This window comes from Chlorocebus sabaeus, chromosome 16 (assembly GCF_047675955.1).
Source record: "Chlorocebus sabaeus isolate Y175 chromosome 16, mChlSab1.0.hap1, whole genome shotgun sequence".
NCBI classification, from domain to species: Eukaryota; Metazoa; Chordata; class Mammalia; order Primates; family Cercopithecidae; genus Chlorocebus; species Chlorocebus sabaeus.
This window is the reverse complement of record NC_132919.1, coordinates 32,625,793-32,697,530: the sequence shown is the minus strand read 5'-3', so window position 1 is coordinate 32,697,530 and position 71,738 is coordinate 32,625,793. Positions and strand designations below refer to the sequence as shown.

The following is a 71,738-nucleotide window of genomic DNA, read 5'->3' as shown; positions in this document are numbered from 1 at the left end:
TGGGAGGGTGATGGGTTGGGCCAAGGATGACAATAGAGGATTCGCAGTCAGCCTGGATCCCACAGAACATGCCTTCCACCACTTCAGTGCCACGATTTTCAATGCCCCTGTCCCACTGTCCTTTGGTTTCGCTCTCCTGGCAAAGCCCCAGGTCGGAATCTATCCAACTGTCCAGCACCACCTCAGTCACACCTGGGCTGCTCAGCACTCGGAAAGGAAGACCACACAGCCCTGTGAATTGCTGCTGCAGAAAGGGCGCCTCGCGTCCAAGCTCAGTGAGGCTGGGGGTCCTGCGGTGCTTCTACTGTCCCCGTTCTCTCCCCAACCCTGTCTTTCGTTTCTCCTCCCGGTCGCACTGGGATCATTGCACATGCGTGGATCTATTCCTCCCGGAGCCTGGTCAGGAAGGATCCTCACTCTCCCGATTATACGGGCTCTGTCCTGGAGCCTCAAACTCATCTCTACTGGCTCCCTCCCGTCAGCACTTAATATAATCTACTGTCTTCATTATTATAAAACTCTCTTTTAACCCTACAGCTACTTCTAGCTGCCACCTTCTTTCATCTCCCCTTCGCTAACGCTGGACTACCCTTGCTGTCCCATTCCTTCAATCTCAACTGACTTCTCAACTCCTTGCCTTAAGGGTTTCACCCCATCACTCCACAGAGATTGTTTTTAAATTTCTAATTAATTAAACTTTTTTTCTATTTAATAGAAACCCTTTTCTCTGACTACATACTTATTTTCGATTTAAAAAAAATAAACTTTTATTTTAGCTTTAGGGGAACATGTACAAGTTTGTTAAATAGGTAAACTGGATGTATGTCACAGGGGTTTCTTGTACAGATTATTTCATCACCCAGGTACTAAGCCTAGTACCCAATAGTTATTTTTTCTGGTCCTCTCCCTCCTCCCTCCCAATCTCCACCCTCAAGTAGGTTCTCGTGTCTGTCGTTCCCCTCTTTACATCCACGTGTTCTCATCATTTAGCACCCACTTATAAGCAAGAAGGTGTGGTGTTTGGTTTTCCATTCCTGTGTTAGTTTGCCAAGGATAATGACCTCCAGCTCCATCCATGTTCCTGCAAAGGACATGATCTTGTTCTTTTTTTATGGCTGCATAGTATTTCATGGTGTATATGTACCACATTTTCTTTATCCAGTCTGCCACCGATGGGCATTTAGGTTAATTCTATGTCTTTGCTATTGTGAATAGTGCTGCAATGAACATACACATGCAGGTATCTTTATGGTAAAACAATTTACATTCCTTTGAACATATACCCAGTAATGGGATTCCTAAGTTGAATGGTAGTTCTGCTTTCAGCTCTTTGAGGAATCGCCACACTGCTTTCCACAATGGTTGAACTTATTTACACTCACACCAACAGCGTATAATCATCCCCTTTTCTCCACAACCTTGCCAGCATCTTATTTTATTGATTTTTAAAAAACAGCCATTCTGACTGATTTGAGATGGTATCTCACTGTGGTCTTGATTTGCATTTCTCTAATGATCAGTAATGTTGAGGTTTTTTTTCATATGGCTTGTTAGCCACATGTATGTCTTCTTTTGAAAAGGGTCTGTTAATATCCTTTGCCCACTACTTAAAGGGGTTGTTTGGTTTATTTTCTTGTAAATTTGTTTAAGTACCTTACAGATGCTGGATATTAGACCTTTCTTAGACGCATAGTTTGCAAAATTTTTCTCTCATTCTGTAAGTTGTTTACTCTGTTGATAGTTTCTTTTGCTGTGCAGAAGCTCTTTAGTTTTCATTAGATCCCACTTGTCAATTTTTGCTTTTGTTGCAATTGTTTTTGGCATTTTTGTCATGAAATCTTTGCAGTTCCTATATCCAGAATGGTATTGCATAGGTTGTCTTCCAGAGTTTTTATAGTTTGGGGTTTGACGTTTGAGTCTTTAATCCGTCTTGAACTGATTTTCGTGTATGGTATAAGGAAGGGGTCCAGTGTCAGTCTTCTACATATGGCTAGTCAGTTACCCCAGCACCTTTTATTGACTAGGGAATCCTTTCCCCATTGCTTGTTTTTGTCAGCTTTGTTGAAGATCTGATGATTGTAGCTCTTTTTTTGGTGTTCTGTCCCAGCCCAGGCCTCCAGTGTTGGTGTTTCTCAGGTCCTGCCTAGGCCCTTGGTTCCCCTCGCTCATCACTCCTGTTCTTGTGGCTTCAGCGGTGAGTTAGCCACGTGTGGACCAGGCTGGCTCCCTCCTGAATTTCAGAGCCCTAATATGAGCTCTGGAACCTGAATGTCTGTGTATGGAACTGCCTCTGCCGCTATGTGCTGTGTGACCTTGAGCAAGTTACTCAACTTCTCTGTACCTCAGTTTCGTTTCTCCTGAGGTTATTGTGAGGGCTTAGTTGAGTTTGTTATTACTGTTACACAGTCAACTGCCTGTTGAATGTTGTCTCCTTCACATGTCCCAAAGACATATGGAATGTGACTAGCCCAAATCTAATTCTCCTCCATCTCCACCCATCCCTACAACCTTCGTCAAAGGAATGTCTTCCTTTCCCTTTGGTGACTGATGCCACTGAAGTCCTGGACAAGCTGGACTGCCCTTCTCTCTTCACCCCTGACCAATCAATCACCAAGTTCATGTGTCTACCTCCTCGACATCTCTCTTCACCCCCTCCTACCCACACCCCTGCCCCCACCCTTGCTCTGGCCACCACCAATTCTCATCTAGGTTTACTGCACTAACTCTTTGGCAGAACCCTCTTGTTCTTAAACTCCAAGTCCCTTGGCATGATTCACAAGCTCCTATTTGCCTGGCATGGTGGCTGATATCTGTAGTCCCAACACTTTGTGAGGCTGAGGTGGGAGGATCGCTTGAGCTCAGGAGTTTAAGACCAGGCTGGGCAACATAGTGAGACTCTGTCTCTACAACAAAATACAAAAATTAGCCAGGTGTGGTGGCATGCACCTGTAGTCTTACCCACTCGGGAGGCTGAGGCAGAAGGATCGCTTGAGCCCAGTTTGAAGCTGCAGTGAGCCCTGATGGTGCCACTGCATTCCAGCCTGGGCAATAGAGCAAGATCCTGTCTCAAAACAACAACAAAACAAAACAAAACAAAATTTCTGTCTGGTCTGGTGCTGCCTGTTTCTCTTTGTGCTCTTTCACCCCTAACATCCAGCCACATCACTCCTTTCCTTGCACTCACATGTTCTCTGGTGTTCCACCTGCTGTTCTCCCTGTTTGGAACAGTCTTTTTCCTGTCCCTTTCCTGGCATTGCTAACTCCTTATCTTTGCAGTCTCATGCTAAAAGCCATTTCCTGGACAGCTGGTCCACCCTTTCAATGGGGGAAGAGGTGCTTAGTCCTAAGTGCTCTCCAGTACCCTGTATTTCACCCGTCACTGGGCCTCCCTCACCTTGGTGGGAAGTCCATATTTCCCACAGAGGAATCATGACCCTGTTGTTCACTCCTGTATGTCCACTGCTTGACACATAGCAGATACACTATAAATATTTGCTGGGAAAGTATTTCATTTCACATATTTTTGACAATATGCATGCCATCTCCATGTTCTTCAATTCATTGCTCTACTCAACAACTGGTGCTGGATATTGGGTATCCTTCTCTCTCGTTCTCTATCCTCTAAATAACTCTCAGTACTTGCCATTAAGAAGCTGAGAGTATAGCTGTGAAGATGGATGAGGCAGCAGGTAATGACGATGGGAATAACACAAGCTGATCTCTGTGTACAGGAGTCAATGCTGTGGAATGGGGGCTGGGGAGGGAATGGGCAGATACTTTCTGGAGGAATTGACCCTGAGCTGAATTTTTAAAATAATAAAGAAGAGCTGGATAGGGAAAGAAGGAGAGGAAAGATGCTCCGACTTTTCTATGCACCAAATAGCAGCTGAGTAGGCACAACCCTTATGTCTGTTTTCACCAACAATTTTCATAGCCAGGATCAGCTCTGTTTGATTGAAAGATTGTGATGCACACCTGGGACCTGGGATACTGAGGACTGTGCCTGCTTCTAAACCTCTCTGATGTCTTCGCTCCTGTAAATAACCCAGCTGGTCCTGCAGGGCAAACCCTGCCTAGAGAATGCTACTAAGATCAAGTGTCCAGTACCTGCCTGTCTTCACTTATGATTTCCCCAGGCAAAAGAATGGACTCCCAGGAGGTGAAGTGTTTGTCTAAGGCTGCACAGAGCAAGTTAGAAGCACAGCCAGGTTCAACTCCAAAGACCTGCTCTTTATGGCCTTCCACATGTTAAAGATGATTTGTCTGTCTGTTTGTTTGTTTGTTTTTGATGAGGGCTGGGGTAGAGCAGCAACACCCAACACCCAAATCTTGTACTTGACCAGTGAGTCTTTATGGATAGATTTTTTACTTACTATAATACAAAGACATTTATTCAATAAGAAAAGACAGAAACATTCTGCTTTACATATTCTAACACTACAGTTCAATAAAGTTAGAAATAAACAAGAAGGGGTTATCCAGTCACTTAGAAGTTAAAAACACTCCTAAATAATGCCATGGAAAGGGAAGATATTCAGAACAGAGTATTTAAAGAACAAGGATGTAAACACAGCATATCATATAAATTTATAGGATGCTGTCACGCTGATACTTAAAGAAAAAACTGTTGCTCATGATGGCATCTATTAGTAAGAAAGAAGAAAAACTGGGAATTAAGTCTGTACTTAAATACCCTAGAAGGGGTACAAATTATTGAGTGAAAGGAAAGTGAGAAGAATAATAAACCCCAAAGCAGAAATGAATAAAACAGACATAAAATTGAATTTGGAGCACAAACTAAACCAATGCCTCCCAAATTGGACAATATATTATAATTACCTGGGATGCTTGCTTGAACCACAGATTTCCAGGCAGGAGTCCAGACCTACTGAGTGAGACCCACTGGGACCTGGGACCTGGGACCTGGAACCTGGGATCTGTATTTCTGATGAGTTCCCCTCATGGTTGTTATGCAGCTAGCTCAGCCACCTTTCTGTCCTCTGGCATTGGGAGCCAGGCCTACATTGATTCTCTCCTGTGAAGCTTTAAGGGTTTTTGACCACTGTCACTGTTGGTGGCCTTTATTCTCTTATCCATCGATATAGTGGGACCAGGTAGGTCACAATGGCACTCTGGTCTTTGAACCCAGTTGATTAGTCCAAGAGTGGACACTTGACTCTAACTGGGCCCAAGTGCTTCTTTCCTGGGACTTTTAGATTTGGAACCAAGAGAGCTGTGTAGCCTTCCTTTCATAACCCGGATTGTTATATGTGAAGCAGTGGGCTCCCTGACACTGTATTTCCCAGCCTGTGGAGTGGAAAAGAGGTGGAAGCTGATTGTCAGAGAGAGAAGGTTGAAGGCATCATATAGAGAGAAGTGGCGAGGCAGGGAGAAGAATCCCAGCATCATGCAAGTCCCTGCTTCCTTTTGCCCTTATGACTCAAATGTTTTTATATCCTTGGTTTCTTTTGTTTTAAGACAGAGTCCCAGTCTGTCACCCAGGCTGGAGTGCAGTGGTGTGATCTCAGCTCCCTGCAACCTCCACCTCCCGGATTCAAGTAATTCTCCTGCCTCAGCCTCCTGAGTAGCTAGGATTACAAGCATGCCCCATTTTTGTCTTTTTAGTAGAGATGGGGTTTCACCATGTTGGCCAGGCTGGTCTTGAACTCCTGACCTCCGCTGATCCACCCACTTCGGCCTCCCAAAATGCTGGATTTACAGGTGTTAGCCACTGCCAGGCCCATGTGCTTGGTTTCTAAGAGATGTTCTCAGGTATCATTTTCCCTGCATGTGTAAGCTGGCTTGAGCAGGGTTCCTGCTCCAGGTACCAAAGGAGTCCTAGCTAATTCACAACCTTACTCGGCTCTCTCCTCTCCAGGCACAGGCTCCCAGGATTACCACCCACACATTCATCCTTCCAGGAGCCTAGGAAGGAGATAGTGAGAGCAGTCATGCCATCCATGCCTTGATGACATTGATGCTTCCGGTCTGGGTGCGATAAAGGTCTGTCATAAGACACTCTACTTTCTTTTTGGCAACATACCTTCCTGGAATTTTTTTTTTTTTTTTTTTTTTTTGAGAGAGAATCTTGCTCTGTCGTCCAGGCTGGAGTTCAGTGGCCTGATCTCAGCTCACTGCAACCTCTGCCTCGTGGGTTCAAGTGATCCTCCCGCCTCAGCCTCCCGAGTAGCTGCGATTACAGGCATGAGCCACCACACCCTGCTAATTTTTATATTTTTAGTAGAGAAGAGGTTTTGCCACATTGGCCAGGCTGGTTTCAAACTCCTGACCTCAGGTGATCTGCCTGCCTCGGCCTCCTAAAGTGCTGGGATTACAGGCGTGAGTTAGGCCCAGCCACCCTCTTGAATCTTAAAGTCAAATTTGACTGTGTAGCCCAGTAGCCATGAGGATAGGCATAAAATGCAGCAGCAAGACCAAGATGGTCCATCCTTTGAAAAATTATGGAATAAATAATAAACTGTAAAACATATATTAATAACATTTTTAAAAATTGATAAGCCATGCTTAAATAATAAGTGTTGTCAAAGTAGTCAGCACTAAATACTCCAGAGGTGTAGGCTGAACATCTCACACTGGGAGTGGTGTGAGGCCTGAGCATTCTGAGACAAGTAGAACTTAGTCACTGTCCCTTGGGTCAGGTTGGCGGAAGAGACATGCCCTTGAATAAACAGAGAGGGTAAAATGCCAAGGACAGTGAACAAGGCACTAAGGATTGCAGAGACGGGGACTGAGCTCTAACTGGAGATGTTGGTGGAGGCTAGCTTGGAGGAGAAGCCATTTGCCCCAAGTCACCCTGAATGAGTTCCTGGGCAGATCAGGCAGTGGAAAAACTATGTGGAAGAGCCCATGCATGGCCTGCCGAGGGGACTGAATCAGCTGAGTTACTGGAGATAGAGGCCTAGAAACAAGGCGGGCAGGGTGGCAGAGGCTGCATTCTCATGACCTCATGGGCTCTGATCTGGGACTCTTGGTGGTGAGAGAAAAGCAGGAGGGTTTTAAGATGGGAAGTGGTCTTGGAGGGTGTGCAGTTATTATTGCTATTCATTAATTACTTCTGTCTCTCTTTTTTTCTGGGCTCTCGGTGGGACTACACTTCCTGGCTCCCTGTGGTTGGACAGGATCCCATGGATGGATCTGGACAGTGAAACATGAGTGGAAGTGATGTGTTATTTCTGGGCCAAGCATCGATTGCTGGCATAAGACCCTCTAGAGCTCTCATTCCCTCTATCACAACTACCAGCATTCAAGATAATACAGTTGATACAGCAGACCTGACATCTATTCTCCAAGTGGGGATTGGGGTGGGATGATGGCAGAAAGGCCTATGCGCTGGGTCTGCCATCCGTGCCCATGGAGGCCATGGAGGCCTGGAGGTGTGGGGGCCTCAGGTGGGCTGCCCAGGGACTGGCCCCAATCTTACCCACATCTCATTGCCCACTGGACCAATACCCTTGAGTGTCCCCACCCCCAACCACCCAGTTACTTCCTGGAGAAGTGCGAAATTCTGAATATGGTCATAAAACGTGAAAAGTGAAGGCTCAGAGAAATGACACACATAAAAACGACCTTGGCTCGAAAACAAACACATGAACTTTAAAAATGCAAATCTGCCTCCAGCTAAATAAATAGAACGAGTCCAAGAAATAGAACACATGAACTTGGAAAAGTGTGACTGAAGAAAAAGGCTCAGAGAAAACAAAATATAATAGTGAGGCAGAAAAATATAGCAAAAGGTAAAAGGAACACAGACTTCAGAGTCCCATTCCTGCTTTCAGATCCCACTTTTGATATTTACAATACAGCCTCCCATGCTCATCCATCCATTCACCCATCCTTTCCTTCAGTAAATGGGGAATGCTTACTGTGTGCCAAGCACTGTGCTAGGTCCTGGAGCCCCATGCTTCTGAGCCATTTCTATGCCAACTCTATCTGCATGGAACTTACAATCCTGTGGGACACACAGACAAGAAAGTGGGACAAACGACTTGCCTGGCCAGGTTATTGTGCGTGTCAGGGTTAACATATAAACCACCTTTCAGTGTGCACAGCAGCCCGGAGATGCTAAACAGATGGTGATTAAGATTATTAAAATACCAGAGACAAGTAATAGACCACAGGGTAGCGAAGAAACCAATCTTCTCTTGAATAATTATTGGAGAGACATGCATTATTTATTTAAAGTTTACAAGGAGGCAATTTGTAATCATTGAAAGTTACAATGGAAACTAAAAGGAAATTATTGCTCCAGACTCTTAAATCCAAACACCTCCTAAGCCCACGCATGCACGGGAGTCTAAAAGGTCTATTATAGATTGTGCGGTTCCTATAACATAGGGCAGGCAGAGAAGGGTTGGGAAGGACAAAGAGTGAGCTCATCATTTTGCTTATTTGGGAACTGGGTCTTTGATCTTTTGGCCTGGCACACCTGGGCTACCTGGCTATGCCCAGAGCTTGTCTCCCCTACCCCTAGATATAGTAAGGCACATTTTGGAGATTCTCATAGTCATTGTACCCAGGATTTACAAGACATATTCCAGAGAGCTAGACCTGCTGCGTGTCTATTTATGTTTTATTTTTAGGAGAGGAAGCAGTGTAGAAAGGACACTGGTTTCATAAGCATTTGGAGCCAAACTCAGCTTTGTGACATTGGAAAGTTACTTAAATTCTCTACACCTCAGTTTTCTTAACTCTAAAATAAGACTGATAATGAGGGCTATTGTAAGGATATATGCAGTGTATCCTATATACACACATATATATGCACGTTAGATAGACACCTGCATATGTCTATGAATACATATATGAATATAAACATTCTTATGTACATTCACATACATATTCATATATACAAAATAAATATGTGCATATATATACACATAAACATGTGTATGTGTGTATATGCTCTTGTGTGTGTGTATACATACATATATATTTTTTTAATGCATTTATTTATGCTTGTTCAGGCATGCCTACTCCTAAGTCTGTGCTCTCAATCACTCCTGACCAAGAGGGTGGCCTCCTGAGTGGGGGAAAGACAGGGGTTTAACGATATTTGAGGCTTATGTGTACAGACTTGCCAGGCCTTGGTGACAGGGGTTTGGGGAGGAGTGGAGGACAGGGAGGAGTCAAGGATGGCAGCTATGTCCTGCTTGGATAACCAATGGACCGTGAGAGAAAAGGGGATGTTGCAGAGATGATGAATTCAGATTGGGGCACATCGATTTTGAAATACCCGTAGTACTACCAAATTTGTGTGGATTCACAGGATAATCATAGTCCATCCATCCATTTAACAAACGTTTATTCAATGCTTCATGTGACCATGTTATGTGCCAGGTCCTGGCGCAAGCAAGAGCCTGCTCTGCAGAAGAGGCCCCACTTTTGCCATGTTTATTTCTCATATCTTCTCTGGCACCATCATGTTCTTTTATTCAAAATTTCCACTCATACCAGTCATCCGTCATTGATCACAGATGACGGGGTTTGTGGCCACAACGACATCTCCCCCACAGATGTGTGATGGCCAGCGTGTGGAAGGGGACCTTTGTGCTAGCTCACGCTCTCCGTGTTGCAGGGGAACTGTCAGAGGAGACCTGGAAATTCTTGTCTCTTTGCCCATCTTTCCCTAGGTGTCTCCCCATGACAAGGCCGGGGCCAGCCCCTGGGATACAAAGATGAGAAAGGGCAGGGCTCCGCTGCGGGAGGGCAGAGGAAGAAGCCACTCTTCTGGTAAGAGTGGGCTGCTTTGCAGGGAGACAGTTAGGAGGTGTTGAGGCCAGTTTAGAAAAGCTCCAAAATCACTGACTTTGTATCTGACTGTGCCCAACACTGGTGCCTATCAGAGTGTGGCGAGGTGGAAGCCACACCCAAGAGCTGTGTGATGCCTGGCAAGTCACTTCATATCTCTGAGCCTCACTTCCTCATCTGCAAGTGGGGATAATGCTACATACTTTGAAGGGTTAGTATGGAAATTCCTACCGGAAACTTGTTGTAAAGTGCTAGGCACGTAGTAGGTCCTCTCTCCCATCAATCCTTTCTGGGTCTTTGATTGGAAACAGCTTCCCATGCCCGTGATGCTTATGAATCGCTTGTCCTTCTGTAAGTTTCTATGGGTGTGGATTTGTGTGGAGGTGACTTTGTGTGCTTTTATATAGTTAGGATACATTAAGATAAGACCATATATGTTTTATATTAACTTCCTGCAAAAGAAAAATAAATTAGATTCGGATTGGTGTGAGTTTTTTTAAACATAAATGTACAACATAGTTGTACTCCTCAATATTTTGCATTTCTTTTGAAAGGACTATAACTTCAAGGAAAGTCTCAAAAAAGTGACCTCCATTCCCTGCATGTTAGCACACTTCCCTTGTAATTTTCTCTCTGTGTCTACACAGATAGTCATATTTTTCCAGAATTGAATCATAGTCTACCCACTGTTTTGTGCTGTATTTTTTGCATTTAACCATTTCACAAGTACGTGTGTGTGTGTGTTTAATGGCTTATGTGTACAGGTAAGTTTTGAGAGTTTCATAATATTCCATTGCATTGGTGTTTAATTAGTTAAGAAAGCATTCCCTAATGTTTAATATTTTAGCCTTTGCTTTTTATTCCTTCTGGGTAAGTTTAGATCTTGAGATAGAATCCTTTCTATGGTAATACCTGTGTCCTTTCTGGGTGCTCAGAGAAATCTCTTTTCCAAAGCAGGACATACTCTCTCATTTTGAGCTCTCTGTTAAAAATTAGGGCTTGATCTCAGAACTCACCCCATTTCTTCCTTTCTAGACCATGTAGGTGGACTTTATTTAAGAAGCAAATATGTAACAATCTCAATTGGTTGCTACTTAAACAAGAAGACAGAAGATGATTACATTTTACCAAAAGGGCTGAATGTTAAAAGGTACAGGTACACACCTGGAAATAATTAAAATAACAACCAATGTTTACTGAGTATCTCATAACTGTCAGGAGCTATTCTAAATTCATTGCATCCTCACGACAATCCGATGAGTTAGGTACAATTTTTAGCCCTGTTTTGCAGAAGAGGAAGTTGAGGTCAGAGAAGTTAAATGATCTGGTCAAGTTCATGCAATTAGGAAGTGACTTAAATCTAGATGGTGTGACTCCAGAGCTTAGGTCTAGGTGAAAATCCGTCATGCTATTTGCAAATTGGGTGTCCTTTAAGAAGCCATTTGACTGCTCCGAGCCTCAGCTTCTCACTTGTGACATGGTAGTGACAAGTCCTATCTCGAAGGACAGAGGTGAGATTAAGCAAGATGGTGTACAGAGAAGCCCACATGGTACCTGCCATGAGGTATTTGCTCAGGAACAGTTCCAGTCCCCTTTTCTCCCATTGTCACAGAGTTGGGATCCTGGTCCCCCACCCAGCCTGGCCTCTGGACCCAGAAACATGACTATTTCCTATTGAAATGTTTGTTCTCCTCAACTGCCCTGTTGTTTCGACTTGTGAGCTCATTTTCCCTGAGAGTATTGGTTACTCCTTTAGGCAGTGTTGGTGGTGAGATGCCAGATCCTATCTACTTCACTTCCAGTGAACTCAGGAAGTAGGGTGAGGTGAGCCTTAAGGTGGGGAACCCCAGGCATGAGAAAACACTTACCAAGACACCTCTCAGGTCAGTCTTAACCTTTTGTCATCCATAGAGAGGCTCCACTCTTTAGACTGTAATTTCACAGCCCTAGAAGATCAGATAGGACGGGAGAGGAAGTAACAGCCCAAGTCAGTCACTCCGCCTGCTTTTCTCAGCCTCCCTTTAGCACAGGACTTCTACACAGCTCTGATTTTACTTCTGACGATAATGAGGGCATAAGATTTAGTCTCCACAGATTTTTCCCAAGGCTGTGACTGGGGATAAGAAAGAATAGAATTCCTAATATTTCCCCCTCTGTTTTATACTTCCGCTGCTGTGCTGGGATACGTCCCACCCAGGCCAAACCATCACCTTCCACCCTACCCTCCAATTCAAAATAGCACCACACCCCTGGAGTTCCTCCTGGTTTTCAGTTTTCCCTTGCTAACTCCTTTGTGTTCCTCTGGAGTTGATCTTGCGGGGCAGGTTAAGCATCCGTGCTTGTTATGAATCTTGACTGGAAATGGAACCTGAAAAGCCACCTCTATTTTCCGTCTCTTTAGCATCTCATGTAACACATTCTATGGGGACTCAACCTGTCAAAGACACCCATTCATATGCACACGCGTGAACATCAGGCTACTTCTCCAGCATTGCCAGGGCTGGGGCAGAGGTGTGGCAGGAGGAACTGGTGGACCTGGTCTCTGTACTCATTGGTCACGAACTCCTCATGGGATCGCCAGAGATGCCTGTGATTTCTGATCTTTCTGAAGCTTTGATTTCCAGGTTTCTTTAGACACCATGTGATGCCCCAGAATTCTTCTGATACCCTTCCTACTTTCTTAAGATACTCGTTCATTCATTTACCACTTATTTATGGTGCGTCAACTATTTGCTAAACACTATGCTAACTGGAAACTTGAATCGACTTCTATTTCTGCTACTCATAACCCAAAGTATCTTAGCTAAGACACCAGGTGTTATTATGTTTAGTTTACAGATATGAATGTGGGTACCAAGAGGCTACATGGGAGCCCAAACTAAGAGCCCTTAACAAGTCAGGGTGGACCTGGGAAATACATCCTTGTCTGAGCTCTTTCCACTGCATTATGCTGTCTCAGGGAGGGAATAGTTTAACCTTCTCTGCATTCTACTGAGATCAGAAAGTAAATGCTCATAGTGTGCTATCCCATGGGAGAGAAATTAAAAATGTCTTGGATAAGATTGAGTAATTTGGTGATAATCTTAACTTTTAAAGCTGTGCTGCATAGTAATTACAAAAATCGACTCTGGAGGGCCAACAAATCTAAGCTCAAATTTTCACCTTGTCATTTCCTGGGTAGATGATCTTAATTAACTTACTTTCTGAGCCACAGTGCCCTTCTCTGTAAAATGGGGAGAATTATAATTATAACTACAACTTGTGTTTGTCATAAGATTTAATGAGACAATGCATGTAAGCACTGAACTTTACACACCTGGAAAACAATTAGTGTTCAGTGATTACTGTGTTAAGGGGATGCTGATGATCATGCTAATGAAGACTAATTCAAAGTTGTTCACGTTGGCAGACGCACTTTAGCCTCCATATGGTTAATATCATTGGAGGTGGGAGTGCAGGAGAGGAGCCTGCACCCAAGGAATGGAGGAGAGCTAAAGCCCAGAGGGAAATCCATGGCAGGTCTCAAGGGAGGCAAATTGTTTAATCTCAGTAAATGGGTTGAGTTAGAACTGTCTCTCAGCCTGGATCACAAAGCAACAAACCCTTCAAGGACAGCTACAAAGTGAATTTTTTACATCTCAAGGTTATGTGTAATTTTAAAAGTTTAATATCTTGCATAATAAGAAAACATATATTATTTAAATACTCTCTTTTTTTCCTACAAATTACCTGGGGGTGGGGGGAAGAGAGAGAGAAGAGAGAAAGGGACAAATATAGAGACAGACAGAGAGTGGTTTCAAATATCATTTAATGCCTAAATGTCACAGGCTTTAAAAATTCAACACAATTCTCATGCATTCTTTCCCACAGGGGGCTACCCTTTCAACAATGACCTTTAAAAAAACTCAAGCCAACAAATAGCTCTGATACTGAAGACATGTGTACTTTATCAGCCTGGACATTCTACCCCTGACAGTATAAATTTATTTGCCCAAATTGTCAGTAGTTTGGGCACTAGATCTTGGGATTGAACAGATTCTTGTGGACCACGTGTGTTTGGGGTGATTCAGTCCTGGGTTCTTCTGAGATAAGATGGTTTAAATAATTCCCAATTTTTATGGTTGTAAAAATTTCATTTTGACCTTCTATCTGCTATGATTTATCTGTAGACTCTCGAGGGGAGTCAGGGTTGGTGCACAGAGAACTGTATAAAAAAATCAATTAAATTGCAGGTGCTATCTCCCCAAAGATCTCAGATAAAGCATCAAAAGCCAGCGTTGCACAGTGGAAAGGCCATGGTGCTTTAAGTCTGAAGACCTGAGTTCATATCTTGGTGTCATTAATAGGCTCCCAGAGGAAGCCATAGGGCCAGAGAGTGAAGCCTTTCTAGATAATAGCAACCAGAAGCAGGTGTTTTGCAGGCATCCTGGAGACAGCAACCCTCTTGAAAAATACAGGTAGTAAGACTCTGCTTAAAATTAAAACTGAGCAAATGCACACTGAGAGTCAGATAGTTCTTTGTAATTAATATTAAACATATTGATATGTGGAAGTGGATCATCGCATCCCAGAGTAGTATGGGATCAGAATAGCTTGAGTCAAGTTTCAGCAGGTCCTGAATGGGCTCAACACATAGAAATAATTTCCTTAGTTAAGAGATTCACTAGTTGCTGGGAAGGAGGAATTGGGAGTTAATTATTAGAATTTTACTCTACATTGTGTGATGGCAAATATTCTATTCTCAGTCCTTTACCTCTCTTCAAAGAGTCAAATAGAACAGTCCTTTCAGGTATATATAAAAAAAGTAAGCTGTAAGTGGTTGTCTATATTTGCTGCCTCCAATTTTTTTTCTTCCATTTTTTCTTGAATCCACTTAGATAATTTTTATCCAGTCCCCCAGTGACCAATGCTAAAACCAGTGGTCAATTCTCAATTTTCATTCTCCTTGAGTTATGCAAAGCATTTGACTGTGTTGATCACTCTTTCCTTTCTGAAGTATTTTCTCCCCTTGACTTCCAGGTCACCAAATCCTCCTGGTTTTTCTGTCACGCCACCACCACCTCCCTGCCATGGTTCCTTCTCAGTGTCTTTTCTTGGATTCTCCTCATCTTCCTGACATTTTAACAATGGAGTACGCCAGGTCTCAGTCAATAGACCTTATGTCTTCTTCACCTATGTCCAATCCTTGTTGATCAGGCCCAATGCTATGGCTTTAATAACCATCTATAGGTTAAACTATAAGAGGTTACCATTTTGTAGGTCAAAATGGTTGAATGTTGATATTTTCATGTGGTTAAACCTAATGGCTCTCAAACATTATTGCTCACAAACTCCAGTTACCCTCATCTACCTGTATATCAAGCTTAGTATTTTCCCTTGGATGTCTAAAAGGAATTATGAGCATAGCATGGCCAAAACCAAACTGATAACCCCTTGCCATTCTCCTCACCCTCCATCAAATCTGTTCCTCCTGTATTCTTACTTATTTCAGTTCATGGTAAGTTCATTTTTTGAGTTGTTTAGCTAAACAACATCCTTGGAGTTACCCTTGAATCTTCTATTTCTGTATTGACAACTCCAGTGCACCTACAAATCCTTTGGACTCTGACATCACAATATATCCAACCCTCTCACATGTTGGCTCAAGGTATTATCATCTCTCATTTGGCTTATGCCATCTCCTAACTGGTCTCCTTGCTTCTGTCCTTTACCCCTCAACAGCCAGAGGACTCCTGATAAGACACAATTTAGATCATGTCAGTCCTTTGTTGAAAACTTCTCCAGGGGTTAACTGACTTAGAGTCAAAGCCAGAGTCCTTACAATGGCATCTTAGCCTCTGCAGATAACTGGTCCTTGATGTTAACCCTGGACTCTTCCTCTCATTCCCTCCAGGCATGCTGGCCTCCTTCTTGTTCTTTCAGGAGTACATCTGCCCCAGGGTCTTTGCATTGGCTGTTTTTTCTCCTGGACCTCTTCTACCCTGGATGGCTGCTTGGTTAACTCCCTTAATTGTCTTCAAAACTGCTTACATGTTGGCTGGGTGTGGTGACTCGAGCCTGAAATCCCAGCACTTTGGGAGGCTGAGGCAAGTAGATCACTTGAGGTCAGGAGCTCGAGACCAGCCTGGCCAACATGGAGAAACCCCATTTCTCCTAAAAATACAAAAATCAGCCGAGCACGGTGGTGCATGCCTGTAATCCCAGCTACTTGGGAGGCTGAGGCAGGAGAATTGCTTGAACCCAGGAGGCAGAAGTTGTAGTGAGCCGAGATGGTGCCACTGCACTCCATTCAGCCTGGGCAACAGAGTGAGACCCTGTCTTAAAACAAAACAAAGAAATTGCTTACATGTCACTTTCTGGTGAGGCCTTCCCTAACTATCCACTTCCAAATTACATCCCTCTCTCCAACCTTCCTGAATTCGTTTGTCCCCTTTCAGTCTCCCCAAACCAGGAAGGAATTTCTCTCTATGTCCCTCATTGATGTATCCCACCCCAGAAAAACATATGGCACATAGTGGTGTTCAATCCATACCTGTTGAACAAATAACTAGGTACCAGGCCCAAGCCTGTTTGTGGCAGGATGGATTTTGCCAGAAGAACTTCAGGGGGCTTGTTTTCTAAGGAGAAAATAAGGGCTGCCACAATCAACACGGAAATGCAGCCAGGTCTAAAGCAGCCACAGCATATTCGTCATTATGTTTTTCAAACCCCCTATTTCCACTTTCTGCCACTGTGTGCCAGACCCATGCGAAGGGCTGTGGATTCAAGGAGGGCAAATCCAGACTGATTCTTGCTCTCAAGTAGCTTGCATTTAGTGGAGGAGACAGATACTAATCAAATAAATAATCACACACACATGAGTGAAAGCAGAGCTCAGACAAGTTCAGTGAGGGAGAAAACAGTGCAATGAGGGTTTAATCGGGAGCATTTGGGAAGGCTTCCTGCAGGAAGTGACACTTCCTCTAAGCTGGGAAGGATGTGGAGATGCGCTGTTGCTGGACCTGAAATGAAAGCCTGCTCCTCTAGTCACGCTGATTGGTACAGAAGTGGGTATCTGACTCCTGCCAGGACAGTGACTGTCATTCCCTGGGGGTTTTCTAACTGGAGATGGGAGAAAGTGACTCTTTTTTTCTCTAGTGCCTGAGCTTTTGGCCATGAGCCCAGAGCTGCTGGTGTGAAGGCTCCGATTGGAGGAAAGAATCAAGGCCACATGAAGAGGACATTAGACATTTGGGGGCAGGGCGGCTCTGACAGGCTGTGAAGTCCATGTTCCAGTGCCCCCCAGATTCAGTTCTACCCCTTTCTTGAGCTTTCTATTGCAATGAGCCGATAAATTGGGCTATATGGGCCGATCAACTAGGTCAGTGGTTTAGGCTAGTTCAACTTAGGAATTTTCTGTCCCTTGCAATACAAGCACCCTGCTCAATCCCCTTCACCCCATAAGAGGAACAGTGGGCTGGACAGGCAGGGGTTCCCTGAGAGAAACTCAACATAGCAAAACCCCGAACCTCCTTGTCAGGTTCCTTTCTCTTTCTCAGCACTGAAATCTCTTCCTCCAAGGGCCACGTCAGAAGGGGAAGGGTCATAGACTCCAGGGAGGGCTGGGCCTGTGACTCAAGGCAGTGGTGACAACGACGTTGGATAGAACTGAACCAGGTGGGGGTTCAGCTGGTTTACCCAGTGTCTTGCTTTTTCTTTTTTTTTTTTTTTTTTTGAGACGGAGTCTCGCTCTGTCTCCCGGGCTGGAGTGCAGTGGCTGGATCTCAGCTCACTGCAAGCTCCGCCTCCCGGGTTTACGCCATTCTCCTGCCTCAGCCTCCCGAGTAGCTGGGACTACAGGCGCCCACCACCTCGCCTGGCTAGTTTTTTGTATTTTTTTAGTAGAGACGGAGTTTCACCGGGTTAGCCAGGATGGTCTCGATCTCCTGACTTCGTGATCCGCCCGTCTCGGCCTCCCAAAGTGCTGGGATTACAGGCTTGAGCCTGTCTTGCTTTTTCTAAAGGGACATGTAAGGTCTAGAAGAAAATTGTCTCTGGGTCAAAGATTAAATAATTATTACTTGATGTTTCCATTTCCCTTCTTATCTTTTACTATAGATGCTTCCTGGTGTACAGTTCAAAAATTTCATATACTGAAAAACAAGTCTCTCTTTGTCCCCCTGACACCAGTTGCTCTTCTTAGAGACACTTTCTCATGTATCCTTCCAGAGGAAGTTTACACACACATGGGAATATGTACATTTGAGTGAATATGATTTCACTCAAAGGTTATATACCATGCATGTGGTTCCATCCTTTTCCATTAGTGCTTTATGTATTTTGGATATTGTTCCATATAAGCACACCACACATAAAGTGGCTTTATTTTTCTAAATAGTTGCAAAATATTCTATTATATAGAACTAACATATAAGTAACCAGTTTTCAGTTAATGGCTATTTAGCTTGCTTCTAATATTTTGTCATTATAAAAGGTTTCTTGAGTGTTCAAAGATGCTACAGTATATCTTACTTACCAGCCTATCTGTAGGGTGTATTTTGGGATGTTTTCCCTTTCATTTCATTTTGTCTTTCTGTGGATATGAAATGCACACACTCTGTCTCTCCTGGCTCAGAGTGAGGGTGTAATTAGGTGAAGGGCACAGAGCGACTGACAAGCTATGTCAATTAGAACTCAGACTCCTGGTCCCCAAGCCCAGCAGTGGCCCTGCCCATTCTGAGTGGCCTCTGTGGCAGACCAGAGAATGCAACTGTTTCTGGGCTGGAGAAGGTGCGGGAGTGGGGGAGGGAGGTGCCCACACCTCAAACTGTTGATAAGGCAATGAGTACCAAGGAAGGGACCACACAGGGTATCTAGACCTGGGGAAGGAGAGGTTGAAAGAGGCAGGATACAGAAAGCAAACTTAGAAGTGAAAACCAAAGGCAAATAGCCATTCTTCCTTTCTTCGATTGTAACAGAAATTTTGACTGGGCTCATGGCCACCCAGAATAAAAACCACATTTCCCAGCTTCCCATTCGACAAGGCTCTAACTTCCAGGTTGGAAAGCGATGTGTCCTGTGATGGCCTTCAGCAACCCTAGTTGAAAGCCATTGCTTCTCCTCCTCATCTTGCCCTGCTGCCTGGAGTGCAGGTGCCCTCAGCTTGGGTTGTTGGGTGGGGGCCATACACTGGGGGCAGAGAGAAGCTGCTGGGAGGAGCCTGGGTCCTTAACAACTTTGCAGAACCAGCCTGGACCTCAGGCCTCTGGACTTTTACCTGAGAGATTAAAAAACTCCTCTGATGCTTAAGCTAGGATTGTTTTGGGTTTCTTTGTGCAGCTGAATCCAATTTTAGCTGACATAGAAGTCTCACATGTTTAGCATGCTTAGTTCTTATGGTTATGGCAGCAGATTTGCACTGGGGTCCACTTGCTAGATCACCTGTCATCCTTGCTTGGGGGCATATGAGGAACTAAGGTAGTGCTGAGTCAGGGAACCTGGTCCTCACCTGGCTTTCAGACTGACCATATGTCACGTGGTTTTATGTAAATGACCCCTCCCTCTGGGCCTCCATTTTCTCATCTAGAAAATGAGAAGTTGGGTCAGAAAACCTTTGAGATACCTTCCAACTCTGAACACTAAGCTCTTAATCAGATGCTTGCCTTGACCGGTACCTCTTTGGCTATTCCCTTCCCACCAGAGAGGTGGCGATCTGCCTGTCCCTTCAACTGCCCAAGGCATTTCACTTGTACCAGCCTGGCACTATGGTCCCATTTTCCTTGGATCTTTCTTCTCTGCTAAATTCTCTGAAGACAGACTCTCAGTCTTCATGTTACAACCTTGCCCAGCTTCTAGAACAGGACCTTGGGTGTAATGAGTGAGTGCTCAGCAAACATGTCAGATAGGTGATCTGTGGATACAGTCATGTTGGGGCTCAAGATGGCAGGAAGGTCTACAATGAAGAACATCACCAAACGAGGTCCACCTATCCTGGCATGGCTGCTCTGACACACTGGCCTCCCATGGTAACCAGGCAGATCCACTGGGGCCGCTGTGGAAAGGAAAAAGTGTGGACATGAAGTCAGACGGGCCTTGACGACACTCACCAGCTAGGTGGCTTTTGGCACTTTGACAAAATTCCTTGAGCCTGAGTGCTTTCTTTTAAGAATATACCATGCCTGTCCTTCAGGACTGCCGAGCACCTCAATGAAAAGATTCATGTCAAGCTCCTATTGTAACCCCTGGCAGACAGTAGGGGCTTGGTGAAATCCCATCACCCTTTGTCCCTCCATCCCAAAGCATTCTTGCAATGTCCTATCAGGGAAAGCAGAGAGACTTCGAGGGTGAAGACCAGTAGCTGCTTGCTTTCTTCAGGGGAGTATTAGGTCATGAGTGATCCTTGCAGTGAACTCTTGATGTGCCATTGGGTTCCATACCTTCAACTGTCTCCTTTTTGGGTTCATGATCTCCCACCTCTGTACAGCAGCAGACAGAAGAAGCTACATGAAGGCAGCCTGGGTTCAAGATCGCAGATATGAACGCATCCTGTATCACTAGACCTCCTCCTGCTAGATCATTTCCCTAAGTATCTGTCATCAGCATGTGGGGTCAGATTGAGGAGCCACTGTCCAGGGAGAGGTGATATCAGGAGTTAGTGGATCACAGGCCTAGACTTCTTCACTGGCAGCCTGCACCAGAAACCACAGTACTGGACCAAGAGCAAGGAGTGACCCCAGTCACAGGCAGCCTCTGGGAATGGAGTAGGAACCAAGGAAAGGATTTTGGAGGGGCAAATGAATCATTATTTATCAGTTACCTTACGCCAGGCTCTAAAATGTGGATGGAGTCTGATAAACCTTGGACCTGACAATCCTGCTGTTTATCAGCTGTTTGTCGTAGGCAAATCGCTTAACTTCTCTGAGTCTGTCTCCTTCTCTGTAAATGGATATGAAAATGTTCATTGGACAGAGCTGTCATGAAAGTTTAATGAAATTGCATGCACCCCAGCATGTAACAGTAGTTACTATTCTTACAGTTGTATTTTCTCCTCCCACCTACCCAGTAAGTTAGATATCACCTTTCCATCTCAGAGATGAGAAAATGAAAACTCAAGAAGATGATGTATTGCTTATAGCCATACAGCTAGGAAAGACACAAGTGGTCTATTATCCCAAATCTTTCACGCTCTCCAATTCCATTCCAGTTTCACGCAGAATGAATGGAAGCTGGAAGAGGGCAGGGGGCCGAGGAGCCGCCACCCACACCCACTTTGCCCTACAGCAGCTCTGCCTCCCCGTGTATGCTGCTGAGGTGAAGGCAAAGCTTTACCCACAAGGGTTTCCCTTCCCAGCCTTGTTGCTAATTTTCATCTCTGTGGTTTGGTCCTCCTCAGTCACACCTTCCTGTGATGTGCCCTTACCTCCACCCCTCAGCGGGGAGATATTGTAGAATGCCTCACTGGGCGGCTCTTGATGCGATCTTCCATCTCTTTCCTTCTGAGTGGTTTATTCCTCCTTGTTGTCATCCTGACCACACAGGAGCTTGGCGAGCATCACTGTCTCCTAGCGTGGACACCAAAAAGAGAAGGAACAAAGTGGGTGAGCGGCTTGCCCCAGGGTTACATGGCAAGAAAGTCCCTGTGGCCAGTCAGCTCCCTAGTGGCTGCCTTGAGCAGAGGGTGACAAAAAAAAGGACAGAGACCCCAGTCTGATAGCCTCCCCATTCACCTTTGCTTCATGCATATCAGGTTCCCTCCCTGGGGCTGAGAAAATGTCTGCCTTGACTTTGCAGTAGAGGTTTGGATCTTTCTGGGCATCTGCAGCTTCTCCCATGCTCCTTCCCCTCTCCCTGTCACTGGCCACCAGTGGATCAGTCCCTGCCACCACGGGGAAAGGCCAGTCCCTGCCTCCTGGTCTCTGCTCCCCGCTGATCCCTGGTAGGTGCTGTCATCTCCATGATGTCCCCCCACCATGATCCTGTGCAGTTAGGAGGGTCATTATCCTTATTTTGTTTTATTTTATTTATATATTTATTTGTGAGATGGAGTCTCCCTCTTGCCCAGGCTGGAGCGTAGTGGTGCAATTTTGGCTCACTGCAACCTCTGCCTCTTGGGTTCAAGCGATTCTCGTGCCTCAGCCTCCCGAGTAGCTGGGATTACAGGTGTGCACCACCACACCCAGCTAATTTTTGTATTCTTTGTAGAGATGGGGTTTCTCCATGTTGGCCAGGCTGGTCTCAAATTCCTGGCCTCAACTGATCCTTCTGCTTTGGCCTCCCAAAGTGCCGGGATTACAGGCATGAGCCTAGCCCGTCCTTATTTTATTTTATTTTATTTTATTTTATTATTTTATTATTTTGAGACAGGATCTTGCTGTGATACCAGGCTCCAGTGCAATGGTGTGATCCTAGCTCACTCCAGCCTTGAACTCTCAGGCTCAAGTGATTCTCCTGCCTCAGCCTCCTGAGTAGCTAGGACTACAGGCATGTGCCACTACACTCAGCTAATTTTTATTTTTATTTTTTGTAGAGATAGACTCTTGCTTGTTACCCAGGCTGATCTCAAACTCCTGGCCTCAAGCAATCCTACCGCCTTAGCCTTCCAAAGTGCTAGGATCACAGTTACGATTCCCAGCCATTATCCTCACTGTAGAGATGAGCACACCAGGGTTTGGAGGAGTCCAGTGACTTATCCAAGATCACAGCCCTGGGAAGGTGTTGAGCTGGGCTCCCATTCAGGTCTCCGAACTCCAAGCCCAGTGCTCTCTCCACTACCACCAATGTGGGCTGGGGACGGCATGTTTTCTTCTGTTCTCCTGAGGCGTGGCTTTTCTTGAGACGAATACAAGCTCCACAGGTGGCACGAATTGAGTGTCAGCTCTGCGCCAGGCTCAGCTCTAGCTCCTTCAATCCTCTCAACACCATATGCAGTAGGTGATGGTTTATAGCCATGGAAACTGAGGCCCAAAGAGACAAGTGAGTTGCCAAGGTCACACATAATTGGTGGAAGTCGCTGCTGGCAACCCCAGTGCCACAGCATGGTGCTTTACCTGCCTGAAAGGAGAAGCATGGAGCTAAGCGTGCCTGCCATTAGTCTGGGTTTAAATCCCCACTCTGGCCTGTATCTAGCGACAGGCTTCTCAGCTGTGCCTGGGGGGTGCTACCCGCTGCACTATTGGGTTCTTGGAGGCAAGAGAGATAGCAGGAGGTAAAGCTTATTGTAGCCTGGTCCTGGGCACAGAGTAGGGGCTCAGTCCAGCTAAATATCCCTCTTCTCTTGGCAGGCCTCAGAGCATGGCAAAAAGATCTTGGATTAAAGCAAAGGGGACATTTTGCTGGAGTGAAGCAGGCACCTTCCTGGGTCCCTGGGAGTTGATGTTTTTAGCCTCCTCGACCTTGCTTTCTGGAGCTGTGGGGCCTGGAGAAGCTGTTACCAATGACTTCCTCTCTGTTCTGCAGCCAGCCTGACTTTTAATCTCCTTTCTCCTTCCTGCCTGCCTGGCACTCTTTTTCCGCTTTGCTAGCACATTGTCCATGTGTTTCTACCACCAAAAGGCCTTTCTGCCTAAACTCTGCTGCTTCCTGTGGCTAATAATATTTGTGTAGATTTTCTTTTTTTGTCTGCAGGTGGTGGTGGTGGGGCAGATTCTTTGAGTGAGTCACTGTGTGAGTCACTGTCCCCTCCCCTGCTCCCACTGACTGGGCATTGGGCTTCTCATGAATTGGGCAGTCTTCTGCTCCTGTCTCTCACCAAGTTTAGCTGCTCCCTGTTCCACTCTGACCACCTGGCTCTTTCTTACTCGCTGCTCTGAGCCTCTGAGGCAGGATAGGGGTTTCTTTCCAAGCTCTCTCTGAGCATTTACTGTGAGCCAGACACTGTTCAAAGCCCTTTCCATGCATTATCTTATTTGACTCTCATGTCACGATGTGGTCATAATGAGTTAGTAATTGTTTTCTCTTAGAGGTTCAGAGAGGTTAAGAAATTTGCTCCAAATCACGTCATCAGCAAGTCTGAATTTATGTCAAGTTGACTCCAGTGCCCAGGCTCTTAACCAAACCCTCCTATGTGATATTAAGTTCTAAAGCAGAGGGAGGGACAGATAGGGGGTCCTTACAGTTAAGAGAGTTTAAATGTCCCTTCCCTCCCATGCAGTTTTGGCGGGGGAAGAAATTTGTCCACTGAACACCCACTTTGAGCCCAATAGGTGCTGCCCTGGGATTTCCCAGAGATGGAAGAGAGCTACCATATGTGGGAGGGAGGAAGAATGAGTCTTCAGAGGCCTGAGAGGTTCTCAGAACTGAGGGCCCTTTACAAATGCCTGGAGCCCAGCAGTGCTAGGGAGGGTTGTTCAGCTCCTTGGAGGTCTAGGTTGGGCTGTTCATTCCACAGGCAAAGCTGCACAGAGGCTTATGAGTGAGCCAGCGCTCTGTTTCCAAGGGCTCCTGGTTAGTACGGGAGGTAGCCCTGAGACAGGTATCGGCAGGGCTGGGTAACAAAGGCCACGATGGAAATAAGAGGAAATAAGATAGCAGCCACGGTGCTGTCAAAATACTATCAGGATCTTCCTCCCAGAGAATACACGAGGATAAAGTGAAAGAAAGGATCTAAAAAGCGAAGCATGGAACCCGGGATGTAGAAAGATCTGAATAAATATTAGTTGGCCCTGTTGCTATACTGCTTGGAGACCATGACTTCTAAGTGCAGGCAATGCTGAAAGAGACTCAGGGGCCATCTAGTTGTGTGGCTTTCAGCTAGGGGGCTTTCAGAGTGTGACACTGCCCTAGGAGCCCCTGTCAGAGTACAGGGAGGGCATGAGTAGGCAGCCCACCCATCCTCAGTCTCTGCCCCTTGCCTGGGTCATAGTTTGTGGTTCCCTCCAAGAGTTGCTTGGAAAAGGTATAAGGAGGAGAGCAGTTCTGTTGGATTTTTAAAAGCTTGACGTGTACAGATTTGTCCCAGTGATTTCTAACTCCCTCCCACCTCCCATGTGGATTTTTTAACTAGCTCCCCAAGGTCCCCATGGCACAGAGAGTTTGGTCTACCCTCACACGGCACATACTCAGCAACAGTGTATGAGGCTTTAGCGCTGGGCAGGGCAGAATTTTGCAAAGACTTTTGCAACCCTTAAGCTTAGAAGCCTTCATTGTCTCTTTCAGGGTCTTACAAAAGGCTCCCTTTCCTGTAGGAGGCCATGGCTTCTGAGCACCTTTTGCGGGCCAGGAGCTGTGGCCATGGGCACTATCTTATTTAGCTTTCATGAGCATCCTTCCTTCTGACCACCAGTTTAGACTCAGAGAACACAGGGTCAGGACTGGGGTTGGGGGAGATGTAATATGGCTTGCCCAGTGTCATTAACCTGACAAGTGGTTTTTTGGATATCAGGTCCACTGAGGACATATCTATTCTCTGCATGAAAAGAAGAACCAGGACTGGGTGTAGTGGCTTGTGCCCGTAATCTCAACACTTTAAGAGACCGAGGCAGGAGGATCACTTAAGCCCAGGAATTTGAGACAAGTCTAGCAATATAGAGAGACCCCATCTTTACAAAAAAATTTTTTAATTACCTGGTCATGGTGGCACATCTGTAGTCTCAGCTACTCAACAGGCTGAGGTGGGAGGATTGCTTGAGTCCAGGAGGTCAAGGCTGCAGTGAGCTGTGATTGTGCCAGTGCACTCCAGCCTGGGCAGAGAGAGACCCTGTCTCACAAAAGAAAGAAAGAAGGAAAAAAGGAAGAAAAAAGGAAGGAAGGAAGGAAAGAAGGAAGGAAGGAAGGAAGGAAGGAAGGAAGGAAGGAAGGAAGGAAGGAAAGAAGGAAGTAAGCCAGTTTCCTTCTTCCGCTTTTCTGATCAAATGACCTCAATTCTGCTGGATGCTTCACTGTTACTTGCAATTCATTAGTTTTTTTCCCTATGTTAATCGAGCTATGCAAGAAGGTGACAGTCAACAAGAAAGTGCAGTTGGAAGAATTGTGTTAAGCCACAAGTAGTCTGTGTTTGATTTCATTAGTTGTATTGTATCCACAGTCTCACTTAGATGTAGATATTTGCACATACACATAAACGTATTTCAACCAATGCATGCTCAGAAACAGCATCTGCAGTGGAACCTCAGGTAAATACACTCTACAACATACGTGTTCTTCCATATACATGTTTATAGGTACACATGGAGAGAGATGGTCATAAACCCAGATACACATATGTATCCAGAAACGCATGTGAAGATAGGTACAAACTAATTGAAATAAATTCTCTTTGAAGTTTGACCAGCCGTGTCTTTAGGAAAAAGAAGAGAGCTGGGATTTACAAAAAGAAAAATTGAACCAATAACTTGGAATGCAATTGCATTCTCATTTAATTGTCAAAAAGCGGGAGAACAACACTCAGGGTTAAAGACTACATTTTGTAAATCAGGTATATTCATACTGCTACCAACAGAGTTAACTAATGTTTTTTTTTCTGTATATTCCTGTAGTCGGAGGTGTGTCATGCCCTCTCTTCCTGTAATTCCACTTCTAGGAAGCTAATCTAAAGAAAACCATCTTAAGCAGAAAATAGGACTTGCAGAAAAGTAGTCACAAAAGTGTTATTTATAAATAACAAGCTAAATATCTATAATAAATATCCACATATCAAACACCTAAATAACAAGTTAAATATCTATATATGGAGACATATAACTTCAGCTTGATGAAATATTTTTCTGTCATCACAATGGCAGTTATGAAAACTAAGGTGCATCACAGGAAATGTTTATGATATTCAGTGAAAAAAGAAGACACAAAATTTGGCATTCATGATGATTGAGATGATATGAAGATTTGTGTAGAAAAAGCTAAATAATGGAAAGTGAGAAACAAGTAGTTCTTTGAAATTGATAGGACTATTATTAATTTTTTTTCCAATTACTCTAATGTTTTATCGTGATGATTTTCAATTCCAAAGGCTCTCTGTCAAATAAAAGTTAAATCAAACCTAAACCAACCTATTAACTTCAGTAGAGATCTAACCCACTTGTGGATAATGGAGCCTTAATCCCTATGTGTGAATGAGAGGCTGTATGTATAGACGTGTGCATATATAATAATGTCACATGCACATTTGAATTGGCGAGACTCCCAGATTCAACCTCCAAGGGTCTTAAATAAGCTTACACAGGAACCACGGTGTTTCACATGCCTGAACCTCAGCCCTGTTATTCTTTCACGCCCTAAAGTGGAATATCTCCAGGTAATCTCTACCAATACACCAACGTCTGACCTTGGGCAAATCTTCCCAGAAAGCGGTCTTACTCCTAGGAATTAAGATGACACTTGATGGAAACAGTTTTCTGAAGTCAGTAGAGCCGGAGGCTGAGACTTTGGGTTTTCATGAATGAGCACTTTGAGCTCTGGCCCAAATAGTTACGATTGATCGAGAATTTGCTCTGTCAGGTGCTGGGGAACATCCCCTCTGTCAGTGGCTGTCAAATGTGAGAAGCATCAGAATCACTCAGTAGGGCCCAAGAATTGGCCTTTCTAACAAGTTCCCAGCTAATGCAAAAGCTGCTGGCACAGTACTGAGAGCCACTGCTCTAACTACAAGCTCTCATTGCTTATGTTAACTTTGCAAATCAGCTGCCTTAATACGATGCCCTCTACTAAGGGGATAGAGAAATGGAATCACTTGGCCAGTCATTTAACCATCTTTGTTTCATTATGTGCAAGGGGAGTAATAAGATGATATTCTTCTCTTTCAAGAACTGAAGGATATAATGACCATGAAAGGGACAATCAGATGCTGGTAACGTTCGCTGTCACGTCTACTCACCTCTCCAATCCTAAGGTGCAGGGGGTGAGGAGTAAAGAGAGAGGGAGAGAGAGAGAGAGAGAGAAAGAGAGAGAGAGACAGACTCCTCTACTGCGGAGACCAAGTAACTGCCTTTTCTTGGACTATGAACTGTCTCCAGATGTCAGGCCTCTGCTTGCTGTTGTTTTCTTTAATTAGCGAAAATGAGCTGACTCAAACGTAGCCTGCATGGTTTCTGCTGTCACTAGGAATCCTCAGCAAAGTGACAGACATGCATTGCTAGTGACTCTGCAGACCTACCAGGTTCTGCGGGCTCAGGTGTCCCCCTCCCACCCCCGATGCTGCATGGCTGAACTGGGGACAGGGAGGCATGCAGAACAATGACAGGAAACCAGGAAACACCAGCTGTTCCATGAGACCTTCGACAACCTCCCCTCTCCGTGGGGCCCAGAGGGCAGGATTGATTCAGCATCTCCTAGCTGGGTACCTGCCAACCCAAACTGTGTGATGTGGCATGACAGGGGCTCTCAAGTCAGACATGCCTGGGTTTGAATCTTGGAGCTACTACTTTGAAGCTGTGGAGCCAGTGCATTCTGTGCACCTCATCTATAGTATGGGGAGAATAATACTGACCTTCACTGGGTAACTGTTAGGGTTCAATAAGCCAGTATATAGTAACAGCATAGCTTGGTGCCCAACGGAGTGTTTCCTGGAACTTGATGAAATGGCTAAAAAATTTTAAAGAAGAATAAAAGGGGCCAGGTGTGGTGGCTCACGCCTGTAATCCCAGCACTTTGGGAGGTCAAGGGGGGCAGATCACGAGGTCAGGAGTTTGAGACCAGCCCGGTCAACATGGTGAAACCGCTACTAAAAATACAAAAATTAGACTGGCATGGTGTCAGATGCCTATAACCCCGGCTACTTGGGAGGCTGAGGCAGGAGAATCGCTTGAACCCGGAAGGCAGAGGTTGCAGTGAGCCGAGATTGCGCCTCTGCACGCCAGCCTGGGGAAAAAGAGCAAAACTCCATCTCAAAAAGAATAAATAAATAAATAAATAAATAAGTAAATAAATAAATAAATAAATGAAATAAAAGACACTTTCAGTTAAAACAAAAAAATCCCAAAGGGGATTCACATTACCAGATACCACAACTTGTTATGAGTCGTACATCAGTGCAGCAATACACACGCTGACCAATAAAAGGATATACAAAAGTCCAGGAACAAAAGCACATGTGTATAAAGCTATGTTATATGATATGGTTTGTGTGTCAGATTAATGGGGAAGGAAAGACTATTCAAAAATTAGGCCTGGAAAAATGGCAATCCCTATCAAATAAATTAAATTGGATCCTTACATTGTATGATATATAAAAATCAACCCCACATGGTTAAATGTTTAACAAGTCTTTAATATTTTTAATAGAAAATATTAATAGAAATATTTTTTAAATCTTGGAGAATAGGGGGTTTTTTAGTTTTAAAACTTTTTAAATTATTTATTTATTTATTTATACTTTAAGTTCTGGTGTACCTGTGCTGAACGTTCAGGTTTGTTACATAGGTATACATGTGCCATGGTGGTTTGCTGCACCTAGCAACCCATCATCTAGGTTTTAAGCCCCGCATGCATTAGATACTCGTCCTAATGCTCTCCCTCCCCTTTCTCCCCACACAGGTGTGTGATGTTCCCCTCTGTGTGTCCATGTGTCCTCATTGTTCAGCTCCCACTTATGAGTGAGAACATGCGGGGTTTGGTTTTCTGTTCCTGTGTTAGTTTGCTGAGGATGATGATTTAATCTTGTGTCTTAAGACAGAAGAGTTTTGACTATAACAGAAAAGACTGATACATGTGTATTAAAATTGAGTTTTCTTTCCTAAAATGACAACTTGACTGAGGAGTAGGCTTGCTACATTATTTTGTTTTTAACTAGATGATATTAAAACTCAGAATAATTAATTTTGACATTCTTTTGTATTTACAGTTTATCAGTTGTTAATGTTCTTTGTTCAAGTGTAGTACAATAGATGCAGTGATTTAACATTTAACATTTTCACATATGGTATATTTCAGAAATTTGAAATTAAGCAAAAATCTCAAAGAGTGGAGAAAGTAAGACTCCTCAGGAAATCTTAATCGGGGACTAGGTCCCTCTGGAAATGTCAGTGGGTTCACTGACTTACATCCTGATATCCATGTCCAAGGTGAGGTTCTGAGGGGTAAAGGTAAATGCAAATTGAAGAGCACTTTCTAAGCTGAAAGAAAGTCATGTTTGTTATCATTCATTCCCAGTTTGGTTTTGGATGGCCTTGGAGAATGCTGTGAGCACTATCTCATTGCTTGTTGATTTGGGCAGTTTCGCCACCAGCCTGGAAAAGGAGACATGGGCTCCGTACTCTACCCTTGCTCCCTGGTAAGTCACTAAGCTCTCAACTTTGCTACCCAAACTTGAAGTGATCCTTTATTCACAAAGGAGGAATTACTTGAAACTGTCAGATGGGAAATCTACAGTTTGTTGCTGTAAATAAAATAGAAGCAAAATGCTAGAAAGGTTACCTTGAATTTTAACACCTGTGAAGGTCCATGTTTCAGCTTTCTTCCAATAGCCAAACCATATTCTATCTTGGGCCTTGTAGCCAAGCAAGGCTAAAAGCTCCCTGTTTAACGTGTCTGCTATTTATTTTATTTTGGGAGAAGAGGGACAAGGGACAAAGCGTGGAGGCAAGGAAAAGGTTACTACCTCACAAATATTTTCATGTATCTTGAATGTTAATATCTAGTGCAGTGCCATTGACAACAGGAACTTTACATAAGAGGAAACATCAAACTCTCCCTTGGGTGGGCCCAACCAACGTGATGCATCCTGGACCATATTTGTGCTTTTTTATTTATTCCCAGACGTATGGTAGGGCACCTACATTGATAATTGGTCTTTGTTCCAAATTGGGTAAACATTGGGGAAAAAAACGCTACCTTTGTTGTCTTTCGGTATATGCCAAAGAAAAGTGAGAATGTTCAAGAAATTCTCTTTGGCATAATCTTAGTTAAACTGACAACATGCATAACTCGCCTGCAGAACGTGAAGCGATTACAGTCATTCTTTCATGCACAGTGATTTTCTGACGTGTGTCTCCACTGTAGGTATTACTACTACTCTGCAGTTGGAAACTTATCTTTTTCTAACTAATTAACTAAGGCCTGGAGAAAAGTGAATTTACATGTTTCATTAATTACATAAGTGTCCATTCCACATCCTTAATAGTCAGGCAGAGTAAGTGGATCAAATTAAGGAGAATGGGTACATTTTGTAAAAATACATAAAAGTACCATTGCAGAGAGCATGATGGTTTCTAAAAGCTTGTTTATAATGTTGACAAAAATCATGATCAGAATTTGCTTCCATTTACTATAATTCAGTGGTCAAAAACTGAAAAGCTGAAACACCATCAAAGACCCAGGAGGAGCTGAGTATGACTAGAAAACACATGGCATCTAAAGGGGACAGGCAGGGTGTTAATTCGCTCCCGTTGATAGGTAGCAAGCAGGACTTACATTGTGTCACCTACTTTTCTAATTGATCAAGAAAGGTTGGAGATTTTATGAGATTTGATGTTTGACTTTTGATGATTAAATGCTATAAATGAAATATATGCTCCAACAATATATGGTGGGCTGAGGTCTAGACTACTGCTTTGCATCTTCTAATGTAATCGAATTACTTTCGCCCCTTCCTAACTTATTTGAAGTTTGATTTTAAGCAAATGCATTGTGGTTTTGATAAACATCATATGGCCAATAACTTTTTTAAAGCACCTGTGAAACAATTCTAATTGGTTTGAATTTGAAAAAAAAAAAAACAACTCAAAAAAGATGGCTTAATTTAACAGGTTACTTTAAGGGGCATTTACGAAGTAGACCAGCAAGAAAAAATTGGTTCCTAAGGAAGAAGTACAGGTAGTAGGTTGCCTAGTTTGAGGACAGGGATTTTATCCACAAGGAGGTAATTATATGACCTGCTGCCACCTTTCTTAGGGCCTTCTGATTATGTAGTAACCTGTTTCCTTGCTGCTTTGCCCTAGTTCAAGCAGTTTCTTCTGCAGGTTTTCTCGTAAATGAAAACACTGCAAGAATACCAAAGACAGTAATGTTTGTGTTAGTGATTTAAAACGGCTGCATGGGGCCAACATCGATTACTGAAAGTCAACTAATGAGAATTAGAGACTTCTGAAGTATACCTGTTAGCTTACGGGTCTCACTTTGAGGTGGCTGCAAGGTTTCGAAAGAACAGTTTTTCTTTTTCTTTCTTTTTTTTTTTTTCCTGTTTCGTTTTTGCTTAAGTTCCTCTTTCTGAGATCTGGAGACTGTCTGTTGTTCCCTGCTTACTGTAGTCTCTGGATTCTGCCTGAAAGAAAGCATTTTTTAAAACTGTTGAAACATTTTTCAGTTCTCTACACTGTACTTGTAAATAATTATCTTGCTAAGTTTCTGTTTCTTTGTCTTCTGGACTTAAAATTTGTGGCAGTTCTTAGGGTAGCATTGCATGGTATAGAAACTGATAATTGCATTGAGTTACTCATGATGGTATTGGTGGAGTTTGTTTAATGTGTACAGGGACTAGAAGGTCAATAAAAATGAAAATGGTTGTCAGGATAGTGGAGCTACTACAATTTGTTAAACTTATATATCTTTTCAATAAAAGTATTAACATACTTTTTAAGGAGACAACTTAAAAGCAAATTACAAATGGGAGATTATGTTGCAATACACATACCAACAGGATTAATATAAGAACATATCAAGAGCTCCTTCAAATCTGCAGGAGGCTATATTCTCGTTTAAAAGGGTTTAGAATGTATTTATTCACAACATTGACTTTGAGGTTGGCCATGTACCTCCCTTGACCAAATAGAATGTTAGCAGATATGACATGCCAGATCCCAGCAGAAGCTTTGAATCCTCTTTCTCTTGGACCCTCTGCCAGTAGAATGCCCTGTCCTGAGCAAAAGCTGTTCCTTTAGCCTGGACCCTGGAATTGGGAAGACATGTGACAAAGACTGACCTGACCCATAGCTTGAAGAAGGGCTGCAGTTGGCCTGCAGACTTGAGAGCCAAAAAGAGAAATGTTTCTTGTTATCAGCCACAAATATTTTGGGGTTGCTTGTTGCTGCAGCAAAAGCTGGCCAATACAGAAATTAATACCCAGAAGAGGAAAATTGCTCTAACCAAAGGATAAGATGTACAGTTTTGGCTTTGGAGCTGGGTGGCAGACAACAGAGAAATTATTATAGGGGCTAGAGAAATGGCAACCTATGGAATGCTGTAGTGAGACATTTGGTAAAACTGTCACATATGGTAACTTGGAAGGCAGAAAATAAACCTACTGAATTTGCAGCTTTGGAAGAAGAGGTTTTGAGACAGAATTGGCTAGTGTGAGTTAGTTTTTACTAGCTGCATTTCATGAGGTACTACAAGAAAGAAATGACGTCAGCAAAGTGCAGGCTCATTTGCAAGCGAAATTGAAAGGGAACGTAGAAAGTCTAGAAATTCTAGGGCTAACAGTGTTGAAAGATGCAATAACCTCTCACTTCCAACCTCTGTGGTTTAAAAATATTCTCAAAATATGACATAGCTTTAAAGCACAAAACAAAACAAAGGTTTGGCTTTGAACACTCGGCCTGGAGACCAAGACCAAGACCAAATCCAGGGCACAACTGTCACTGCCTTTGTTAAGACCTCTGATAAGAATACGTCTGGCCAACACGACAGGCATGGGAATGAATGAATTATATATAAAGCAATATGTATAACCTCTCTGTTAGACAAAATGGCTCATGGAAAGGTCTCTTAAAACCTGATGATGTCAAAGTACTTGAAACTACATCTAGAGGGAGAGCAAGACATGTCTCAAAATGAGTTGTGGATTTGGCTACTGACATTTCAAAAAGGGTTTTTGAGAGAGTTACATTACTGAAAGTGCTGCCAGCCTAGATTAAAAAAGACGATTTTTGAGGACATAAAATGACCTTGAGCGATAGTATTCTACAGGCAGGAAGCAGGCCAATGCGACTGATAAGAAAAATACGAATACCCCCCCAAAAATGGCAAAAACTAGGAATAGACATTTCACAGAAGAGGGAACACTTATGGCTGACAGATATAACTTCCTGATGACAGTGAATATTCTGACCAAGAAATTCCACTTTTCATATGTATCTAATGGAAGTCTTGCATATATAAAAATGTTCACGTATAAGAATGTTCAGAACTGTTTACAATGACAAAATTCTGGAAAAGACTCAAATGCCCATCAAAAGAGAGTGAATATGTAAACAATAGAATGCTTATCCAATGGAATATAATATGGTATTTAAAACAAATGAACTGCAGAGTAATGATACAGATGTCCTAGATATTAACAAAATACTATTCAACAAATAAGTCCCTATAAACAGTGGGATAAATAAACAGTGTGATACCCTTTTTATAAAGTAAAAATAACTAAGGTAAAATATATAGGTATACATTTTAGAAACACACGGCACACATTGGTCAAATTTATGGAAAAGAGAAAGTAAGGGGGTTTGGGGTCTTGATTTCCTTAGGTTGGGGGAGTCAGGGAAAGCAGTATAGAGGGAAAATATGGTGGATGTAGCTTATTGTTAAGATCCTTGCTTTTATTTTGAGCGGTGGTTTACACGGGTTTATGGATATATTAAAAATAACTAAAACTTCAAAAGCTGATTTTTTTTTTTTTTTTTTTTTTTTAGAATTATAGCATATTAGCATTGAAAGGGTCCTAAGAAGTTGATTAGTTCTACTCTTATTTTCCAAATGAGAACACTGAAGCCCAGTCTGGGAGAGTGGCTGGCCTGAGTACACAATCAGAGAGTGGCAGAGCCCATCCTGGAGACCGGGGAGATGAAACTTGTTTCTCTTGTCATCCTCTTATCTCTGTACTGGCACACCCGAGCCAAGGCTGCATCCTTCTTTTCCTTGGTCCCTCACATCTAACCCACCAGTCAGTCCTGCTCTACCTTTATGTCATACTTGGATCCATCCACTTTGCACTGACCCCGGGCTAGCCGGAGCCCTTGCCCTCCCTTGCCTGGCTTCCTGCTATTGCCTCCTGACTGGTTCTTATTGTCCTCAGAAAATCTGTTCTCCACACAGCTGAGAGAGAAGTCTTACTAAAAAAAGAAGTCAGTTCCTATCCTTATCCCTGACTACATTTCATAATTGGCTTTCTAATACACAAACACTTTCTTTTTTTTTTTTTTTTTTTGAGACAGAGTCTTGCTCTGTCGTCCAGGTTGGAGTGTAGTGGTGCCATCTCTGCTCACTGAAACCTTTGCCTCCTGGGTTCAAGTGATTTTCCTGCCCCAGTCTCCAGACTAACTGGGACTACAGGAGGGTGCCACCATGTCTCGCTAATTTTTGTATTTTTAGTAGAGGCAGGGTTTTGCCATGTTGGCCAGGCTGGTCTTGAACTCCTGACCTCAAGCCATCCGCCTGCCTTGGCCTCTCATGTAAAGCCTGGAATTACAGGCATGAGCCACTATGCCCTGCCAAGACGGACTTTCTAATACACCATGGCCTACCAGGCTTTACATGAGTTGGTCCCTGGCCTTCCTCTCAGACTTCAACCTCAAAGGGGCTGGCTTGATAACACAGTCTTTACTAAGTGTGTCCCTTCTCTGTTTTGCTCCCCTACTCCCTTACTAATTTTCCCTGCACCTTCCCAGTCAACTGCCTTTACCTAAATCTTTGTCTTATTCAGAGGGTAGCATCAGCAAAGATGCATGAGGCCTCATGTTTGCAATTCTCTCTGCCTGGAATATTCACCTCTTCATTTTTCACATCTTCTTGTCATTCAGGTCTCAGTTCAAATGCAAACTCTGTAATCCCTCCTCTAGTTATATCCTTTTGTTATGTTTCCTTCATCAACTTATCCTATTTGAAATTATCTTGTTCACATATTAGCTTGCATGAAAATGATGCCTTTCTCGCAAGGTGTCAGGTCTACAAAAACAAGTGTCTTGTGTGTCTCAGTTACCAGTACATAGAACAGTGCCCAGTACGGAGTAGGCATCCTTTAAATATTTGTTTACTTAATGAATGAGTGTTTCTTGCTGGGAGGAATGTCAAATACCGCATCAGGAGTAAGATTTACAGTAGCTGCTTGAGTATATGCATTTCTAATTGGCATAGCAATTGCCGGCATGTAAATGGATACTGCTTTTGTGTTTTTGAGTGGTTGATTCTCTTTAATGGGTTTAATCTGCTTCCAAGTACTTTAAAGTGCTCACAATTGCTCGGCTAATTACAAATCCTGATAAAAACCTCCATTAAAGCATATCTTCTAAGTACCTTCAACCCAATAATACTGTTAGAAAGAATTATATACGGTTGAAAGTAAGGGAACCACATTTACTTAATAATAGTCTTAAATTCATCTTGCCTTTCTGTTTATGTACCTGAATTAGTAAAGCCAGAATGCATTCACCTGCTTACTTGTTTACACAGGGGAGATGTTGGCAGAGGGTTGCCCTGGGAAATACTTATGTGGATGCTAAAAGGAAATGCTCCTTTGCAGGCCTTTGAAGGACACCTATCTTATTGCATGGCTTTGACCCATCCCATGTTCACCTGGCATGGACCTGCTTCAGTGTGGGCCAAGCAGTCTTTGGGCTTGAAGGGCTGTAGTTGGGGAGATAAAACTATATATTAACAGAATCATGTGAAGTCTGATGGGTTCTCCAATAGGAGACTGCAAACCTATTGGGGAAAGAGAAGACACAGTGAACCATCACCAGCTACCTGTTAAACACTCAGCCCAATACTTTGCCCAGGGCATTTGGGTAGAAGGGTGTGTGTGTACGTGTGTGTGTGTGATTAATTTGTATGAGCCTTGATTTCCTTATTTATAAGGTAGATTTATATTACTATTCCATACCTGGTTGTAAGGCTCAAAGTTACAAATGGGTCTAAGGAGCTAAGGAAGCCACAAGTCACTGTGAACATACAAAGGACTATTATTATGACTGGTAGCCACTGATTTCTGCTTGGAGACTGTCTTGTCTGACATGGTACATGACTTTGTGGTAAGATTGTAACTGTTAGGCCCCGTGAAATGCCCTGGATACTATGGAAGAATGGAAAACTCAGTCCTTGCAGAATTGAGATGACATATTGTAGAAAAGGCAGGATTTTCAGATGCCTGGAAGCCTGTGCAGATGTGGAGAATGGCCGGAAGGCTGAGACAGCAGCCTAAGGAAGAGCTAAGCCAGGAAGTGAATGAAGGCTCAGGGGGGAATGTGTGCACGCATGTGTCGCTGCGTGCGTGTAATAGCCTGAATAGATGTGGGTGTAAAGACTTAGGGTTTTTGCATTTTGTTTTTTGGCTCAGTTTGTTGAAACATGGAGTAGGCCAGGTGAAAGTCTCAGGTGCTGTGTAGATGTGGGCCAGCTCATTCGTTCATTTACATGTTCATTCAGCATTCGCCAATGCTTATTACATCCATGCATTGTGTTAGGCAGGGAGCTCAGAGACTGGCCAAGACGGCAGGCATGGGAGTGAATGAATTACATATAAAGCAATATGTATAACCACAGAGAGAGGAGCAAAGTGACTCAGAGAAGAGGGAGAGTTGGGAGGAGGTGGAGAAGGCCTCTGACAGAGGAGGCAATTGTGAACGAGGTGTTCTCAGAAGAGTGGAAGCTCATTAGCTGATAAAGAGAAGTTTATTCCCCCAGAGAGAGAGGAGAAGCATAGGCAAAGAGCAGGGTGTGTCAGGTGGAAGGCTGTGAAATTCAGCCTAGGGGACATCCTCTGTATATGACGTTATAGGTGGTACAGGTTGTGACCAGATTAGGAGGAACCTTGCAGGATAAGCTAAAATGTTTGGACAGCATTCAGGGACAAGTCTGCTGAGAGGCAGTATGGAGGACAGGTTCAGAACACGGGATCTGGAGGCAGACAGCTTGTGTTTAAATATCACCTCCCTGATGACTAGTTAAGTAATCTCAGACAACTCTGGGCCTCAGTTTTCTCATCTGCAAAGTGGGGGATAATGATAACATCTACTTCCAGGGCTTTAGAAGATTTGACACGTTAACACATGTGAAGTGCTTAGAGAACTACCTAGCACACAGGAAGCAGTTAGTAAATATTAGCTATTAACTATCTTAATGCTACAGAGGTGTAGGGGAACATCAAGATTAAGAAGTGAACAGAGGATGAGAAGCCCCTAACCAGTCTCAGAGTAACAGCCGTACAGGTTGAAGGAAAACCAGGAGGGTCATGAAAGCCATGGCGAGGGATGTTTCGGGAAGGAACAGTGAACAGATCAAGGGTGCTGAGAGGTCAGGCGAGATGACAGCCAGGGGGGCCTTGGATTTGCAACAGGCGGTTGACTGGTGACTCGGGTCATTGCAGTTTTGGTGATGTAGCAGGGGGCAGAGGCCAGTTTGCAACACGTTGAAGAAGGGAGAGGTGAGAAACTGGAGAGAGAGTGACATGAATTATTTCAATCGTTTGGCTGGGAAGGAAGGTGAGTGAGAGGCAGTCGTGGTAGAAGGATGGTAGTGTTGATAACCTTCTACTCAGCCAAACACCCCTTCCATCCACTCATTGTCTTCTGTGAGGCTCACAACCTCTGGTCACCTAAGCTAGAAAAAGACTAAAATCCACCTCTTATGGATGAGGACACTGATGTAGAGAGAGGCCAAGGGTGGGAGAGCCAGGACAAAAGTCAGGTCCCTATTTCCTTTTTCTTTCTCCAATGCTATTTATGGCCATGTACAAGAGGGCCTAGGAGATGGGGTGTGGGGTGTTCAGAGCCATCTGCCTGCTTTGTCACAGTTGGATATCAGAGGACCCATTCATTGAAGGTGGCTAGAAGAGGTTGCAGAGGAGACTGGTGACAGATTCCTTTAATTGAGGCTCTTACTTATTATGCAAGACACTGTGCTGGGCACCCAACACACCCCATTACTGAATCACGCCATATCTGGGTGGTATGAGGAGTCTTTAGTTGAGATTTGTTCTGGCTGGAAACAGTGGCCAAGAAGGAATCCAGATCAGCAGAATGAATGCCTTCATGTTCTTCATATCTGCCCCTTCTCCACAATCCCTTGTGCACCACCTTAGATCTGACAGCAACTCTGGCCTTTGATTGTGCTGGGGAGCAGGGGAGAGTAGCTGGGGGTGCTGTATGACTTGAGGGTTGATGTGCCACTTGGAGCTATTTTAGGGGGAAGTGAAATGCATCTCTCTGCCTCATTTAGGATATATCTTTATGTCAAGGACTTTAACAGGCCAATAAAACCATAACAGTAGGATTCTGGAAAGTTACCTTGCAAGCCAGGGCAGAGGGGACTCCAGAGAGTAACGCAATAGACACCTGCCTGGTTTCATGGCATCTTACTTGTGCTGTCTTGAAATTCTTAGTTTTTGAAGAAGAGAGTCATCATTTTCATTTTGCACTGAACCATGTAAACTATGTCACCTGTCTTGGCTAGGGTCACAGGGTGGGAGGGACATAGACTGCAGGGTCTAGTTGCATCTGGCAGGCAGCAGTCTTGACTTCAGGTGCTCCCTTGTAAACTTGGCTCCTGAAACTCACACTCTTCCAAGGAAGCGATGCTAGCCAGTCACAGCTGAGAAACAGGACCTGACTGACTTAGAATCAGCTCTTGAGAGCCGCTATAAAGATGGCTCAGGCAAACCAAGCAGGGAGGGAGGAAACACAGAACACAGAGAAATCATGACCTCTGAGCCAGGCTCTGTGCTAGAAGCCTTTGCATGTAGTTCCATATTTAGTCCTTACAACATTCCTGAGACAAAGGCATTGTTAACCCAGTTTAACAGATGATGACTCAGAAGTTTAGGGTGATGAGCAGAATTGACCAGGTACTAGTGAGTGGCAATCTGGATTAAAATGTAGATGCCTGGATAGCACGCCCTCAGAGGATGGAGGAGAAGGCCAGGAGGGCAGGTGCTGGACGGTGTGCCTGAGGCTCAGCTTCGGTTGCTGAGGGTGAGCAGTTTGAGCTTACTGCGGGATCTGTGGTCAGTTTAGTTCACTCCAGAGCCCAGGAGGCCAGACCAGGTGACAGGGGCTTCTTATGAAGTGGGCCAGGCCTGAGAAACATGGACAGGTGGAATCCCAGGGCTGTGGGCTCACGATGCATTGGGAAATGGACTGTGGGCCATGGGATGTCCCAGGCGGTTCCACCTGCCACCCCAGAAAGGGAAGGACTCCTTGGGGGACTTTCCCAATAGTTTGTGGGTGTGTCACCTCAATGATGGGTGGCCTTGTTGGTTTTAGTGGGCATATTTTGAAGTCATTGCTGCCACTTCCTGCCACTGCATCCTTGCTCTGGGGGGTGAAAATGCAGGGGCTTTCCCCCCACCACTCCCTGCAAAGGCACTGTGTTCTGGCCTCCAGGTGGGCTGTGGGAATCCTGCAGAACTTCAGCATCCTCACCTTCTCTCTGTCCACAGCGAGCCCTCCAGATAGCGGCACATGGCCAGCAAATCACAAGAGAAAGAGCCTGGCCTGGGAATTAAGAGGCGGGACTGTCTCCAGGGCCCTGTTACCAAGTCCCCACATGACGATTTGCTTTTTCTTTCTCAGCCTCAAGCTACTTATCAGTAATATGACCTGGTCTACCCCAGGTCTTCCTAAGGGCTGTTCCTGCTCTATGGGAGTAGGGGCCAGGAGGGAGAAGATGGAAAGGCACGTTCATCTAGTGTACCCCTGAGCACCAAGCTGTGCATGGTGTATGCCTGACCCCAGGGACCCCTTGGATACTCACAGAGACATTGCAAGGTGAATATTTTTGATACAGCATCAAACATCTCAAGAACCACGATGCGGAGTTCACAACACATTCTAAGTTTAAAGTGCTTGCTAAGTGTCAGATGGAAGGATTGCAAGTGTGGTTCTTAGAGTGGGTGACGGACCTAAACACCTCAAAGGCCAGGTTCAGTCCCATTAGGTTTCACTGCCTTTGAGCCTCATCAGAAGGGGAAAGGGTATTTCTGGTAACCTCCCAAGCAGGCGCCCTCCGCATGACTGCTGTTAACAGGCCAGATCCGACTGCCGGTCCCAGCAGGGATGGGCAAGGGTGACGCTTTGAGCGTGACTGGTGGGCAGGAGTCTGCCCTTGCTTGGAGATCCTGAGAGTCAGTAAATGCCAAGCTAGAGAGAGTCCCAGTGGCCATCCAGGTTAGGGGCTTTTGACAGGGTAGAGAAATGGTAGGATTGGATTATATGAGAAGCGTTTTCATTTGGAAAAGCCTGCCCTGCATTTAGAATATGGGGATCTAGAGCAGACAAGCATGTGTCTTTTTGACCAAAGCTTCCCGAATGATCCATATAAGAATCCCATTTCAAGGACAAGAGTTGCTGAATTAGGCCAACCTTCCCACTTTTTGGGTGAGGAAATTGAGGCTCAGAGAGAGGAACTTGCCCAAATCCAACAGAGAGCAGGTGGCAGAGCCAGCTCATACCCTGATTTTCACATGCTCCCATACGCAACCTCGACCCTCCTCATCTCTCACCAGAGCTCTTTCCCAGCCTCCCCAACCTGGTTGCCTCCTTTCAATATGTTCTAGCCTTTGGCACCAGCCCTCAGCCCTCACCACAAATTGGGCCACCCTGTCCTGAGCAAAAGATTAGCTCAAGCCCTCTATTGCCAACAGGATCAAGACAAAGCTCAGTAAACAGGATCTTGCACAACTGGGCCCAGCCCTCCTCACCCTTCATTTCTAGCCACCCCTTGCCATGCAGCCTCACACACCCCCAAGCTCTGAAGACAGCAGCCTACACATTTTCATATAGTGATGTCACTGTTCCCATTTTCCCAGAGAAATATGTCAGGCACTATTCTAAGTACTTTATATTTAATTTTCACAACAAGCCTATAAGCAGATGCTATTATTATCCCTGTTTATAGATGAGGTTCAGTGGTTAAGTAACTCAAAGAAGTTATGCAAATAGTGTTCAGGGAAACTGGGACTAGGCACCAGGGCATTCTGGCTTCAGACCCCACCCTCATAACCCCTGCTCACCATGCTGGCCCCTGTTCCTTCTCCCCTCCTGACAAATCCTGCCTTTATCCTTGTAGGCCCAGCTGAAAGATGTTTGCTGAATGAATGAATGAATGAATGAATACATTGTTGAACTGCAACCTGTCACTGGAATCTCAGGTGTCAAATGGTGCCCATTAGCACAAACGGAAATTGCAGTCTTCTACTACACAGTGTGGTATAACCAAGCACAGGATTTGGGCCAGAGTTTGTTATCCTGATTCCAATCCAGGCAACCTGTGTGAACTCCTGTCTGTCTACTAACCTCCAGGGTCTTCATGTCTCCTCTGTGACATGAGCTCAGCCATAGTGATGTTAAAATCTCTCCTTCTGTCTTCTTCTGCTAATAGTTACTGCACAGAGTGCGGTGTTAAACGCTGCAGCATGAAATGCTGACCGTGGCAGAGAGTCTCCTGCTCTCTGGAAACTTCTAGAGAGGAAGGAGTGTGAACCACCAGGAAATTACACTAGCGTGAGGTACCTGCTGTGAGGAGTGGGCTGGATTCACTCGGGGAGATCTGCGTTGGACAGCCTGCAAGAAGTTAGGCACATAAAGCAGGAAAGAGTATTCTAGGCAGAAGGGGCAGTAAATCCCAGTGTATGTGCAGACAGCAAGTGGGACTCTGTTGCTGCAAGTTTGCTGACTGTGCTGTGCAGGACTCTCTGAGACCAACCAAGACAGTTGCATGTCACCCTGAGCATGGTGGACCATGTTGGTGTCGGAGTCAGCAGCACATTGAAAAGCTGGGTGCCTGTGACATCCTTTGGGGCATCCCTTGGTTTTTCTGTTGCCATGAGGGGTTCTCCATGCCTCCTTCATGTTGTTGCTGAGATGTAAATAGGAGAGGGCTCCTTTAAAAAAAGAGTGCTAAATGTCAGGGGAAAAATAGGGGGAAAGGGAATGTGGGCAGAGTGTAAGGAGGTGCTGGAAAACATGAGAAAGGGCTTTGAATCCCAAGGTGTTTGGGTGCTCAGGTCCTTGCTGTGGATTTGAACTTGTGCTTGCAGGAGGTAGGGGGTCTGGTGCAGACTTGACCCTAGAGGACACCCTGCTTAGGCGCACAATGACACAAACCTTGGTGTGAGTGTCAAGCAGCACCAGATGAGAAGGGAAAGAGACCAGGAAATGGGCCCCAGTGGGAGAGAGGGTGGCACTGCCTGGATTCATGCGCTGATGCTGAGAGTGGTCCAGGATGGAGGGGAAAAGAAGGACACAGTTTCATTGAGCATCTACTATGTGTCCGGCCCTGTGGTGAGCATTTCTGCACACTCTGCAGCTCACAGGACATTATCTGTCTCCTTGAAGCACTAACCTCGACTTAGCACAATTCCCAATACCAGGGCCTATGTTTGTCTTGTCCCGCTGTGGTATCCCCAGTGTCTGGTACATATTAGGTGCTCCATGATGATTTTGAATGATCCAACTTTTTATTTTCCTCTCCCTTCCCTCCTCTTAAATCTCACTTGATCCTTCGGATAACGTCAAATAAATGTGTTTGAGGTTCGGGAAGTTTGTTTATTTATTTTTATTATTTTATTTTATTTTATTTTATTTTATTTTATTTTATTGAGACTGGAGTATTATTCTGTTGCCCAAGCTGGAGTGCAGTGGTGTGATGTTGGCTCACTGCAACCTCGGCCTTCAGGGTTCAAGCGATTCTCCTGCCTCAGCCTGGGGAGTTTATCTTAAAAACAATGAGGAGAGTTGTGCCAAGTCCAGTTAGCTGTGGAGCTTACAATGAGAGAGCAAAGGCTCAGAAAGTGTAAATTACTTGCCTAGGGTCAAGTGGTGGAGCTGAGATCTGACCCAGTTGTGTCTGACTATCCTGCATTTCCTCTATAGCTTGCTTCCTCCCTAAGTGAGGGAACCCAGAAGACTTGACCCCAGAGCTGGACAAAGCAAGACCAGTATTTCTGTGCTTGTATGATGCTGGGTAAATGACTTCTCCCTTGTTGGTTTCTATGCCCTGATCTGCAAGGATCAGGCTGAACTGTAACTGCGAGGCGAGCAGGCAGGGCCAAGCCCCAGGCCACTCGGGCCATCCAGGAGGAGGAAAGAGGGCTGGAACGCTCCTGGACACCTTTGGACTCCACTGGGCGCTGCTGGAAGAGATGTCTTAAGAGGCAGCTGCGTGGGCTAAACTCTATCTTGTCTCTACCTATCCTCTTTTATTTGGTACTTATTTCATAAAAGATGACTAAGAAAACCTATCTCCAGGCAGTTCTGATTTTCAAATTTCTAACGAAGAAATGTGTTCATATGAATAACTTGTTCAGTGTTTATTCTGAGAGCATCTCTTATACATCAGTCCATCCTATGCCATCTGTCCCAGCTTGCTCAGTTACACAACTATTTAATTGAGTTATTACTTGGTCCTAGTCTTTGTGCTAGAGCCTAGAGAAGTCTGTGCCCTTGGCAGTCACGTTGGGGTGGAAGAGACACCCATGAGAAACATTACGCTCCTGTGTGATAAGAGCCTCCAGCCAGTTCCTTCCATGTGCTGAGGGAGCCTGGAAAGGAAAAGCATGACTAAATCTTGCTGTTCTCTTTTTGCCTGTGCAGGTCTGACTGTGGCCACAGTGAGGCGGGGGGAGGGGAAGCGAGTGGTGGAGAGGGCAGCCCTGTTTCCCTTCTTGATTGGGCTGGCCAACAACCCCAGGAGGAGGGGAAGAGCAAAGAATTTCCAAGGTGGCCACATTTTCCCCTGTCTGTTTCCTGCATCTAAAGGACCTGCAGTTACATTAGGCTGATTGACCACCCGCTTGTGTCTTCTCTCTCTCCTGACACCCTATGGTAAAGGCAGAAAAAAGTATTCATCTCTTGTAGAAATACCATTCGACCCAGCAATGCCACTCCTGGGTATATACCCAAAGGAATATAAATCATTCTATTATAAAGATACAGGCACATGAACCTTCATTGCAGCACTCTTCACAATAGCAAAGACATGGAATTAACCCAAATGTCTATCAATGATAGACTGGATAAAGAAAACGGTACACCCTGCACATGTGCCCCGGAACTTAAAAGTTGAAAGAAAAAGATGGATGAATAGTGCATAGTAGGATGAATAGCACATAGTATTTATTCATCTCTAACGACAAAGAGAATAGGATAGAGACAACAGTAGTTTGTGGTTTCAACCACTTTTCAGGTGGCAGGAAGCAGTGGAAAGGATAAATGGTACTTGGTTGGTCTGAGCAGAGGAAGTTAGTTGTAGACTGTGCAAAAAGTGTATTCTCAGAGGCAGTTGCACATGAAGATGAAAAGACCAGGGCTCAAGTTCCATTCTCCCTGAGGTCAGCATGACCTTGGACAAGTTACTTTCCTCTCATTTCATCATAATATGAAGTGATCATACGAGATATGTGATTCTTATCTTCTGGTGTCTGAGAAAATTACCTGGAAATTTTTTCTTTCCAACATGTACAGACACATGTGTTTTGATTCTGATTCTGAAATGGGACTAAGATATTCAGATTTGTGCAAAAGCTCTCCCAAAAAACTTTAAGAGCCATTGTTGTAGATAGTCTGAAAGAGGCCTTTCAACTTGGACATTTCCATGTTTGGAGGGTGGACTAAAGGAAAGTGTTGCAGGAATTATATGGCGATCCAGCCATGAGGGTTCTCACAAGAGGCTGAGATCCTATCTGCTAGATATGACAGAAGTGCCTTTGTGGAGACAATGACATTTGCAATGGGTAGGATGTTCACAGAGGGAGACAGAGAGGTGGGCTCTGCAGGTGGAGGTTACAGCAGGAGCAAAATCCCAGAGATAGGACAGCAAGTGGCAGTTATTTGCAATCAGGAATTGCAGTTAACCAAATGTGCTGGCATCCACTGAGGCATACAGACAGTGTGGAGCCACTGCGGGTTTTTGAGCTGAAGAGTGCACAATCAGTCTAGCTGTCACTCTATATGATGCACACAGGCCTCATGATTTCAATGCCTAGATTTGGCTCAGCTACTTTTTCTTGAGCACCTACTATGTGCTCTTTATTCCAAGCACTGCATACATCTTCATGACCCAGTCTTCTCTGTAATGTACATCCACATCTCTCTGCAACCACTCTCTCACTCCTGTCACTCTCCTTGGACCCTACACTTCTGCTTTTCCTGATGATTTGAAATGAAATGTGCTCCCTTATGCCTTGTTGTCCTCATACAAAACCCTGCCTCTACTTGGCATTCCCCTCTCCACATCAGCACATGGGAGATGTTGCTTAAAGAGCGTTCTCCTGGCTGGGGTGGTGGCTCACACCTGTAATCCCAGCACTTTGGGAGGCTGAAGCAGGAGGATTGCTTGAACCTAGGAGTTCAAGACCAGCCTGGGGAACACAATGAGACTCCATCTCTATGCAAATACAAAATTAAGAAAAGAATTATCTGGGCAAGGTAGTGCACACCTATAGTTCCACCTACTTGTGAGGCTGAGGCAGGAGGATCGCTTGAGCCCAGGAGTTTGAGGTTGCAGTGAGTTTGCGCCACTGCACTCCAGCCTGGGCAACAGAATGAGACTCTAGAAAAAAAAAAAGGGAAAATTCCCTGGCTGAGGCGGGAGGATCGCTTGAGCCCAGGAGTTTGAGGCTGCAGTGTGTTTGAGCCACTGCACTCCAGCCTGGGTGACAGAGTGAGACTCTAGAAAAAAAACAAAAAGGGAAAATTTCCCTGGCAGGACTCTCAGATGCTGGTGAGCAGCTCTCAGTCCTCTCTGTAACCCCGATATAACGCATCTATCACTGTGCTTACACTGGGTGCCTTTCACTTGTTTATCTGTGAGTTGAAGAGAAGTGGCTCGAGGTCAGGCAGTGCTCCTCATTGATAACTGCCTTCCCTGGGGCTAACCAAGGACTTAGAACAGAATAAGCTGTTGAAAAGTGTTGAGGATTGAAAAAAAAAAAAAAAAAAAGAAAAAAAGAGAAATGACCAATATCTAGGCCAGTCACTTGACATAGAGAATGTTATTTAATTCTTATCGCACATCCTTGAGACATGCATTGCTATTTGCATTTTGTGTGAATATGCATTTGGGTAAGTTTATGTAATCCCTCCTCTGCAGAACTGGGATTCAAATGCAGGTGTATCTCTGCTCAGGTCCCAACACTTCTACCCTGAAGCAGCAGTACATGCCTGGATGGAATGACGTAGGGTTGGATAAGCCACACACAGGCCACTTCCTCTCACTTACTTTTCTTTGCTTCCCACTCAACCAGGGCAGTTCCCACGCACTTTTTCAAGATTCTTATCTGCTCCCACACTTGGGGAAGTTCCCAATGCAACCTATCAATCCATCACCACAAATAACACCCAGGAGAGGTGGGGAAAGGAGTTTACCACATGGTCACTGGGTGTGAGCAACTGTTCCCTGTCCCTATGGCTTCCCACTTGTGGCTCCCACCATGGCCTGGAGTTTTGGGGGGAGTTTTTTCAAACAATAAAAGCCCTCGGCATCTCAGGATGGCACAGTGGTGAGCTCTTAGCTTCACCAGGCTCATCAAAGCTGCTCCAGGAAGGCCAGAGCCACACCAGAAGACATGCAGATCATCACCACGGCCCTGGTGTGCTTGCTGCTAGCTGGGATGTGGCCACAAGACGTGGACAGCAAGAGCAGTGAGTGTGGCAGGCATCCCTTTGTGTCTCTCTAGGGAGGGCAGAAACGTGGTCAGCCACTCTGGGGTTGGAGCAGGCCTCCTTGAACTCACCAACTCAGTCTCCCCTCTTCCTAGCTAAAGACGAGGAATGGTGAACTTGGACGGGCTAGGGGTGAGGGCCAGTAGGAGAACCATGAGTTGGGGCAAACACAGAGAACTGAACTGCCAGCTTCAGTACAAGGAGGCTCTGCTTCATCCAGACCCAAGGGAGGGAACCTGTGAGGTTACTTGGGTAAAGCGGGGAGGCCCGAGGTCCAGGGGAGGGCCTGAGTGTAGCTTCCACAGTGTGACAGACACAAAGCAGAGTCTGAAGGCAAGACTGGGCTCTAACAGTTGGCTACTCTTGGGCAAGTCACTTTAGCTCTCAAACTCTGCTTTCTCTGTCAGTGAAATGGAGTTGATTATGGCCGCTCTCCAAGGCTGTCTGGAGAGTACCAACCTAGTAAGAGGCATGAAAGGGGTTGCAAACAGAAAAACTAGGAGGAAGAAGCTGGGGTTGGAATGCAGGTCTCTTGCGGGGTGTGGTGTGGGAGGAGAATGCACAAATGAACAGAGTGGGGGTTGGGGGCTGGGAAAGAGCCGAGGGCCAGGGCAGGAGGGGATTCAAGAGATTGAGTAGGGCAGCTAGCTAGTTCCTGGGAGCTCTTCCCTTGTCATCTCATCAGCTTGGAGTCCTCAAACAATTCCTAATCTTCCCCAGATCAGGTCTGTGAACTGTGGACCACCGTGTCCTGCATCAGAGTGACCAGGTCCCCGGGGTGTGGGGCCCAGGGCCCTTGGACATGAGTATTGGGGTAGAATCATGCATATGCAGTGAAATACCAAAACTGGATAAGCCTTTAGAAACCAGGCTCCAAAAAGTCTTATTTTACAGATGGGAAGTCTAGGGCTGGGATGAAGGCACATCTTCCTCAAAGCCATTCAGCTGGGGTGCGGGGAGCTCAGATCTGAACCCCAATCTTCTGACTCTTTACCTAGCCCCAGAACGAGGTGGCTGATGAGACAGAGCCATGCCAGCACCCTCCAGATGTGGTCCCCAAACCAGGGCTTGTCCTGGGAGGTGATTTTTTGCTTGTTTTTTAAAAAGTGTGCTACAGGTGAGAGTTTGAGAAATGGATGCAAACCATCGTTTGTGTTCCTCTTCCAGTGCAGGTACCCTTCTCCAGATGTTGCTTCTCATTTGTGGAGAAAGAGATTTCCCTGCGGGCAATCCAGTGTTACAGAAATACCAGCTCCAGCTGCTCCAATGAGGGCTTAATGTAAGTGATCACCTGCTCAATCTCTCCCTAGAGCACAGAACCCCGCCAGCCTGGAATTAGAAGAGTAGACACTAGATGACAGTATTTTACCAGAATAAGGTTTCTAAACCCAGAGTTGCCAGCATCTGGGTGCAAACCGCGCTTGGGCGCTAGAGGGAGCACGGAGCTTCCTAGCAGGTGTGAGGAAGGATGCATCTGTGCTCCTGCTGTGACTTGTGTTTCCTGAAACTCCAAGGTGCCAAGTATTACATCCCAGCATTATGAGCTAAGAGGAAGGAATTGTTTAACAAAAGGACAAGGGGTTATTGTGCACTAGGAAGAGCAAGGGAACCAGGATTAGTTCTTGCCTCTAGATTTGGAACCCATAGTCTTGGATGACCATGGACAGGTAACTCCTTTGTACCTAATTATCTGCGTATCATTCTGTATTTCTTATCTGTGAAGGGGCATAAACATAGCTGCATCACAGGGTCTTTACAAACTTAACTGGGGTAGCTTTCACATACCAGTCAGTATTTTAAGGCTTTTTTGTGTATATTCTCTCTGTCGATCCTCTTGGGGTACATATTTTTGTTGTCATGAAAAGTGAGGTTCAGGAAGGTAGAGATATTTGTCTAAGATCAACCAGATAGTAAGAGACAGAATTGGTCTATAGATTGGACAATCGTCCAGTTTAGGAAGTAGACAGATCAGAAGAGAAAAATACACAAACACACAGGCACACACACACACACACGCACCAACACACGAGTCCAACGCAACAAGTAAGGCCCCAGATGGACACAGAAACATTAAAGTTGGAGCGGAGAGCTATTCTAGGATGGGAATTTCTCATCCCACCTAATCATCAGAATGTTTTCAGGCTCTTCAGCCCCACCCTGATACACCAAATTGAAACCAGGAGAGGGGTCCAGGAAGCTCAATTCATAAGCTCCCGGTGCTTTGGCTGTTCCCCACCGTGCAAACCACACATCCTGTACAGCAACTTCATTTACAGAGGGGAGCCCAAGGCCCAGCAAGAGCAGCTTAGGGGACCTGGCAGCCGGAGGAGGCGGGGCTTGTGTGGTGCTCACCCAGTGGTGGCTTGGGTGGTTCAGCCTTCTCTCTTATTCTCTGTTCACAGATTCAAGCTGAAGAGAGGCAACGAGGCCTGCGCCTTGAACCAGGCTAGATGGGTTCAGAATCACATTAAAAAGCTGAGCCACTGCCTGCCAAAAAGAAAATGAGCAGATTTCTTTCCATTATGGGCTCTGGAAACCACGTAGCTTCACCTGTCCCGGAAATCCCCAGTCCTATACCATTCCTTCTGCCCCGCTTTTGCTGGGTCACAGAGGATCTGCTTGGTCTTGATAAGCTTTATTGTTGCACTTTATACATTTAAATTATAGAATTATCAACCCCCAGCCCTCTGTGTCTCTTGGATTTCAGAGTGAAAACTTGATTGAGAGGTGGAAACCAGGGGCAGAAGGATGGGGCAGGAGGGAAACATGTTGTACCTGGTGCCAGGGGAACTGAGCTAATAAGTGACTCAGTACCTCTCAGTGACTGCCTTTGTCCTTGGTAAGCTTTGACTCGGGGTGGTGGTGCAGATTCTCTGCCTCTAGATTTGGCTGCCAAGAGGGGTACAGTGGAACAGAAAGTTGGGGTTCACAGCTGGGTCCACATTTGGGTGCAAGACCCTTCTCCGTAAGAAGAGAAAAATACACACACACACACACAGGTGCGCACACACACACACACATGCACCAACACACGAGTCCAACACAACAAGTAAGGCACTTCTCCCTAAGAAGAGAAAAATACACACACACCCACACACACACACACAGGCGCACACACACACACACACACACCAACACATGAGTCCAACACAACAGGTAAGGTCCCAGATAGACATAGAAACATTTCTCTGCCCAGCGGCCTCGGGGGGTGATGTTATCACCAAATCACAGCTGCCCTAGCTGGAGGGGATCTTGTGAGGTTGTCTGCCTGTAAAATGTTGCTAAACCCATTTTACAGATGAGGTGACTGAGTGCTAAAGAGAGATGCAGCAATTCAGGGGCAGATCTGGTGTTAGAGCCCAGGGCCGTTGCCTCCCAGGATAACTCCTCCAGGTGTCCCAAATTGCCAAGTGTACTGCCTGACGCAGCGTGGTACCAGATCTGGGGGACAGGCCCTGCTGCTGTCAGCAGTGCCCATCTGTCCTTGAGGAAGATCTCGGTGGGTGTCCAGGCATGGGTGGGTTCCGAGTCTGATTGAAATGCCCACCCAGCTTATCTGGAGGAGTGCGGCTGTCTGGACGAGCAGGAGAACCCTCGGTGGACACATAGGAAGAGGAGGCCCGATGCCTTAAAAGGGACATTCACAAGCTCCAATTTGTGCAACGTGTGATTCAAGGAAGAATAGCCAAGGAAGGAAATATTTTTAGGTCTTGGGGTTGGCACACCTTGATCTTTAAAGGTCACTTTTAGAGGACAAAGGTCTCATGCTGTGTTTCCCTCATTCCCCATTCAACATGTCACACATCTGGTCCAGTCTTCTTAATCTGTTTCCTCCCCTCCACCCCCATGACTGCCCTTCCTCAGCCCTTATGACTGCCCCCCATCACACATCTGGCCGTCTTCTTTATCTGCCTCCCCTCTTCCACCCCCATGACTGCCCTTCAGCCCCTATTTTCTCTTGCTTGGACTATTGCAGTAGGCTGTTTTCAGCCCTCCCTTCTCAACTCCATCTTATCCACAGCCAAAAGCTACTCTTCCTGGCATCCATTCTTCCCTCTGGATAACTCAAAAACCTTCACACCTTCCTCCTGCCTTCAGAACTGAGTCTAAATTCCCCACCCTGATATTCTAATTCCTCTAGAACCTGCCCTCAACTTTCCTTTCTACATATCTCCAACTTTTACACTCTAGAAACCCAAATCTGAGCATTTGGGGATATTCCTCCCAGGCCCTCTCCCCACATTGCCCTCTTGGACCTCCCCTAAAAGAATCTTTGCTATGACCACACTTTCCCATCCTCTAAGGTCTGTTCGGCCCAAGTGCCCTCTTCCCTACCAAGCCTGAGGCTCACTAGGACTTGGTCATCTGGTTTCCCTCTGGGTGTCAGGTGCACATGAAGTCTGAATCACTTGCTGCTTCGAGTGGGGAGGCATAGATTGGGGTGGGAGACTAGAGGGGGAGGGAGGGGTTTACTTTTGGCAGGAGTATGATTTTAAAGAAAGAAATGAACTGAATATGAAACTGATGAGTTGCGAGCCAGGAGCGCCCATGCTGAGGACTGGAGCCATTGTTCCAGAACAGCCTGGGCTGGTGAGGTAGGCCCTCCCTGAAACTCAGATGAGCCAGGCTAGCCTCATGGCCAGGGCCTCTGTACATCCGCCATCCACTGGCATGCTCTGTCATCCACCCACACCTCCTAGAGCTCCTACTGGTTGGAAGTCACTCCTGAAGAAAACACCACTGTGTAAGAGATTTTAAATAAAGTGTATTTTCTGTAAAATGTCAGCAGTCCTACCATTGCATTCATCTTTCCACAATAACATATTTAGCAATGCCTCACATTCACCTCCCTACATTGGGAGGATGCATTGCCTCCCAACATTGCAGCATCCCTTCATGTCCATGACTCCCACAGGCACGCTCTCAACCTCTGGGAGCCGAACAGAAACCCACTGCTAGCAGCTCACAGTGGAAGGGAAGGGGGCTTACAGACAGCAACCAACTTGCTCAACGCCTTGCTTTAAAAAAGATCACCAATACTCAAATAAACTCCAAACCAGCAACAAGTCATATAATAGCCAATATTACTTAACACATAGTACATTTTCAATCACAAAACAGAATGCATTCTATTTGAAAATTATGGTAGAAATATTCCAAAGTATAGAAGAGGAGGCCGGAGGAGAATGGAAAAGTCATTTCACATACTCCCACTTGATTTCAGTGGGGGTAGGAGAGTTCAAGTCTTCAGCGTGTGAGCTTTCTGGCCCAGGTGCTTCATACAATTCTGGACCCACTTCTCCTTTGGGTCAGCACACATCTCCTTGCCCAGTTTGGTTCTGAAGCTGTGGAGGAAGGAAAACTGGCTCAGTTAGATGGAACCCTTTGAGGGTTTACCTAGGAGATGACACACTGGGCTCTAAACCTGCCTGACCCACCTGCTACAGGTGAAGAGGCACCCCTACGGGACAGGAAGTAGGAGGTGTGTGGACAGAAGGGGTCTCTGGAGGCAACCAGTGCTCTTGCTGCCCCTGGGAAACTGATCTTGGCATCTGCTAAACGGTGTGGCCTGGTGCCCATCCAGCAAGCAGGGCACGGGAAATTATAGGCCCTCTTCGGGCCTGTTGTGCAGCCAAAATAGGAGGATTTGCATCACATAGTCTGGTTAGATCTCATCCTGAGTAAGATCCCAGGTCAGTCTGATGTCTGTCTCCTGGGGCAGAACTTTGAACTGGGGAATGTGGGGTTGGGGAGGAGCCAGGTGAGCAGGGACTTTTCTACCCACATGACAGCCTTCTGGGGACACCGGCTGGTGGTGATGCGATAGCTCTTCAGCCTCTGCAAGGAGATCTTCTTACTGCTAAATGTGAAGCAGCAAGTGGATGGGACGTTGAGTGCATCTAGAAATAGTTACAAAGAAAAAGCTTTGAGAATATGTTAGGCTTTTCTCAGCTTGAATACAGCAGGGAGCATCTGTATGGAATGCAAAGCAAAGAGGAAGAAGTAGATCTTACCCACCTCCAAGCCCAGCGCTCCCGCCCTAGACCCGGAGGTGAGGTGGGACCTGTGACATGGGCCTCAGGATCTCAAAGGCTCAGCTGCATGGTGAGGACATGTCACTGCCATCTAGGGGGAGGCCACGGGCAAGGCCAGTGGGAAAGGTACTGGGTGTGGTCCCAGATGTGCAGAGTTTGGGAAAATCAGATGAGGTCAAAGACAAGGCCCTAAATTTGGAGTCAGAAGCTTAGGTTTCATTCTTGCTCTGGGATAACCTGGAGGTGGGCGGGTAGGGTCCCTTCTGTCTCCAACATGGGCTTCAGCTTTCTATCTTTAAAATTAGATGTTAAAGTGAACCTCTGAGGAGCCTTACTATTCTGGTGGGCTTAGAAGTGGGGCACTTGGCTGGGCATGGCTGCTCACGCTTGTAATCCCAGCACTTTGGGAGGCCGAGACGGGAGGATCACTTGAGGTGAAGAGTTTGAGACCAGCCTGGCCCACATAATGAAACCCCTTCTCTACTAAAAATACAAAAATTAGCTGCACGTGGTAGCGGGTGCCTGTAATCCCAGCTACTCAGAAGGCTGAGGCAAGAGAATCGCTTGAACCTGGGAAGCGAAGGTTGCAGTGAGCCAAGATCTCACCCATGCACACCAGCCTGGGCAACAGAATGAGACTCGATCTAAAAAAAAAAAAAAGTGGGAGCACTTGGGCTTAGGTCTTCCTTGAAGAGAGAAACAGAGGGAAAGAGAGGGAGAGGGGAGGTGATGGTGACTTACCTGGCTGAGCAAGTCCCTGGGGATTGAAAGCTACTGTTATAAGCAGCAGGCACAGAAGCGCTGCAGAGACTTTCATGTTGAAGGGTAAGAGTTGGAGATTTCACAATGTTCCTTTGCCTCTCTGCTCCTCTGGCTGTTCTGCCTGCCTTTTATAGGGAGTGGGGAGGCTTGGAGCTCTCAGAGGACCTTGGCCTGAGTAGGGTGTTGACCAAGTCATGATGAAGGGGGATCCTGAATCTGCTGAGCTGGAGCTGGGCACCAAAAACTTTTTCAGGAAATGCAAGAGGGAAGCTGAGGGCTGAAGCAGCATGGCATGGCTTCCTTCTGGCTGTCCAGGCCACAAGGAGCCAGGGAGGAAAAAGGGACACAGATGTGCCCCGCCACTCACCATGGGAAGCCGTCCAAGGAGCTGTTTTCTGCTTACTTTCTCTAGCAGAAAAAAGAAAAACAATGAAAATTAACTCCTGTAGAGAAAAGAGGGCTATGCTAAGGACTCTGTTCATGTTATATATTTAGTTTGAGGAGGTACGTACCATTATGATCATGCCCATTTCATAGATGAGGAAATGGATGCAGAGAGATTAAATAACTTGACCAAAGTCTTCTGGGAAATGAGTAGGAAAGCTAGAAGAGAAAGCTAGTCTGCTTATATTTTATCACCAAGGTAGTTTTAAACTTTCGTTTAGCTGCAGAAGTCTTTTTCCAGTCAACTTTTATGTGGAAGTCTAATATCTGAAACAGATTAAGTCAGGTTCTGATGACAGGGCCTCCTTACATTCCATAATATGACCCCTTCTGCCCCTCAGGCCCAGAGGGACATGGTTCAAACATTTCTGACTGATGCGAGCCCCCTGTTTCCAGGAAGGACCATTGGGTTTCTGGAGCTGTTGATGGGAGGGTTGGGGTGGTCCTCAGAGCAAAGAAGTGAGGTGTTTGGCCCATTCCTGGGCTCTTCCTGCGAGGGGCACATACCTGGGAGCTGGGAGTTGGGAAGGGAATGGCTTAGAATGGTTGAACATGTCCCTTCCCCACTCATCCCTAGCTCCAAGACTTGGCACAATTTTTGTGCCTTCCTGGAACACTCATCCCTCTGCATTCCACTCTAGCAAAATAAGCCCAGGGAAAGTAAAGGGAAGAAATAAACAGCTAGGATTAGAGAAATAGGAAACAATAAATATTAGAAAGGATAGATGAAGCCAAAAGTTGGTTCTGTAGCCTATAATGAAGCTAAAACTCTCCTGAACTGACCATGAAAAAAAAGAAAAAAAGGGGCCGAGGCCAGGGGGATCACTTTAGGTCAAGAGTTCTAGAGCAGCCTGGACAACATGGTAAAACCCTGTCTCTACTTGAAAAAAAAAAAAAAATAGAAAAATTACCCAGGCATGGTGGCACATGCCTGTAATCCCAGCTACTTGGGTGGCTGAGGCAGGAGAATTGCTTGAACCTGGGAGGCAGAGGTTGCAGTGAGCCAAGATTGTACCACTGCAACCCAGTCTGGGTGACAGTGAGACTCTGTCCCAGAAAAAAAAAAAAAAAAAAGGAAAAGAAAAGAGAAAGAAAAAAGGAAAAGGTACATATAATCAGTTGCAGAATCTGCAGACACCAAAAAGAAAATAACAAGAACCTTATGCCCGGAATTTAATTTAGAGGAAATGGATGAATTTCTCAAAAATCTAACTCACCAAGGTGCACAAACAAATAAAAAATAGAGAGTCATTCTAAAGCTATTAAAGAAAAGGAATCAGGAATTGAAAGTCTTCCCACAAAACATTCTCTGGGCTCAAAGGGCATGAACAGCTAATTCCTCCAAGCATTGAAGGAAGCAATCATTTCAATCTTGTGCAATCACTTCTAGAGAATATCAGAAGATTGTATATCACTCAGTTCATTTTGAGTCCTACCTAACTTTGACACAAAAAATGTGTCAAGACCCACATGAGAAAAGGATATTACAAGTTTGTCCCTTCAGACACACATTCCATTCTTTTCCATTCTATTCTCTGTCTTAGGAAACCCATCTTGGTGGGTCACATCAGTAAGGTTGCTGGTCTTCTAGCTTCTGAATGGGTTTAGGCACAAGGGAGCTTCTGAGGACATTAGAGCAGGGAGAAGAGTTAAGTTGAGGTTCTTCTTCCTATGTTGTCTCCCTGTGTTCCTCAACCTGGATATATCCCTCAACTAATGGTTTTAACTTCTTTCAAGGTGGTTTCTCTATGACTCTCCTATCCAGGTTTGCTGAGTTACCCCCTGTTCTTTCTTTTTTTTCAGTTGTAGGAGTATAATCATGTTCTTTTAAAAAATATTTTATTTTATTTTAAGTTCCTGGATATGTGTGCAGGATGTACAGGTCTGTTACATAGGTAAACATGTGCCATGGTGGTTTGCTGCACCTATCAACCCATCACCCAAGTAATAAGCTCCACCTACATTAGCTATTTATCCTGATGCTCTCCCTCCTCTCACCCCTGACAGGCCACAGTGGAATAGCCAAGACAATCTTAAACAAAAAGAACACAGCTGGAGGTATCACGCTACCCAGCTTTGAACTATACTACAAGGCTATAGTAACCAAAACAGCATGGTACTGGTACAAAAACAGACACATAGACCAATGGAACAGAATAGAGATCTCAGAAATAAGACCACACATCTACAACCATCTGATCTTTGACAAACCTGACAAAAATAAGCAATGGGGAAAGGATTCCTTATTTAATAAGTGGTGATGGGAAAACTGGCTAGCCACAGGCAGAACATTGAAACTGAACCCCTTCCTTATACCTCATACAAAAATGAAATCAAGATGGATTGAAGACTTAAATGTAAAACCCCAAACTATAAAAACCCTAGAAGAAAATCCAGGCAATACCATTCAAAACATAGGCACAGGAAAAGATTTCATGATGAAAATGTCGAAAGCAATTGCAACAAAAGCAAAAATTGACAAATGGGATGTAATTAAACTAAAGAGCTTCTGCACAGCAAAAGAAACTATCATTAGAGTGAACAGACATCCTACAGAAAGGGAGAAATTTTGCAGTCTAACCATGTTCTTAATAGCCTAAGGATGCTAAACACCCCTGTGGTCTCTCTTCACTCACTTACGTCTTTGTAAATAGCTTCTTTACTAAACCTTTCTCCAAGTCTTCCATTTTAAGTGTTACCTATTTCTTGCTGGGACACTTACTGACATTGAATTGGCCCCATAAAAGAGAACTTCCAAATGGGATTCTGTGATTGGGTTGCTCATATATTTTAGGTGCACCATGGAAAGGGGCACAGGAATAGGATCTGTCGACATCATGATTACTTTAATTACCACCAGTAGTAACATGGCAGACTGCTTTAACAAGCCTGCCAGGTGATCCTGAAATACACAAAAATTTGAGAACTATGGGATTGTAGCACGCCCTACTGTCATCACTGATTTATAAAGAATAGCCCCTACAGAGCTCTTAAGCATCCTGCCCTCCTCCCACAACCACATCGAAACATTTCTTAATACCTCGATTGAAGGGAATATCCCCCTGGGCCTCCCAGCTGCTTGCACATAGATAGACTAGATCCATTCCAACAGATCCACTTCCCTGAGTCTCTGGATTCTTTCCTAGCATTCCAGCGAATTTCTGGAATTTCAACTTCATTAACTGCAGGCTTCTTATTTTTTAATTTTTAATTTTTGTGAGTACATTGTAGGTGTGTATTTTTATGGGTTACATGAGATATTTTGATGCAGGCATGCAATGTGTAATAACTACATCAGAGTAAATGGGATATCCATTGCTTCAAGCATTTATTGTCAGGTTGTTTATTTGAAGGTTTGCTTCTTTTTTGATGTAGGCACTTAGAGCTACAAATTAATCTCTTAGCACTGCTTTTGCTGTAACCCATAGGTTTTGGTATATTGTGTTTCCATCATCATTTGTTTCAAGAAATTTTTCAATTTCTCTTTTAATCTCTTTATTGACCAACTAGTCATTCAGGAGCATATTGTTTACATGCCATGTGTTTGTAGAGTTTCAAAAATTCCTCTTGTTATCAACTGCTAGTTTTATTCCATTGTGTTCAGAGAAGTTACTTGATATTATTTCAATTTTTTGAATGTTTTAAGACTTGTTTTGTGGCTTAACATCTGACATATTCTTGAGAATGATCTATGTGCTGAGGAGAAAAATGTGTATTTTGCAGCTGTTGGATTAAATGTTTTGTAAATATCTATTAGATCCATTTGGTCTATAGTGCAGATTAAGTCTGATGTTTCTTTGTTGATTTTCAGTCTGGATGATCTGTTTCAGTGTCTGAAAGTGGGGTGTTAAATTATCCAGCTGTTATCCTGTTGGAGTCTATCTCTCTCTTTAGCTCTAAAGATATTTGCTTTATATATCTGGGTGCTCCCGTGTTGGGTGCCTATATATTTATCATTGTTATATCCTCTTGCTAAATTGACCCCTTTATCACTATACAATAACTCCTTCTGTCTCTTCTTTTATGGTTTTTGTCTTGAAATTTATTTTGTCTGATATTAGTATAGCCACGCCTGCTCTTTTTTGGTTTCCATTTGCTTGGAGTATCTTTTTGCATCCCTTTTGTTTTCAGTCTTTGTGTGCCTTTATAGGTGAAATGCGTTTCTTGTGGGCAACAGATCATCAGGTCTTGCTCTTTCATCCTTTTAGCCATATTTTATGTCTTTTGATTAGAGAGTTTAGTCTATTTACCTTTAATGTTATTATTAATAAGTAAGGACTTACTCCTGCCATTTTGTTATTTGTTTTCTGGTCTTCTCTTCCTTCTTTCCTTCCTTCCTATCTTCCTTTTGGTGAAGATTATTTTCTCTAGTGGTATCATTTAATTTCTTGCTTTTTATTTTTTGTGTATCTGTTGTGTGTTTTTAGATTTGAGGTTACCATGAAAGTTGCAGATAATGTCTTATAACCCATTTTTTAAAAATTGATTACAATTTAATGCTGATTACATAAACAAAGAGAAAACTGATAAAACTTATACATTTTAACTTCCTCTCCTCACTTTTTAACTTTTTGTTGTTTCTGTTTATATTTTATTGTACTATCTGTGTCTTCAAAAGTTGTTGCAGGTATTTGGATCAGTTCATCTTTTTGTCTTTCTACTTAACTTATGCACAGTTTATACACCAATTACAATGTTATTCTGTGTTTTTCTGTGTACCACTTTGGTGGTCTTGGGTAAAATCCAGAAGAATTCTCCGGACTACCAGGCAGAAACCCTTGTTCTTTTTTCTTATTTTGTCCCAAACAAACAGAGTATCTCTCTCTGTGCTAGATGCCTGGAGCTGGAAGAGAGGTTACACAACTACCCCTGTGGCCACCACTACTGGGACTGAACTGGGTTGGACCTAAAACCCGTATAGTACTTGGTCTTTCCCAGGGCCAACTGGAACCACTAGCTGACTACTGGCTCTGTTCACTCAAGGCCCTAGGGCTCTACAATTAGCATGTGGTGAAGCCAACTAGGTTTATGTCCTTCCCTTAAGGGCAGTAAATTCTTCCAGGCCTTAGGCAGGTCCAGAGATGCTGTCCTGGAGCCAGGGTCTGGAGTCAGAAACCTTAGAAATATACCTGTTGCTCTGTTCCACTGTGGCTGAGCTGGCACCTAAGTCACAAAATGAAGCTCTTTCCACCCTTTCCTTCCCTTTTCCCATGTACAGGAGTCTCTCCTCATGTTCGCCACCACCACCACAGGCCCATAAGCAGTACTGCCAGGGTACCTCCAATGTTCATTTGAGGTCTAAGAGCTCTTTGGTCAACTTGTGGTGAATGCTGCCAGGCCTGGGACTCACTCTTTAGGGCAATGGGCTCCCCTCTGGCCCAAGGTAGGTCCAGAGACACTGTACAAGAGCCAAGGCCTGGAACTGGGGACTCCAAAACCCACTTGGTGCTCTTCTCTACTGTAGTTGAGCTGCTAAACTCAAGACAAAGTCCTCTTTACTCTTCTCTCTGTTTTTCTCAAGCAAGGGGGCCTCTCCTTGTAGCTGTCATATCTGGGAATGTGCTGGGTCACACCTGAAGCTAGTATGTCTCAGAGTCTCACCCAAGGCCTATAGCATGTACTACCTGATTATGGCTGCTGGTTATTCAGTGCCCCAGGGCTCTTTAGTCAACAGGTGATGAATCCTGCCAGGACTGGTTCCTTCCCTTCAAGGTAGTGGATTCCCTTCTGCTCCAGGGTATATCTGGAACTATCCTGGAGCTAGGCCCTGGAATGGGGGCCTTACAACCCTTCCAGATGCCTTACTGTGGCTTCCTACTGCAGCTGAGCTATCTAGCGTCCAACTTGTAAGACAACTTTTTTTTTAATCACTCTCTTTACAAGTGAAAAGAAGGGGTCTCTTTCAGAGCTGCAAACTGTGCCACATGGGGTTGGGGAGGGATAACATAAGCACTCCCTTGGCTGCCCCAGCTGGTGTCTCACTAGGTTGCATGCCGCCCACCAGTTCACAGCACTAGAACTTGCCTAGGAAGTGCAGTCCTTGTGGCCTAGACTGCCTTCCAAGTTTATTTAGAACAATTTAGCCAGGGCAATTTAGGCCATGGTGGCAAGGCTTGCCAGAATTAATGTTCCAACTACTGGCACAGATAATTCTTCTCTGGCCAGGGCAGGTCTAAATGCTCCCTTTGTGGGTGCTGGCTGAGTTCTACCTGGTGTTGGCAGCGCTGAGTTCCAGTGCAAGTCCCCCAATCACTGTACTTTCCATCCCCCAAACACACACATTTTCTTTCCACTCCATGCAGCCACTGCCAAGAGATAGGTGAGGGTTGGTGTTGGCAATTTGAGATTGTCTGTCCGACTCTCTTCAGTGCCTCTTTCAGTGATATGAAGTTAAAGCCAGGTACTGTGATAACTTACTAATTTTGGTTCTTATGGAGGTGCTTTTTGTGTGTAGATAGTTGTCCAATTTGGTGTTCCTGCAGGGAGGATGATCAAGGGAAGCTTCTATTCAGCCATCTTGCTCTGCCTCCTTCTCTTACTCTGCCTCCTTCTCTTAGACTTCTTTTTAAGTCTAGACTTCAATTAGCCAGTCTAGCTGACCATTAACATCCCTTCCAGGTACTTGTGCCAGTACATTAAATTCTGAATTTGGGCAATTGAACCCTATATGTTATTTTTCTCAGTCTAACACTCTTAAAATTGACTCACACACATATGTCCCAAACTTTCCTATAAACTGGGTGAGTGAGGGGACATTCAAATCTTCCCAGCTGTAAAATCTCCTGTTTGTCCTTTCCTATGATTCAGGACTTAATATGATGTAGAAGAATGTGTTTAGGAGCCTGGAATCTGGGGTTAGGCATGAGTTCAAGTTTTATATCCATCATTTACTGGTTATGTGATTCACAGCAAATTGCTTCCCTCTCTGAGCCTCCATGAGGAAACTGTTTGGTAATCGCTATCTCATTGCAATGTTGGGAGAGTCAATAAGATAATGCATGGAGAGTTCTTAGCACAGTGCCAAAATTGTGTATTTCTAACAAGTTCTCAGGTGATTCTGATGATGCTTGTCTGGGGACCACTCTTGGAGAACTACTGCTGCTATGAGACTGGGGTTGCTGATCTCAGTGGGAGAAACGGGTTCCAGGAGCAACAAAAGCCAGGTGATGGTGCTTGTTAAACAGCAGAGACAGAGTGGGCACAATTACCCCAAGAAGCCACAGGGGCGCAGTTGTAATCTGAGTGCTTTGATTGGCAGGGATTTGTGGCTATGACTATGGAATCCCTAGAAATGAAATAGATGAGATGCTTACTAAGGTGCTTCTTGACTTTAGGTAGAAAATTCTAGTGGGCAGAAAGCTAGTATAAATCCATGGAGAAAACATTCATATCTCTTACCCAGGTATCAAATCTAAGCCAGTTTATAGACCTGAAGTCTCTTGATGGATGGGCAGGCCAGGTCTTTTTGAGGAAGAGCCCTGCAATGCTGGATTGCCAGATGAAATACAGGGCACTTGGTTAAATGTAACTTTCAAATAAACAGGGACTGACTTTTTTTTTTTTTTTAATAGCATAGATATGCCTCTTGCAATATTTTTGCTTAATCTGGCAATTCATAGATCTAATATTATAAATCTTCTTCCATGCCTTTTCTAGAAGAATCTGCTGCCAAAAATCAGGGTGACTCTGTACTGGGGAAAGAAATAGAGACCTTCTGGGATTATTTGCTGATGGCTCTGAATGGATGATATTCTATGAAGACCTGAAAATCTACCCTGGTTCACTAGTCACAATGAGAACTTATGAAGGTCCTATGTTAGTAAAGCAGTTATGTCTAGAGTAGAAGTTCAGCCAGCTGTTTCCCAATCCAATAATCTTTATATAACAGAAGTCTCCGAGATCTATAGAATCCTATTATTTTAGAATCTTTATGTTGCTGTAGAATCTTAGAACTCAAGCATCCTGCCTTCTGCCCATGATACTACCGGGCAATCTTAGTGCCCACAATCTTAAAGAGTAACATAATAGTGTTGGCAAATGTATGCAATGTTGTGGTTTTCAGAGATTCGTTTGCCTTTTAAAGTCTATTCTCAAGGAGTAACTTATTGGTAAGTTATGACGTAACAGATTAGAACTAAAACTACTCAGTGAAGCAGAGCGGGGGCACCTTGTACCTTTATTTTTCCCTCTTCATCTCATCTCACTTGTGAAGGTTCTGAGGAGCACCACAATGGTGCAGACTTTTCATTTTATAGGAAACATGTCTGACCGCTGGAGTGGCTACTGAAAAGGGGAGGGAGCCAGCACGAATCAATATGTTCAGCCTCCAGAGCTGAGTCTCTCCAGAAAGGCAACCCTGCCGAAGAAGAGGAGACTTCCATTGGGATGCCGGCAGAGAAAAGCCCATGCATTGACCACGAAAACATTACAAGACCATTTCCTTACTTCTTCCTTCATACCACCTGCACTTCTTATAATATCCTATCACTATATGCGTTGCTTATAATATTCCATCAACCTGTAATTCCTTCCCAAACAGAAATCATTTGAGACCTGGTATAAATGACGTCTCATTTATGAAGACTTCCCAAACTACGCAGATGTCAAAGGGGGTCAAATCTGAAATAAATGGTTGGTCACCTCCCAGGGCAAGCTTTACTGCTTCTACTCTAGAAAATCCAGTCCCCTTTCTGGGCATTCTCTGAACAAGCACACCATCAAAAATGAATACTTACTTATGATATGAGGGTCTAGGAAGTCATAGGGGGTCTCCTCTGTACGAGAACTATTATATACTTCATCTTGCAAACCAGGCAGGAATAAACTAGGGTTGTCCCAGACAAATGGAGGTGCACCATCTTCCTCTCCAGGGGGAACTTGGCATCTTACCAGTTGTTGCATCACCATTTTAGTTGTTTACATTTCTAGCTTCTGCTGCCCTTTCCTTCTGGGGAACTCCCAGGGGGGTTGCCTGGAGCTGCGCCTTCCAGTGACCAAGTGGAAAATGCCAACAGGAACAACCCTGTATTCAGCATATGCTGGTACTAAGAATAAGCAAAGAAGCAGAAGCTTTTCTGTTGGAGCAGCATTTTGTAGAAAATACATCTATATTTTAAAAAATAATATATGATGACTTAGAACTCTTGAAAAGTATATCTCAAAAATCATAAAAATATTATAAAACAACATGTGCACTTAATATTGACACAGAACCACAGTAAAATTTCTGTTGTTCTTTTTTCTTTCCATGTGAGCATATTAGGAATTTTACTGGATAAATGTTGGTCTACATTTGTTAGTTAATGCTATGCCAAAAGTCATTTTACATATCTATATAACTGAATTTCTTAATGGTTGAATAGTCTTCTGTTAAATGGGAGAACTAGAACTTATCTATGACCGTACAGTGCTATTTGGCATTTAGTCTATTTTACTGGGATAATAAGTGATGCTTGATGCTATGAGGCACATAAGAAATATTTATTAGTCAATGTTCCACCTTTCAGAGGTGACCACTACTTTGACTTCTGTCATCACTGATTGTTCTTGAAATTCACATAAATGGAATTATATGGCATGCACTCTTTTGTGTCTGAAGTCTTGTGCTTAATGAAATTTATTTTTATTTATTTATTCTTTATACTTTAAGTTCTAGGGTACATGTGCACAACGTGCAGGTTTGTTACATATGTATACATGTGCCATGTTGGTTTACTGCACCCATTAACTCGTCCTAGTTTATTACAAGTCTTCAGACAAATCCAGAAAATAGAGTAAGATACTAGGTAAACATAACACCTAGACACATCTGTAAGGCATTTGTTTCCTATCACATGGTCCATTCTAGCTTAACACCCACCAACTGAGATGTAGTGAAATACTAAAATTGGATGCTCAGATTATATTTTTATCCAACCAAAAAGTTATTTAAATGTAATATTAAAAATTCTTCACTTAAAAAAATTTATCTGATGACCAGTGTTGAGAAATTTTTTTAAGTGAGGAATTTTTAATTTTATATTAAGGAACTTTTTGGTTGTATAAAAATATAATCTGAGCATCCAATTTTAGTATTCCACTACATCTCAGCTGTGGGTGTTAAGCTAGAATGGACCATGTGATAGGAAACAAATGCCTTACAGATGTGTCTAGGTGTTATGTTTACCTAGTATCTTACTCTATTTTCTGGATCTGTCTGAAGACTTGTAATAAAATAGGACACTAACTGGGTTCCGTGTGATGTTTGCCATTTCATATGATCTTCTAAGTTGATTTTTTTCCTCCCAAGTCCCTTTTAAAGAAAGTATACTGTATTTTACCAACCCCCCTCTCTTTTCTCATAGCTCTTCTGTGGTGAATTAAACCTACTTGAGGTAAAATACTTTGATTTCTTTTTTTTTAAAACAGAAAACACTGCATAACACTGGGCCTTCTTAACTAAAATGCTCACCACTTAGTCTGTCTTTTTCTCCCTTTTTTTTTTTTAAATGACTTGATTTTGTCCAGAAATTTTGCTGTTTTTCTTAGTGCTAATACCTTGCCTCTTATTCCTATACAGCAGGATGGTAATATTGGCATCCCAATTAAATACTGTGCCTTAGGAGACTGGAAGATTAAAAATGTCCAAGTCCTTTCAGTGATGAGGGAATTGATTTTTTTTTTTAAGTTTTTTCTTAGAAAGCCAAAATGTTTGATTTTTTTTTTTTTTTAAATTCTGAAATGTGTTGTGACAACAACGAACTATTTGCGATCTTAAATTTTTTTTTAAAAGTTTCTGTTTTCTGTGTGGTGTTTTTCATATTTAAATCTGAATGTATGATGTGGCAGTAACAGGTTAACTTATTTCTTTAGTACATAGGGCTTAGGTTTATACTCTTGGTTTCCACTCACACTAATGTCACATGGTTAAGGAAGAAAAATTTAGGCTCTCTGAAGTTTCAGATATTTAATCAATCAAAATGTGTTTCCTTCAAAGAGAGCTCTAAAATACTTAACTATGGTTATGAAGTTATTATAGGCCGGGCGCAGTGGCTCACGCCTTCAATCCCAGCACTTTGGGAGGCCAAGGCAGGCGGATCACCTGAGGCCAGGAGTTCGAGAGCAGCCTGGCCAGCAGGGTGAAACCCCGTCTCTACTAAAAATACCAAAATTAGCTGGGTGTGATGGTGCATGCCTGTAGTCCCAGCTACTCAGGTGGCTGAGGCAGGAAAATCGCTTGAACCCAGGAGGCAGAGGTTGCAGTGAGCCGAGATTGTGCCACTGTACTCCAGCTGCTCAATATAATTTTTAAAAAATAATGTCAGTTTTTTGTTCTGTTTATTGCTAGGCAATATTCCATTTGATGGATATACCATACTTTATCCATTCTCCTAGATCTTTGAAATGCTTCTAGTTTTCTGCTGTTATGAATAAAGTTGTGATGAACACTCTTGTTCAAATCTTTTTGTGCATATAGGAACACATTGATTTAAATATTTACTTAGAAGTGAGATTTCTGGGTCATTGGATAAACATATGTTTAATTTTATCACAAAACGCTAAACAGTTTTGCAAACTTTCCTCCAGCAACATATCAGATTTCCTTTTGCTCTATGTTTCCATCAATACATGGTATTATCAGTATTCTCTATTTTAGCCATTTTGATGGATTTGTAGTCGTATTTTATTAGGTATCCAATTGCCTTTTCTTGATGACTTGTAACGTTCAGCTCCTTTTTATATGTTTATTGGTTATTTGAATATTTTTGTGAAATGGCTGTTCACATTTTTTCTAAAAAAAAAACCTCAATAGCTTTAGGGGTACATGTGGTTTTTGATTACGTGGATGAATTATATGGCGGTGATGTCTGACATTTTAGTGGACCCATTACCCCAGTAGTGTACATTGTACCAAATATGTACTTTTCTATCCCTCACCATCCTTCCCCCCATCCCCGTTCTGAATCTCCAATGTCCATTACACCACTCTGTATGTCTTTGCATACCCATAGTTTAATTCCCACTTACGAGTGAGAACATATAGTATTTGGTTTTCCATTTCTGAGTTACTTCCGTTTCCATTCCAAATTGCTGCAAAAGATGATATTTCATTCTTTTTTTACGGCTGAGTGGTATTCCATGGTGATATGTATCAAATCTTCTTTATCCATTTATCGGTTGCTGGCCACTTAGGTTGGTTCCGTATCTTTGTAATTGTGAATTGTGCTGCGATAAACATATGCATACAGGGATCTTTTGATATAATGACTTCTCTTCCTTTAGGTAGATACTCAGTAGTGGGATTGCTGGTTCAAATGGTAGATCTACTTTTCTTTGAGAAATCGTCATACTGTTTTCCATAGAGGTCACATTAATTTACATTCCTACTAGCAGTGTGTAAGTGTTCCCTTCTTACCACATCCATGTCAGCATTTATTGTTTTTTAACTTTTTAATAATGGCCATTCTGGCTGGGGTAAGGCGGTATCTCTTTGTGGTTTTAACTGGCATTTACCTGATGATTAGTGATGTTGAACATTCTTTTCATATTTCTAACGTTCTAACATTCTTTTCATATTTCTAATGTCAAAAGACGTTCATTTATCTAACGTCTTTTGAGAACTATCTATTCATGACATTGGCTAACTTTTAACTGGGATGATCATTATTATTATTATCTACTGATTTGTTTGAGTTCCTTGGAGATCCTGGATATTAGTCCTTTGTTGGATGCAGAGTTTGCAAATATTTTCTCCCATTCTGTGGGTTGTCTGTTTATTCTGATAATTATTTATTTTGCTATGCAGCAGCTGTTTAGTTCAATTGGGTCCCATTTCTTTATTTTTGTTTTTGTTACATTTGCTTTTGTGGTCTTAGCCATGAATTCGTTGCATAGGCCAATATCCGGAAGGGTTTTTCCTGGCTTTTCTTCTAGAATTTTCATGATTTCAAGTCCTAGATTTAAGTCCTTAGTCCATCTTGAGTTGATTTTTGTATATGCTGAGAAATAGGGATTCAATTTCATTCTTCTATGTGTAGCTATCCAATTTTCCCAGCACCATTTATTGAAGAGAGTATCCTTTCCTCAATGCATGTTTTTGTATGCTTTTTCAAAGATCATTTGGTTTTAAGTATTTGTCTTTATTTCTGGGTTCTCTATTCTATTCCGTCGTTCTCAGTATCTACTTTTATATCAGTACCATGCTGTTTTGGTTACTATAGCCCTATAGTATAATCTGAAGTCAGTGTGATGCCTCCTGGTTTGTGCCTTTTGCTTAGAATTGCCATGTCTATTTGGGCTCTTTTTTGATTCCCTGTGAATTTTAGAATAGTTTCTTCTAATCCTGTGAAAAATGAAGTTAGTATTTGAAAAGAATTGGATTGAATCTGTAGATTGTTTTGGACAGTATGATCATTTTCACAGTATTGATTTTTCCAATCCATTAGCATCGGATGTATTTTCGTTTGTTTGAGTCATCTATGATTTATTTCAGCAGTGCTTTGTAGTTCTCCTTGTAGAGATCTTTCACTTCCTTAGGTAAGTATATTGCTAGATATTTTATTTTATATTTGCAGGTATTGTAAAAGAGACTCAGTTCTTTATTTGATTCTCAGTTTGGTTGTTGTTGGTGTATAGCAGTGCTACTGATGTGCAGATTGATTTTGTAACCTGAGACTTTACTGAATTCATTTATCAAATCTAGGAGTATTTTGAAGGAATCTTTAGGGTTTTCTAGGTATACAATTTTATCATTGGCAAACAGAATTGGTTTGGCTTCCTCTTTTCCAATTTGGATGCCCTTTATTTCTTTCTCTTGCTTTACTGCTCTGGTTAGGACTTCCTGTTCACATTTTTATTCCTATTTTTATTTGGGTTGTTTTTTGTTTCTGTTGTTAATTTTTAAAATTTACTATATAGTCTGAATTAAAGTATTTTCTATGTAATACAATATATTTTCTCTTAATCTTTAGCTTATCTTTTTACATTCTTTTTTTCCTTCAACATCTTTTTACATTTTTATTTTATTTTATTTTTTTCATTATACTTTATGTTCTAGGGTACATGTACACAATATGCAGGTTTGTTACATACGTATACATGTGCTATGTTGGTGTGCTGCACCCATTAACTCGTCATTTACGTTAGGTATATCTCCTAATGCTATTTACATTCTTAATCGTATCTTCTGATGAGTAATTATTTTCAATATTGATAAAGTCTAATATATATGCTTTTAAAAATGCAAGGTTATGTGTTCTGTTTTGCTTAAAAAAGATTGATTTTCTGCCACAAGTTATAAGGATACTCTCCTATGCTTTCTTCTAGGTGTTTTCTAGCTTTAACTTTTGTATTTAGGTATATAATGCATCTTAAATTAATTTTTATCTGTAGTGTGAGGTAAAGGAGAAATTTATTTTTTTTCATATAGATATCTGGTTGCTCCAGCATAATTTATTTGAAAGACTTTTTATTTCTTCATTGTATTGACAACTTTCTTAAAAATGAAATCAATATGCAAATGTGTGTGTGTGTGTATTTATAGTGATGGTTACTTTTATGTGTCAGCTTGACTGTGCCATGGAGTGCCCTAATATTTGGTCAAACAATATTCTGGGTGTTGCTGTGAGAGTGTTTTGGATGAGATTAACATTTAAATACGTAGACTGTGTAAAGTAGATTGTTTTCCCTAATGTGAGTGGGCTCATTCAATCAGTTGAAGGCTTGAATTAAGCAAAAAGTCTGACCCTCACTTGAGTTAGAGAGAATTATTTTGCCTGACTTCCTTTGGACTGGGACATCAACTTTTTCCATCGCTTTGGACTGAAACTGAAACATTAGCTCTTCCTAGGTATCTAGCCAGCTGGCCTTTGCAATGGAACTACCCATCAGTTCTCATGGTTCTCAGGCCTTTGGGTTTGGACTGGAGCGACATCATTGGTTCTCCTGGGTCTCCATCTTCCTGACTCATTCTGTAGATCCTGAGACATGTCAGCCTTCATAATTCTGTGAGCCAATTCCTTATAATCAATCATTTAATCTCTCTCTCTCTATATATATATATATAAAATATGTATATATATAGATAGGTAAATACATATGTGTGTGTATGTATATGTTCTAGTTCTCTGAAGAGTCACGACTAATACAGATCCATTTATTTATCTATCAATAGATACCTAATGTATACATAGTTAGAAACATACATACATATATATATGTATATTTCTGAACTCTCTACTTTGCTCTATTGATCTGTTTGTCTCTCCTTATGCCAATATTATACTATCCTAATAATTATCACCTTATAGTAAGTCTTGAAATCTGGTAGTGCCCATCCTTCAACTTTATTCTTTTAAAGATTGCTTTGGCTATTCTAGGTCCTTTTCACATACATATCAATTTCTACATAGAAAAGACAGTGGCAAAAAACACAAAGCACATAGACTATTGACATTATAAAGCAACTCTACAGACAAGTCTGCGTAACAATCAGCTAACAAGGTGATGACATGATCAAATCTGCACATATCAACATTAACCTTGAATGTAAATGGGCTAAACACCCCACTTAAAAGGTACAGAGTGGCAAGTTGGATAAAGAAGCAAGACTCACTGTACACTGTGTTCACGAGACCAGTCTCTCACATGCAGTGGCACCCGCAGGATCAAATTAAAGGGATGGCGAAAAATTTGTCAAGAAAACAGAAAATGAAAAAGCAGGGGTTGCTATTCTTATTTCAGACAAATAGACTTTAAACTAACAATGATCAAAAAGGGCAAAAAAGGGCTTCACATAATGATAAAGTGTTCAATTCATCAAGAAGACTTAACTATCCTAAATATATGTGCACCCAACACTGGAGCACTCAGATTCATAAGTGAATCTTAGAGATCTACAAAGACTCTCAGATAACTACATAATAATAATGGGAGAGACTTCAACACCCCACTAACAGTGTTAGACATAATCGAGGCAGAAAACTAATTAAGATATTTGAGACCTAAACTTTACACTTGATGAAATGAGCCTAACAGAAATCTATAGAACACCCAACAACAACAGAATAGACATTCTTCTCATCTGCACATGGCACATACTCTAAAATCAACACCATGCTTTTAACCATGAAGCAATTCTCAACAAATCAAAAGGAATTGAAATCATACCAATCACATTCTCAGACCACAGTGCAATAAACAGAAATCAGTATCAAGAAGAGCTCTTAAAATCATATAATTACATGGAAATTAAGCAATCTCTTTCCGAATAACTTTTGTGTAAACAAGAAATTAAGGAAGAAATGAAGAAATTATTTGAATCTGATGAAAACAAAGATACATTGCACCAGAATCTCTGGGACACAGCTAAGGCGGTGTTAAGAAGGAAGTTTATAGGGCTAAATGGCCACATAAAAAAATTAGAAAGATCTCAAATTAGCAACTTAACATCACACCTAGAAGAACTAGAAAAACAGGAGCAAACTAACTCCAAAGCTAGCAGAAGAAAAGAAATGACCAAAAGCAGAGCTGAACTGAATGAAATGGAGACATGAAAAACCATACAAAAGATAAACAAAAACAAAAGGTAGTTCTTTGAAAGAATAAATAAGATCTAATAAAGAAAAAAAGAAGGAAGATCCAAATAAACACAATCAGAAATGACAAAGGGGACGTTATCATCGACCCCACAGAAATACAGAAAAACCCCTCAAAGACTATTATGAACACCTTTATGCACACAAACTAGAAAACCTAGAATAAATGAATAAATTCCTGGAAACATACAACCTCCCAAGACTGAACCAGGAAGAAGCTGAAACCCTGAACAGACCAATAATGAGTCTCAAAATTGAATCAGTTAAAAAAAAAAAAAAAACCAACCAGAAAAAACCCAGACCAGATAGATTCATAGCCAAATTCTATCAGAAGTATAAAGAGCTGGTACCAATCCTAACAAAACTATTCCCAAAAAATAAGGAGGAGGGACCCTTCCCTAGTTAGGGACCCTCCCCCGCCAGCATCATTCTGATACCAAAACCTGGCAGAGACACAACAATACCAACAAAAACTTCAGGTCAATATTCCTGATGAACATAAATGTAAAAATCCTCAACAAAATACTAGCAATCTGAATCCAGCAGCACATGAAAAAGCTAATTCACTATAATCAAGTAGGCTTTATTCCTGGGATGAAAGGTTGGCTAAAGATATGCAAATCAATACATGTGATTCATCACATAAACATAACTAAAAACAA

At 43.5% G+C, this 71,738-nt stretch overlaps 2 protein-coding genes across 2 annotated transcripts; one reads left to right on the top strand and one right to left on the bottom strand.

Annotated features, from left to right (window-relative positions):
- Positions 1-46,783: 46,783 nt before the first annotated feature.
- On the top strand, positions 46,784-49,991 carry CCL1 (C-C motif chemokine ligand 1). The gene is made up of 3 exons (XM_008011016.3): positions 46,784-47,240; positions 48,429-48,540; positions 49,664-49,991. Exons 1-3 carry the CDS (start codon positions 47,165-47,167, stop codon positions 49,764-49,766), a joined length of 291 nt encoding a protein of 96 aa, XP_008009207.3. The 5' UTR covers positions 46,784-47,164; the 3' UTR covers positions 49,767-49,991.
- Positions 49,992-52,006: 2,015 nt separating this feature from the next.
- CCL13 (C-C motif chemokine ligand 13) lies at positions 52,007-54,712 on the bottom strand. Its single transcript, XM_008011015.3, has 3 exons — positions 54,038-54,712; positions 53,047-53,161; positions 52,007-52,606 (listed from the first exon to the last, which is right to left on the bottom strand). Exons 1-3 carry the CDS (start codon positions 54,111-54,113, stop codon positions 52,501-52,503), a joined length of 297 nt encoding a protein of 98 aa, XP_008009206.1. The 5' UTR covers positions 54,114-54,712; the 3' UTR covers positions 52,007-52,500.
- Positions 54,713-71,738: the final 17,026 nt, after the last annotated feature.

What these genes read in the sequence shown, in the direction of transcription:
- CCL1 (XM_008011016.3), top strand. Translation starts at nt 47,165, where the DNA reads ATGCAGATCATCACCACGGCCCTGGTGTGCTTGCTGCTAGCTGGGATG. An exon ending in AGACGTGGACAGCAAGAGCA is followed by an intron (nt 47,241 to 48,428) that starts GTGAGTGTGGCA and finishes TTCCTCTTCCAG; the next exon opens with TGCAGGTACCCTTCTCCAGA. An exon ending in TGCTCCAATGAGGGCTTAAT is followed by an intron (nt 48,541 to 49,663) that starts GTAAGTGATCAC and finishes CTCTGTTCACAG; the next exon opens with ATTCAAGCTGAAGAGAGGCA.
- CCL13 (XM_008011015.3), bottom strand. Translation starts at nt 54,113, where the DNA reads ATGAAAGTCTCTGCAGCGCTTCTGTGCCTGCTGCTTATAACAGTAGCT. An exon ending in CCAGGGACTTGCTCAGCCAG is followed by an intron (nt 53,162 to 54,037) that starts GTAAGTCACCAT and finishes AACTATTTCTAG; the next exon opens with ATGCACTCAACGTCCCATCC. An exon ending in TGTCCCCAGAAGGCTGTCAT is followed by an intron (nt 52,607 to 53,046) that starts GTGGGTAGAAAA and finishes CTTCCTCCACAG; the next exon opens with CTTCAGAACCAAACTGGGCA.